Genomic DNA, 71,710 nt, shown 5'->3' on the forward strand with positions numbered 1-71,710 from the left:
TTGACACAGAGAGAGAGATATGCCAAGTAGATAGAGAGACAGGCAGAGAGAGAGAGAGGCAGAAGCAGGCTCCCTGCTGAGCAGAGAGCCCGATTCGGGGCTCCATCCCAGGACCCTGAAATCATGACCTGGGCTGAAGGCAGAGGCTTAACCCACTGAGCCCCCCAGGTGCCCCAAGTTTTTTATTTCTTTTCATTGTTGTTGAGAACAGTAACTGGCCCATAGGGGTCACAAAATGAATGTTTATTAATATGAAGATAGTTACTGAATGAAATGCAGCAGTGAAAAATTATGTTAAATATCCAACAATGGATAAATGATTGAGTATTACATAGAGTATCTAAAAGGAATATCAGGCAATCAATAAAAACTCTCCCTTTTTATGGAGGAAACCGGCCTACAAATTATATTTGGCAATATATTTTAACAGTTCCTTCCAGAATGCTCAGATAGAAGCAAGCTGCCTTGAGGAAACTGAAGTTGTCTTTCTTCTCTCAAAATTTCACAAAGCCCTTATAGAAAGATGAGTTACAGCTTTCTACAGTCACAGAAAATTGGTTCTTTATTTTCTTTTATGTAAGCTTTATACTCAATGTGGGACTTGAACTCATGACCCCCAGACCAAGAGTCTCATGCTCTATTGACTGAGCCAGACAGGTGCCTCCAGAAAATTGTTTTTATTTTTTATTTTTTATTTATTTTTAATTTTTTAAAAGATTTTATTTATTTATTTGACAGAGATCACAAGCAGGCAAAGAGGCAGGCGGAGAGAGAGGAAGGGAAGCAGGCTCCCCACTGAGCAGAGAGCCCAATAGGGTTCAATCCCAGGACCCCGAGATCATGACCAGAGCCGAAGGCAGAGGCTTTAACCCACTGAGCCCCCCAGGTGCACCCAGAAAATTGTTTTTAATGCAGCATAGTTTTTATGTAATTTTCTAGAAAGACATAGTTATGACAATACACATTGTATTCTTGCTGAGCATTTTTGTTGTTTCCAGTTTGTGGCTATTATACACAATGTTTTTGCTAACATTGCTCATGTGTTCTGATGCACGGGAGTACACATTTTTCTGGGGTATGTACCCAAGAGTAGAATTATTGGATGATAAAAATATGTATCTTCAACTTTCCTATATAATGCCAAACTATTTTCCAAATTAGAATAGTCATTTGGAATTGAAATTTTTCATTCTTGCCGGTCTAGTGGGTGGATAGTGGTATATAAAAATGTTTTAAATTTGCATTTTCCTGATTATTAATGAACTTGATCACCTTGTCTTATATTTATTTGCCATTTGGGTTTCCTGTTCTGTGCAGAATCTGTTCAAATCAATTTTCTATTTAAAGTTATCTGTATTTTTATTTGTGGGAATCTAATACCTATTTTGAATTTAAGCCCTTTGTGATTTCTTTTATTCTCCTAATGGTATATTTTGATGAAGAGGAAGTTCTTAATTTTAACATAATCAGATTTATTCTTTTTTCTTATATTATTATGATATAATGTATTATTTAAGAATTTTTTCCTGACCCTAAAGCCTGAAGATTTCATCCTATTTGTCATCTAAGACCTTTATCTCTTGCCTCTCACACTGAAGCCTATATAGTGTGGGGTAGGGATACAGGTTTGTTTTGTTTTGTTTTTTTCTATATAGATGCCTAATTGTCTCAGCACCATGATTCAGAACAATCTCCTTTTTTCACTCCTTGCAATGGAGGCTTTGTTAAATCTCAAGTATCCATATATATTCACAGATCTCTTTGTGAGTTCCCTATTGTATTCATTACTTTATTCGTCTATTTCTGTACCAGTATCACATTTTTTTTAAAGATTTTATTTATTTATTTGACAGAGAGAGAGAGATCACAAGTAAGCAGAGAAGCAGGCTCCCTGCTGAGCAGAGAGCCCAATGCGGGACTCGATCCCAGAACCCTGAGATCATGACCTGAGCCGAAGGCAGAGGCTTAACCCACTGGCCACCCAGGCACCCCCAGTATCACATTCTTAATTGCTTCAGCTAAAGTATTAAAATTAATGGAAGTTAGCAAAGTGACTGGATATAAAAGGTAATTTTACTTCTGTGTACCAGAAACAGAAAAGACAACTCTATATCCAACAAAGTACTGAAAAACTATAATACTTTCAAAAAAGCAATAAAACTTCATAAGAGATCTAAAAACCTAACGAAACCAAGATATATCGTGTTTAAAGATTGGAGAATTAATACAGTTGTCATTATCCAAAATTGATCTATAGATCTATAGATGTATTACAATCCCAATCAACCTGTCAATGAGATGGTAGTTTGCTTATTTGATCTTTAAAAAATTTTTTTTTTTTTTTTTTTTTTTTTTTTTTTACATTTGAGAGAGAGAGTTCCAGAATGTCTGTGGTGGGGAGGGTGGGAGCAGAGGAAGAGAATCTGAAACAGTCTCCCCACTAAGTGGGATGTCCAACACAGGGCTCCATCCCATGACCCAAGAGATAACACTTGAGCTGAAACCAGGAGTCAGAGGCTTAGACAACTGAGTCACGTAGGTGCCCCTTGTTTGCTTTCTGGTTTGACAAATTGACAAATTGTCAGATGGAAAAGTCAGAGATGTAGGAAGTAAATACATTTATCCTTCCCGGGGGAAACATAAAGACTTTAAGAGAGTCTGTTGACCCCTTAGCCAACTTTTTTTTTTTTTTTAAAGATTTTATTTATTTATTTGACAGACAGAGATCACAAGTAGGCAGAGAGGCAGGCAGAGAGAGAGGAAGGGAAGCAGGCTCCCTGCTGAGCAGAGAGCCCAATGCAGGACTCGATCCCAGGACCCTGAGATCATGACCTGAGCCGAAGGCAGCGGCTTAACCCACTGAGCCACCCAGGCGCCCCCCTTAGCCAACTTTTATGCTACTGATTGCATGCATTTTAATTCCATACATTTGTAAACTGCACAAGCCATTAACAGTGTGATTTTTATATCATCCATTATCATTTAGGTTATCCACATACTTAACCATTTTCTTTGATCTTCTTTCTTTCCTGCATCTCTGATTTTCCCATCTGAGGATATTTTCCTTCTGTCTAAAGTACATGCTTTAGACAATCCTTCTTTTGAGGGTGTGCTAGCATCAAACCATTTAGTATTCATTTATTTGAAAATGTTCTTTTGCTTTCTTGAAGACTATTTTTACTAGATTTAGAATTCTATGTTAGCAGATGTTTTCTTTCACCCTTCAGGATATCATTCCACGGACTTGTGTCTGCGGCTCACTTAATAACTGGACCCCCCACTCAATCACTTCCTTTCTGTCTTGTATGTCTTGACTAGGCTGGGTGCAGGCGCAAGTGGTCCTTTCTTGGTGGTGGGGCAAAGCAACCAAAAGACAAAGACATGCTCCAAGTTCTGGCAACCGAGATTAATTAGTTATCATCTACCTTACCCCTCCTATCCCTCCCCGCTCTCTCCCCCTCTCTCTAGCTCACAGTTTCCAGGTACTAGCTCTGGAAGTGCAATCAATATCCTGAAGGTATCATCCTTTCTGATTGTAGCTGAGAGGAAAATGATGTAGCCTAAAGAGCACTGGGGGGAGTTGAAATCTCAGGCATTTAACACAATCCCTAGGCACCTAATAACTATCAAACTTCTGGGGAAATCTCTAGAAGCGTGCAATCAAATTAGTAGCATCATGTCGTTTAAATCAGCTATATCAATGAAAAACTCGTATCAGTAATTCCTAAAAATAAAAAATTAAATGATGAAGAATTATACTCATGGAAGAGATAAATTTTATGATATTTAAAATATTTATCAATAAAGCTGTTAAACATTGAAGAACAATTTGCACTACAACTTAACATCACTTGGTAAGTAGTTTTATTTACACACATATTGTGGTTTATTTATATTTTTAAAGGTAATATATTAAAAAAATTTTTTTTGATTGCTTGATTTACATATTTAACATGACCATACTGGTTGCTAACCAACCCTGCCTAGGCCTGTCTCCCCAGCAGTTGTGACACCTTAGTATCGTTAGGAGACCTGATGGCAAAGCAGCAGGCTGCACCATGGACTGACTACAGCAGAAACCCTCAACCTAGGCTGCATGTTAGAGTTACATGGAGAGCTCTTAAAATATACCATTGCCAAGGCCTCACTCTAAACCAGTGAAATTAGGATCTCCTGTGGTAGGGGAAAAGTTCCTCCAAAAATTATATTTAGAATGACCAAAAGATCAAGCACTTGTCCCACTCTCTGTCTCTGTTGCCCTCTCCTCCCACCCCTGCACTCACACACAGTCTGTTATAATAGTAATAATAATAACAACAACAAGAACAATAACAAATAGCCCCCAGATAAGCCTTCCTATTATAGAGGGTGAAAATTAATTCTCCCTCTACCCTTCTGAGTTCTTGGCTTGTGACCCTTGCAATAAAAGATTAGTAAGAGAAAAACAGATTTATTAACATGTATGCCTCACATATACACGGAAGATACTTAGGAAAAAATTAGGAATTCACTGGGGTTGCTTAGAATTCAGTCTTAAATACCATTTTAATAGGGAAAGGGAAGTGGCAATGTAGGCCTCTCCAGAGAATAAATAATTTTTAGGTAAGAAGAATGGGCCCTTAGAAGAATAGATAGTAGATAGGACAGGTTTGGTTTTTTTTTTAAGATTTGACTTATTTGACACAGAGCGAGTGAGAGAGAGAGAGAGAGACAGAGAGCATGCACAAGAAGGGGTAAAGGCAGGGCGCCTGGGTGGCTCAGTGGGTTAAGGCCTCTGCCTTCGGCTCAGGTCATGATCCCAGGGTCCTGGGATCGAGCCCCACATCGGGCTCTCTGCTCTGCAGGGAGCCTGCTTCCTCCTCTCTCTCTCTCTCTGCCTGCTTCTCTGACTACTTGTGATCTCTGTCTGTCGAATAAATAAATAAAAATCTAAAAAAAAAAAAAAAGAAGGGGTAAGGGCAGGCAGGGGAGAAACAAGCTGCCGGCTGAGCAGGCCCCTGGCATCACGACCTTAGCCTAAGGCAGTGGCTTAAATGACTGAGCCACCCAGGTACCCCGAGATAGGACAGTTTGACAGAATTTGTCTGGGTGTGGTCTCCACTTCTACGGTGGGGTTTAGAACAATTTAGTTTCTTTTAGAGAATCTGTCTTTAGGCAGAAAAAGGGAGCGCAGATAAAGCTTCTCCATTCATAGGCTGTTTTTCAAGTGCCTACAGCTCAGAAATAATCAGTATACCAAAGGAGCGTATTTTGGAGTGACATGTCCTGAATACCTATATATTTTAGGATGACATTTTCTGTTGCCCTTGATTACAATGTAAACTTCGTGACTACAGACATTATTTTACACTCCTGTGAGCAAGCTACATAATAGGTAGTAAACAGTTGTTAAATGTTTGCCTTTTCTGTATCATACACACATAGTATTTGTATAATTAGGATATTAATTAATTAATTAATTAGAGAGAGTGAGCGAGAGCATGAGACAGGAGAAGATCAGAGGGAGAAGCAGACTCCCCGTGGAGCTGGGACCCGAGGCGGGACTCAATTCCACGACTCCAGGATCATGACCTGAGCCGAAGGCAGTCGCTTAACCAACTGAGCCACCCAGGCACCCCAGGATTTTAATTTCGAAAGACAAAAACCCTGTATTAAATTCTCTGGCATAAACTCACCATCCAAAAGAAAAATGTGCCCAAGAAACATAAAGGCCCTTAAAAGGTTAATATGGAGCCCTGGAGGCCAGTTCCCCAGACAGGGTCGAGGGGGAGGAGCTGGGTCTTCAGCTGTGGGTCACCTGCCCTTATCCACTGCGTCTAAGGCACTGTCCAAGAGCAGAGAGAACCATCTCCATAGCGAGGGGATCTAACAAAAACAATCCGTTCCGAAGTATCAACTACAAGCATTCGGAAAGGTCCACACACGGGATTACGCGCGGGAAATCTGGAGTCCTCAGGGGCAGCGTCGTTCCCTCCACGGAGGCCAGGTACCCATCTCAGACCTCCAGGGCTGGGGCCCCCGCCCGGGTCTCTCTAGTCTGCATCTCTATGGTACGAAGGGAGGAAAAACCGGAAGTGGGCCGCCGTGGGGGTGTGGGAGGGAGCGAGGGGCGGGGCCGCGGGGGGCGGGGCTGCCGCCGCCACCTCCGCTGCGGACCGAGGCGAGATGGCCGCCACGGAGGGGGTTGGGGAGGCTGCGCAGGGCAGCGAGTCCGGTCAGCCGGAGCCGCCACCGCCCCAGCCGCACCCTCCGCCGCCCCAGCAGCAGCAGGAAGAAGCTATGGCGGCTGAGCCCGGAGAAGCGGCGGCGTCCCCTATGGACGACGGGTTCCTGAGCCTGGACTCGCCCACCTATGTCCTGTACAGGTAACGCCCACGGCAGGGCCGCCGCGCCCGAGGCCCTTCCTCCCGAAGGCGAGTGCTCCCCTCGGCCGGCGGTTCCGGGTCGGCTCCCCTGACCTCGGCGTGTGCGGCCGAAGTTTCCGCCGCTATCTCGTCCGGCTGGCCGGGGTGGAGGGGACACGCTCGGCGGGGTCCAGGCCCGCTCGGCGCCCTCGCGCTCTTTCCGGAGTTGCTGTTTCCCGGGGCCAGCCTGTCACCGAGAGACAGAGGCGGCCGGACGCCAGACAGCGTAGAAACTGCAGCACACCGGACCGCGCTCTCCCTGAGGCTGTTCAGGTGTGATTCAGGAATTTAGGAAATCTCCCGCTCTCTTTCATGCTCCCAGGGCGCTAAGCCCGATGATCGCACTGAGTCCCGAAGGGTTTGGGGGCTGTTTTAATAGCCGGGCAGGAAATAAGAGTTGAATATAAATAAGGTCCAGATTTGCTCGCTTTAAAAACAAGGTTTAAGGGCTTCCCCTGGTTTGTTCTGTTAAAGGGGACGGAGCTAGTATAAGATCTTTAAGGGCTGGGACTTTTACATTCAGCATTTTCTTTAAATATTTTAGCGCCTACCATCAGGCAGGCACCGGATTTAAGCTATAAGACCGAAAGTATTTGTTAAACTCTGTAATCCATCGTTACATCACCTCGTGTATAATAGAATGGTATATAGTAAGCAGAGTTGGGTACTTTGTAACTTCCTTGCTTTTTCTCCCGAGTCTCACTCCTAGAAGTTCCTTATCTCCAGTTGGACTTGAAAAGACAATTGAGAAATGCTTGTATCTTATTTTTCTTTTGTCTTATTTTTTCTTATGTAGTTCTAGGTAAACCCATTAGATAGCTTATTTGCCTTCCTTGATTTTATGAATGAGTGAAAGTCACCATCCAGATTTTGTTATTGGAGTTGTTTTACACATTTAATTTGGCTGTGGTAGTCCCATAATCCTCACACCTCCTCTCTGAATTGTAAAATATTCAGCTGCTTCAGTTGGCTAGGTCTGGTTTTTCAGTGACTATATGACAGCCTTACCTTTTTCATGCTACTGCCCTAGGCTCTAGGTCTCACACCTCAGGTAATTGTTTCCCTTGTATTTCTTCTGATATAGTGGACACAACTTAAGGATTGTCTGGATGCCACAGAATCTTTGCAGTCAATAGCTGATTGGTATAGAGAACTAAAAGACGGGTGTGAAATGAAAGTAATAAAAGAGTGGTTAAAACAAATTTAGTCATATTAGGCATTTTGCACAGAAATGTCTATAGGCACCTATTGATGCCACTATGTTATTTTAGCAATGATAATGAGAAATAGTATTCATTGAATGCTTACTATATGCATTTATTTATTTATTTAAAGTTTTTTTTTTTCTTTTTTTTTTTTCCATGTATTTATTTGACAGAGATCACTAGTAGGCAGAGAGACAGGCAGAAATAGAGGAGGAAGCGGGCTCCCCGCCAAGCCGAGAGCGGGATGCGGGGCTAGATGCCAAGACCCTGGGATCATGACCTGAGCCAAAGGAAGAGGCTTTAACCCATTGAGCCACCTAGGCGCCCCTAAATGTATTTATTATATGCTATATTTATAACATATGGCATAAATATTTAAGTGTATAGTAATAGTGTGTTTTGTATATTGATTATATGCTATATACTAATATATTCGTATGTATATGTAATATATTTACTGTGTATTTGCTTAGTATTATACACATTTAAATGCTTAACATATTATCTATTTAATCCTTAAAACAGCCTTCTAAGGTTAGTTAGTATTATCATTTCCATTTTATAAATGAAGAAACTGAGGCCCATAGAGATTAAATAACTTTCTCAAGGTCACACAGGTGATAAGTGGTAGAGCCTACATTCTAACCCACACAGTTATTAGATTCCAGAGCCTGCTCTCTAAAGACCACCTGGACCACCTCTCAGTATAGTGAACTAATAATAGTGCTTACTTTGATTTTAAAATGTCAGTTCCGGGGCACCTGGGTGGCTCAGTGGGTTAAGCCTCTGCCTTCGGCTCAGGTCATGATCCCAGGGTCCTGGGATCGAGCCCTGCATCGGGCTCCCTGCTCAGCGGGGAGCCTGCTTCCTCCTCTCTCTCTCTGCCTGCCTCTCTGCCTACTGTGATCTCTCTCTGTCAAATAAATAAATAAAATCTTAAAAAAAAAAAAAAAGTCAGTTCCTAGTAAATTGTTACTCAACTTTTTTAAAATGCTAACTCCAAAAAGTCTTACTAGACCAATTAATTAAATAGATTTCTAATTTAAAACTATTCTGTACTTACTGCAAAACAAGTTTTTCCACTTACATTAAAAACTTTAAATTTGAGAACTTTTGATTTATTAACTTATTTTAATGGGCAGATTATTCAGTTTATTTTTTTTTAAAGATTTTATTTATTTATTGGACAGAGAGAGATCACAAGTAGACAAAGAGGCAGGCGGAGAGGGAGAGAGGGAAGCAGGCTCCCTGCTGAGCGAAGAGCCCGATGCGGGACTCGATCCCAGGACCCTGAGATCATGACCTGAGCTGAAGGCAGCGGCTTAACCCACTGAGCCACCCAGGCACCCTATTCAGTTTGTTTTTATGATACTTTAAAAGTTCAAGATGTAAGGCAAAATGGCAAAACTTGATCATGAAAAATCCAACCATGATTACATTAAAATATTTATAAGTTACTGATATTAATAGAAGTGTAGTTGTTGGTAATTTTAAAAACACTGGAGTTCTTTTTCTTCTTATGTATTTGAATACAATCACTGAAAAAATATATATATTTCAGGGACAGAGCAGAATGGGCTGATATAGATCCGGTACCGCAGAATGATGGCCCCAATCCAGTGGTCCAGATCATTTACAGTGAAAAATGTAAGTTTATTTTTTATTAGGAAAAGGTCTATAAGTTAAACTTAATAGCAGAGTTGAAATTGACAGTTATATGGTTAAGTAGATGACAGATTTTTGCCTAATAAAGATGTAAATGACTTAGGATAAGCTAATACTTGTTTTTTAATCATTCCTTTTCATGGTTAAAGCTTTTATTTTGTCCAAAGATGGACATATTCTAAGTGTAAGTAATGAATGCTACATTATAATATGTAATAGGTACTTGTGATTGAACTTTTCATTTATTGTTTAATCTGTACAAAAGATACAACATAAACGAGTTACTGTTTGATGTAGAATAAACTGGTTGCTGAAACTTGTGCATTTTGAAATATCTTTCAGCAATGAAGTGTTAGGCTCAGTCAGAATACAATTACTGATATTAAAATGGGTGGATTATTTTCTTTGACAAAGTATCATTCTTTCATAATGAATGTGAATGAAAATGCTTTGTAAATTGAAGGTCATTGCAAAAATTTATTGTTAATTGTTCTTCTAAGAAAGGGTACATGAGTAAAATGGAATGCTAGCTTTGTGTTTTTTGTATGTGTATATATATTCTGATTTCTGTTGCTTGTGGTGGCCCCATAATCCTCAAACCTCCTCTGTGGGGTGTGTGTGTGTGTGTTATATACACATTTCAGTTAAAGCTTTGTTATCCAAGATCATTCCTTTTTTTTTTTTTTTTTTTTTTTTTTAACAAAAAGAGTTTATTGTTTTGGTTATGAAGTAATGCCAAGAAATGTTTGCAAAGGAAGAATGATGGTATGAAGCTTTGACTTACTGAATATAAAAATGTACTACTAAAAATAACATGTGGAACTGGTGCAAAAATAAATAGATTAATAAGAAATCTAAAAATAGATTAGTATAGATAGGAACGTAATATGTGGTAAAAAGGACATCTTATACTTGTATGAAAAGATGGATTAATCAAATTGGTTTTGCAGCAGTTGTCTGTGCATTTGGATATAAGCAAAATTATATCCTTATGTCTTACATGAAAATAAATTACAGATGAATTAAAGTTCTATTTTTTTTTTTAAGATTTTATTTATTTGACAGAGAGAGAGAGAGAGAGACAGTGAGAGAGGGAATACAAACTGGGGGAGTGGGAGAAGGAGAAGCAGGCTTCCCACCCAGTAGGGAGTGTGTTGCGGGGCTCCATCCCAGAATCCTGGGATCATGACCTGAGCCAAAGGCAGATGCTTAACTAACTGAGCCACCAAGGCACCCCTGAATTAAAGCTCTAAAACACAACTGTAACCATACAAGGAACAAGAGAATAATCTTTCTTTCTTTTGATGAAGAAGGTATAATTAGACTAGATGTAAAATTCAGAATTAAGGAAAAGATCAGAAGATATAACTGCATTAAAATGCAGAACTTTTACACTATGAAGAGAGATGATATGGAGAGATAATTCACTAGAAATAGAAATGTCTTGGTGCCTAGGAGCTCAGTGGGTTGAGTGTCTGGCTTCAGCTTGGGACATGAGGTCCTGAGATCCAGCCCCACATCAGGCTTCCTGCTCAGCGGGGAGTCTGTTTCTCCCTCTGCCCCTCTCCACACTCATGCTCTCTCTCTCTTTCTATCTCTCTCTTGCAAAAATAAATAAATCAATAAATAAATCTAAAAAAAAAAAGGTAAGAAAGAAATATCTGAAGAGATATTTAACTGCACTAGTGATCAGAGAGATGAAAACCACTTTCAGATTCATTAGGTACCTATAACAAAGATGTTGGAGAAACTGATAAAATCATACGTTTCTCTTGGGGTTAATTAATTTAATAAAAGCTTTTTTTTTGCAGGGTGAAAAGATTAACATATAAAATTCTTACATATAGATTAGAAACCATAAAGGAAAAGATAGAGAAATATGATCTATCAACCAAAAATCCATAGATGAATATATCAAAATTTAAAATCTGTACAACAGAAGACATCCATGAACAAGTTAAAAGGGAAGCAGTAATATGGGAAAAGATGCACCATATGAAACGGGATTGATGTTCAGAACTTTATAAGAAATTCCTACAGGAGGTTAAGGAAACGGGCAAACAAAAAAATAGACAAAAGGGTACATGAACTAGTAGTTTACAGTAGAGAAAATTCAATTGGCTTTTAGAGGGGGAGGTTTCTATTATCATTGGGAATGAAAGATATACAAATAAAATGGGAATGTTATTTCCCAACCATGCATTAAATGGTAAAAATTAAAACTATCTTATGATATCAGGTATTAGGGTATATGAACAGATCCATACATTTCAGATAGTAATTTTTATGTTTAGCCATTTTGGGGTTTGGTTTAATCTAGTAAAATTGGAAAATACTCCTATAATAAAACCTTGAGGGGCACCTGGGTGGCTCAGTGGGTTAAAGCTGCTGCCTTCGGCTCGGGTCATGATCTCAGGGTCCTGGGATCGAGTCCCACATCGGGCTCTCTGCTCAGCAGGGAGCCTGCTTCCTCCTCTCTCTGCCTGCCTCTCTGCCTACTTGTGATCTGTATCTGTCAAATAAATAAAATCTTTTTTTTTTTTTTAAGATTTTATTTATTTATTTGACAGAGAGATCACAAGTAGACGGAGAGGCAGGCAGAGAGAGAGAGAGAGGAGGAAGCAGGCTCCCTGCTGAGCAGAGAGCCCGATGTGGGACTCGATCCCAGGACCCTGAGATCATGACCCGAGCCGAAGGCAGCGGCTTAACCCACTGAGCCACCCAGGTGCCCCAATAAATAAAATCTTTAAAAAAACAAAACAAAACAAAACAAAAAAACCTTGAAATACTGCATCCATTGATACGTTCTGGGTACACTCTGGCATATGATGTCAGAAGACATACTAGGAGGTTAAGAACACACACTTTAGAGACAGACCAACTGGTTTAAATTCTAACTTTACCATTTTACTGGCGCTATAACCTTGGACAAATTATTTAACCTCTCTATACCTTTATTTCCTCCTATGTAAAATGAGGGTAATAATAGTAACTATAGTTGACCCTTGAATAACATGAGGATTAAGGGTACTGACCTCCCTCCTTCCTGCTTAGTTGAAAATCCATGTGTAACTTTTGATTCCTCAGAAGTTTAATCTCTAATAGTCTACTGTTGCTGGAAGTCTTACTATAATAACATAAATAGTTAACACATATTTTGTATGTTAAATGTATTATACACTGTATTCTTAAACTATGTGAGAGAAAAAGAAAATGTTACTAAGAAAATCATAAGGAAGGGCACCTGACTGGTTCAGTCAGTAGAGCATATGACTCTTTTTATTATTATTATTATTATTATTTTTTAATTTATTTATTTGTCAGAGAGAGAGCGTGCAGAAGCAGGCAGAGTGGCAGGCAGAGGTGGAGAGAGAAGCAAGTTCCCTGTCGAGCAAGGAGCCCGATGTAGGACTCGATCCCAGGACCCTGGGATCATGACCTGAGTCGAAGGCAGCGGCTTAACCGACTGAGCCACCAGGGCGTCCAGAGCATATGACTCTTGAGCTAGGGGTTATGAGTTCAAGTCCCTTATGAGGGTAGAATTTAGTTAAAAAATCAGGGCACCTGGGTGCCTCAGTCGGTTAAGCATCCGCCTTCAGTTCAGGTCATGATCCCAGAGTCCTGAGATCAAGCCCCACATCAGCCTCCCTCTCTCTGTCAAATAAATAAAAATTTAAAAAAAAAAGCTCTTAAAATTTTCATAAGAAAAATATGATACTATACTGTATCAAAAAAATCTGCATAGAGGTGGACCTGTGCAGTTCAAACCCATGTAATTCAAGGGCCAGTACTTTTGAGAGAGAATAAATTATATATATAAAATAATAGAACAGTGTCTGGCTGAGAGTAATCACTATATATGTTAACTCTTAAAATTTGCAGCATTTTTTGAAAAAGCAAAATGTTGGAAGCCACGTATATATCTATGTTTTGGAAGATGGATAAAGTGTATCATTATCATACAGTTGACTACTAGGTAACCATTAAGAGGATCTAGATCTTTTATAGCATGGAGAGATCTCAGAAACAATGCTGAGTTAAAAAAGCCATATAAGTTTTAGAAACTTTGAGTATGACAGTATATCAAATGTGTAATTTTTAATTATAAGAATATTTTAATATTGAAAACTACAGAAAAAAATCTAATGAATATAAAATTCTATTTATATAACCCCAGATTAACTTATGAGCCTGTCAGCCTGACATATATAACTGTAAGGCTGAGTATTCTGTTCCTGCTTATAGAATTCTGGGGAAAAAATAGCATTCACATGTCAATTATGCTGTGTTCTTTATATGGAATAGTGGAAAAAGAGTGATGTAAATGTGTATATGTTAGCATGGAAGAACATACCATTGAGGAGGAAATTGCCAAAAAGGAAAGTATGAAAACTGTTACACCAATTTCATTAAAAATGAACAATGGGTGCCTGGCTGGCTCAGTTAACAGAGCATGCATCACTTATCTCGGAATCGTGAGTGACCCATGTTGGGCAAAAAGATTACTTAATAAAGGGGCGCCTGGGTGGCTCAGTGGGTTAAAGCCTCTGCCTTTGGCTCAGGTCATGATCCCAGGGTCCTGGGATCGAGCCCCGCATCGGGCTCTCTGCTCTGCGGGGAGCCTGCTTCCTCCTCTCTCTCTCTGCCTGCCTCTCTGCCTACTTGTGATCTCTGTCTGTCAAATAAGTAAATAAAATCTTAAAAAAAAAAAAAAATTACTTAATAAAAAATAAATAAAAAATTTTAAAAATAAACAACAAAACTATATATGTATATTTTATATATGTAATATATATGTATACATACACTTAGAAAAATATCTGGTAATAACCATTACCCTTTATAGAAATCCAGTGCATTGAGGAGTGGCGTTGGAGTGAGGGAAGAAGGTTCATGTACTTATGTATTGTTTATGATGTTTGTATGGAATATATATTCTTTTTAATTAAAAATAGTTTTTAAAGTAATACATGCTCATCTTAGAAAATTTTGAGGATGGGGGCACCTGGGTGGCTCAGTGGGTTAAGCCTCTGCCTTTGGCTCAGGTCATGATCTCAGGGTCCTGGGATCAAGCCCCGCATTGGGCTCTCTGCTCGGCAGGGAGCCTGCTTCCTCCTCTCTCTCTCTGCCTGCCTCTCTGCCTACTTGTGATCTCTGTCTGTCAAATGAGTAAATAAAATCTTTAAAAAAAAAAAGAAAGAAAAAGAAAAGAAAATTTTGAGGATGTTAAAATTAAAAGAAGACTCTTATCATCAAGAAATAGCCACTGTTGGGGCACCTGGGTGGCTCAGTGGTTAAGCCTCTGCCTTCAGCTCAGGTCATGATCTCAGGGTCCTGGGATCGAGTCCCACATCGGGCTCTCTGCTCTGCAGGGAGCCTGCTTCCTCCTCTCTCTCTCTCTCTGCTTGCCTCTCTGCCCACTTGTGATCTCTCTCTGTCAAATAAATAAAAAATCTTAAAAAAAAAAAAAAAGAGAAATAGCCCCTGTTACACTCAACAAAGTAGGGTTAGAGAGAACGTACCTCAGTATAATAAAGGCCGTATATGAAAAATCCATAGCTAATATCATCCTTGTTGGGGAAAAACCTCTTGAGAGCTTTTCTTCTACAATTAAGAACAAAGCAGGGATGTCTGCTCTCACCACCTTTACTCAACATGGTACAGAAGCCCTAGCCACAGCAATCAGACAGGAAAAAGAAATAAAAAGCATCCAAATCAGCATGGAAAAAGTAAAATTTTCATTATTTGTAAATGACATATTATATATAGAAAATCTGAAAGACCACCAAAAAAACTGCTAAAACTAATAAGTTCAGTAGAGTTGCTGGATACAAAATCAATGTACAGAAATCTGTTGTATTCTTATACACCAGTGATAAAGCAGCAGAAAGAGAAATTAAGGAATCAGTCCCATTTATAATTGCACCAAAAACAATAAGATACCTAGGAATACCTCTAACCAAAGAGGTGAAAGACCTGTACTCTGGAAACTATAAACATTGATGAAGGGTGCCTGGGTGGCTCAGTCAGATAAGTGTGCAACTCTTGATTTCAGCTCTGATTGTGATCTCAGGGTTGTGAGATTGAGCCTTGTGTTAGGCTCTGCACTGGGCGTGAAGCCTCACCCCCCACCCCCTACCCCCACTCTCTCAAAACAAAACAAAACCCCACTGATGAAAGAAGTTGAAGATGACAAAGAAATGGAAAGACATTCCATGCTCATGAATTGGAAGAACAAATATTGTTAAAATATCTTTACTACCCAGGGCAATCTAGACATTTAATGCACTGCTTGTCAAAATACCAACAGCATTTTTCACAGAGCTAAAACAACCCTAAAATTTGTATGAAACCACAGAAGACCCCATTTAGCCAAAGCAGTCTTGACAAAGAAAAACAAAGCTTGGAGGCATCACAATTCCAGACTTCAAGTTATATTACAAAGCTGTAGTAACCAAATAGTATGGTACTGGGGCACCTGGGTGGCTCAGTCAGTTAAGTGTCTGACTCTTGATTTCGGGCTCAGGTAATGAACTCAGGGTCGTGAGATGGAGCCCCTCATCAGGTTCCGGGCTGGATGTGGAGCCTGCTTAAAAATTCATTCCCTCTCTCTATACCCTCCCCACCCCTGGCGGACCATGCAGGCACATATTCTCTCCCTCTCCCTTTACCCTCCCCACCCTTGCTCTGGTATGCATGCACATACTCTAAAAAGAGGGAAAAGGAACAACAAACAACAAAAAAGAAAGGACAAAATAATATGGTACTGGTACAAAAATAGACACAAAGAGCAGTGGAATAGAATACAAAACCCTGAAATGAACCCGCAATTATATGGTCAGCTAATCTTCAACAAAGCAGGAAAGACTATGCAATGGGAAAAAGAAGTCTCTTCAACAAAGGGTGTTGGAAAAAATGGACTACCTTCTTACACCCTTCACAAAAATAAATTCAAAGTGGATTGAAGACCTAAATGTGAGACCTGGAACCATAAAAATCCGGAAGAGAACACAGGCAGTAACTTTGGCCATAGCAAGTTCTTTCTAGATACATCCCCAGAGACAAGGGAAACAAAAGCAGAAATAAACTTTTGGGTCTTCATCAAAATAAAAAGCTTCTGCACAGTGAAGGAAACAGTCAATAAAATTAAAAGGCAGCCAGCCTATGGAATGGGAGAAAATATTTGCAAATGACATACCTGATAAAGGATTAGTATCCAAGGGGCGCCTAGGTGCTCAGTGGGTTAAAGCCTCTGCCTTCGGCTCAGGTCATGATCCCAGGCTGCTGGGATCAAGCCCCACATCGGGATCTCTGCTCAGCAGGGAGCGTGCTTCCTCCTCTCTATCTCCTGTCTACTTGTGATCTCTGTCTGTCAAATAATAAAATCTTTAAAAAAAAAAAAAAAGGATTAGTATCCAAAATATATCAAGAACTTGGGGCACCTGGGTGGCTCAGTTGGTTAAGTGACTGCCTTCTGCTTGGGTCATAGTCCCAGAGTCCTGCGATAGAGCCCTGCGTCAGGCTCCCTGCCCCGCGGGAAGCCTGCTTCTCCCTCTCCTTTTCCCACTCCCCCTTCTTGTGTTCCCTCTCTTGCTGTGTCACTCTCTGTCAAATAAATAAATAGAATCTTAAAACATATATATAAAGAACCAAGAAAGCACATAATCTAATTAAAAAATGGACAGAAGACATGAATATACATTTTTCCAAAGAAGACAGATGACCAACAGACAAGATGCTCACCATCACTTATCAGGGAAATGCAAATTAAAACTGCCATGAGATAGGGCATGTGGGAGGCTCAGTCAGTTAAGTCAGGTCAGGATACCAGGGTCAGGGTATGGAGTCCTGCATTGGGCTCCCTGCTCAGTGGGGAGTCTGCTTCTTCCTCTGCCCCCCCCACTCCTGCTTGTGCACATAAAAACAAAAGTCATAAAAACTACAATGAGATAGTACTTGACGCCTGTCAGAATGGCTAAAATCAGCAACACAAGAAATACCAAGTGTTGGCAAGGATGTAGAGAAAGGGGAGCCCTCTGGCACAATTGGTGGGAATGCAGACTGGTGTAGCCACTCTGGAAAACAGCATAGAGCTTCCTCCAAAAAAAAAAAAAAAAAAAAAAAATAGTACTACCCTACGATCCAGCACTTGCACTAGTAGGTATTTATCCAGAGAATACAAAAATACTAATCAAAGGGATATGTGCACCCCGATGCTTATAGCAGCATTATCTGCAATAGGCAAGTTATGGAAGCAGTTCAAGTGCCCATCCACTGATGAGTGGAAAGAAGATGAGGTATATATAAAATGGAATATTACTGAGCCATAAAAAGTAATGAAATTTGCCATTTGCAACAACTTGGAGCTAGCAAGTGTAATGCTAAGTGAAATAAGTCAGAAAAAGACAAACACCATATGATTTCACTCATGTGGAATTTAAGAAACAAAACAAATGGGCAAAGGGAAAAAAGAGAGAGACAAACCAAGAAACTATTACCTATAGAGAACAAATTGATGGTTACCAAAGGAGAGGTGGGGGTGGTGAAATAGGTGATGGGGATTAAGAAGTGTGATTGTGATGAGCCCCAGATGATGAATGAAAGTGATGACTCACTGTATTGTACACCTGAAACTAATATTAAACTATATGTTAACAAAAACTTTTTTAGAAAAAGAATATTCTATTTTTTTTTTTAAGATTTTATTTATTTGACAGCGAGAGAGGGAGCAGAAGCAGGGGGAGGGGGAGAGGGAGAAGCAGGCTTCCCGCTGAGCAAGGAGCCAATGTGGGGCTTGAACCCAGGACCCTGGGATCATGACCTGAGCCTAGGGCAGACGCCTAACAACTGAGCCATCCAGGTGCTGCCCCAGAAAAAAGAATATTCTTGATGATGCAGTAAAAGTCACCAGTTTTAAAAAAGAGAGAGTGAGGGGCGCCTGGGTGGCTCAGTGGGTTAAGCCTCTGACTTCGGCTTAGGTCATGATCTCAGGGTCCTGGGATCAAGCCCCGCATCGGGCTCTGCTCAGCAAGGAGCCTGCTTCCCCCTTTCTGTCTGTCTATTTGTGATCTCTCTCTATATCAAATAAACAAATCTTTTTAAAAAAGAGAGTGAAATAACCACTGCTGATATTTGGTATATAGCCTTCCACTTGTCTGTGATGATGTTTCCATAAAGTTGGTTTTATGCTACCTATATGTGGATGTGCATATGGTTTATATGTGTAGATACGTATATATGTAAACATACATACATTGTATATGTGTTGTTTTTTTTTTTTAAGATTTTATTTATTTATCCGACAGAGATCACAAGTAGGCAGAGAGGCAGGCAGAGAGAGAGAGACGAAGGGAAGCAGGCTCCCCGCGGAGCAGAGAGCCCGATGCGGGGCTGGATCCCAGGACCCCAGGATCATGACCTGAGCCAAAGGCAGAGGCTTAACCCACTGAGCCACCCAGGCGCCCCCATTGTATATGTGTTCTAAGCATTTTGTTGTAACTTGAAAATTATTTGGGAGCTTGGTTCTTTTTTTTTTTTTTTTTTTTTTAAAGATTTTTTTTATTTATTTATTTGACAGAGAGAGATCACAAGTAGACAGAGAGGCAGGCAGAGAGAGAGAGAGAGAGAGGGAAGCAGGCTCCCTGCTGAGCAGAGAGCCCGATGCGGGACTCGATCCCAGGACCCTGAGATCATGACCTGAGCCGAAGGCAGCGGCTTAACCCACTGAGCCACCCAGGCGCCCGGGAGCTTGGTTCTTAATGACTGCATAATGTTTCATAGTTATTTGCCACTTACGTTCTTCCTAATTTTATTCTGATATAATTTAAATTCAGATTTTAAAAGATAATGTTTAGAAGTAAGTAACCATTTTATGTCTCGGAATTGTAAAGAGCTGTAATTGTTCATGTTTTCTGAACTGTTTCAGAAAAACAGTTAAAACTGAACTGTTTCTAAGTAAACAATATGTATACATGTAAACACATATATATATGCATTATATATATAATTAAGAAAATTTTTAATACAAAGTCATTGGAAGCTTAAAGCAGTGATTTTTTATATAGCAAAATTGGAAACAATCCACATTGCCAATAGTAACAGAATGGTTAGGTAAATTAGGATATTTTGACATGGTTTCCATATATACCTATTAAAAGTTTTTAAACTGTCAGTATTTGGAAAATTGTATACTCTAAGAAAAATAGCATGTCCACATACATTTTTAGTTGTGGAAAAAAGAAGTATTGAGGAATGTTTAGCACATGTCTTTTTTCATAGTCTGCCTTGGGCCATAATCTGTTCTCTGCCTGAATCTTGTACTGTGTTATGAGGGCATTTCAGCTGCAGTATCTACTAGTTCATTGTGATTAGTGGTATGGTCTTTGATGTCAGACTAGATTTGGGTTTAACTTATTTTATTTCATTTTAAGCAATCTCTGTACCCAACGAGGGGCTCAAACTCAAAACCCCAACATCAAGAATCACATGCTCTATTAACTAAGCCAACCAGGCACCCCTAGATTTGGGTTTAACTTCTCTCTGCAAGGAATACTGACCCAGTGTGAACTTGTTGATCTCTCTCAGCCTCAGTTTGTCTTGTGGAAAATGGGAATACAATAGGTTACTATTTGCCACAGTCTGTTTCTTCAGTTAAGAGATTGGCAAAGATGAAAAATTTTAATATTGTCAGTGAGGATGTGGAAAAATAGGTTATTCAGACATTCTTGGAGGGAATATATGTATATTGATCAGATCTTTAATTTGGCAAAACCTGTCAGCATCAACAGTGCACATCACCTTGATGCAGTAATTTTGTTTGTAGGAATTTATCCTGTAGATACGTTGTATTTGCACATGTGCATACAGTGATACTCAGGATGACATACAGTTTATATTCAGGATGGCAAAAGAATGAAACATTCATTTATAGGAGATGAGCTAGATAAAATTTGAGTACAGTGAAATGCTCTGTAGCTATTGGAGAAATATGGTAAAACTTTATATTGGAATGCAGTTGAAAATTATGTCTTGTCATCCCTGTTCCTCAGTATATTTGTAAATAAGCGTATTTTTCTTTTTAAAAGATTGAGGGAGAAGCAGACTCCCTGTGGAGGTGGGAGCCCAATGTGGGACTCGACTCTGGAGCCCCAGGATCATGACCTGAGCTGAAGGCAGTTGCTTAACCAGCAGAGCCACCCAGGCACCCAATAAGGATATATTTTTAACTACATGAATAGCAGAATAGCATGCTGCTCTGCGCCTTACTTTTTTCACTTAACAGTCTTAGCAGTTACTCCATATCTGTGCATACCAGAGCAGCCTCAATACTAAGAGCTGGGTAGTATGTCATTGTATGGGTGTACCATAATGGACTTAGCTCATTCTTTATCATTTGTTTCCAATTTTCATTTCCTTTTTTTTAAGCCAGTCAAATTTATCAAGGAGCGGGGTGTATACCAACTTCAGTGACACTGATGTTAGTAAGTTCTGATTAACCCATTACCATCAGACCAGCCTTTTAAATTTTGTTTATGTAACCAAATACTCCAGTAAATTTCTTTGGATGCTTTGGGTACCTATGGAAGTTTATTTGTAAGAAAACTTGCTGTAATTGTAATTGTTGAGTCAATGAGTATGTAAGTTTTGCACTAACTTTAATAATGTGTGAGTGAAAAAAGCACCAGAACATAGAGTGTGATGTGATCTCTTTTTTTTTTTTTTTTTTTTTTTTAATTTTTGTGCAGATTTTGTTTTTAAGTAATCTCTACATCCAATGTGAGGGTTGAACTTACAACCCCAAGATCAAGAGTTGCATGCTCGGGGCGCCTGGGTGGCTCAGTGGGTTAAGCCTCTGCTTTTGGCTCAGGTCATGATCCCAGGGTCCTGGGACCGAGCCCCACATCTGGCTCTCTGCTCAGCAGGGATCCTGCTTCACCCTCTCTCTTTGCCTGCCTCTCTGCTACTTTTGGTCTCTGTCTGTCAAATAGATAAATAAAATCTTTAAAAAAAAAAAAAAGAGTTGCATGCTCTACTGACTGAGTCAGCCAGGACCCCCTGATGTTATCTCATTTGTGTAAAAAAAATTAGAGGATATGTTTAGAACATATATTTAGAAGGATAACAGTAGAATCAGTTAACAGTGGTTGCTTCTTTGGAGAAGGACTGGGAATTTAGTTAGATGGAAATTTAGTGTAAACCTTTTGTAGGGTTTGAGTTTTCTACCGTTGTGTACATTGCTTTTTCAGTTATAAAACTGATCAAAATACAATGTGGGAAAACCAGGTAAGTGAATATATTTGAATATATTCTTAATTTTACTTTAATGCATAATTTAATGCACTCTTAATTTTACTTTAATGCATCACGTCTTTTAGAGATTTGGAGTCTGGCATGAGCCCCTGTACATATATAAGCAGGAAGCACAGTTACCCATATATTGTGGCTGTGACACTAAAGCGTTCTCAGGGTGGCATTCACACAGTCATTTGACTTTCCTTTGCTTATTGTTATAAATGATACAAATTCAATATCCTTCCTCATAAGATATAACAGCATTTTGTATTATAGTGCTAAGTTTAAACAAGAAAGATAGTCCTAATACAGGTGTATGCTCTGTTCCCAGTTAGAGATGTTTATGATTATTTCCGGGCTGTTCTGCAGCGTGATGAAAGAAGTGAACGAGCTTTTAAACTAACCAGAGATGCTATTGAGTTAAATGCAGCCAATTATACAGTTTGGTAAGTACTACTTACCATTAATATTCCCTGTTTAAATGTCTAATGTTTTAGTTCAGATGGCTCTTTTTCTTAACTAAACTTTGTCATCATAATAATAATTCACACTGCGAGTTTAAAAGTCAGAGACTAAATGAAAAATGCCAGCCTCTGTCCCCTTCCTTTTCACTACCAGGGTCCCCTCTCCAGAGGTAAGAACTCTTAACTACTTTTTCCAAGATAACCTATATATTCTAAATATGCTAACCCACATTTTACAGTATTTCAGAGTACAGTCCTTTTAACAGATTGCCTTTTTTTTTAGTTTCGTTTTCTTTGTGCCAGTAAGTAATTTGTCTCCCAGGCTCTCTGATATGTGTAAAGTGTATCATTACTGCTGAACACAATAGGTAATCCTTCAACTTCTTTTTTCCTTCTTCACCAATGTGGGCACTGCACATCTAGTCTCCAGCTCTTTCATGCGTTTGATCCCCTGTCTCCTTACCTGACCTCTTTCTCTTTCTTGATTTACTCTCTCATTTTATCGACCACATCCTTCAGTAGAAGAGAACTCATAAAAGGATGGGTGGGAAATCATTTGTGAGATTTGATATATTGAAAAGCATTGTTAGTCTCAACTTTATTAGTAGAATTCTATATTAGAAATCATTTTGCTTCAGAAATTTAAAACTGCTTTTCCATTTCCTTTAGCTGCTATTGAGAACACTCTTGTTATTTTGTTCAAATCTTTAGTAAGTCCAAAGAATTTTTTTATGTCCTTGATAATTCCTTTTCTCTTTCCCCGTTTTTTTTTTTTTTTTTTTTTCTCTTTCTGGAATGCTTTTTTTTTTTTTAAAGTCATATGTGGTACCTTTTTAACTGCTTTTTCTTATTTTCATTTCTTTGTTCTTTCATTTATGTTTGAGATATTTCTTCAGCTTTATCTTCTGATTTCTATCTGCACTGAAAAATTTCTACTTTCCAAAGCTCTTTTCTGTTTTCTGAATATATTTTTAATAGCATCCTGTCTTTTATTTCATAGGTGTGTGATGTATTTTCATTTCTCTGTGTGTTTGTTTGGTCTCTTTCTTTCATGTAAATATTTTTTTCAAATCCTTGATTCTCCTTTCAAACTTAAGATAGAGCAGGAAAAATCCTGATTAGAAGCTCTGTGTGTGGCAGGACTTGTCAACTGGCGGACTTCACTGTAGGTTAGTGAGTGGAGAGGTGGCTGTTTTGTGTGAAATCTTCACGTCAGCAATTCTAGATCTTTTCTTGTGGTTAGTTTGTTGCTCAAAAGAAGAGTCATCTGATTATTGCCTGAGGACTATGTGTTTGGCTGCCACAGTTCTTGGAGTCAGACAGGGAAAGATTGGTTGTGGTGGGGATTCTCAGCAGTTTAGTATATCAGTGTTTTTAATTTCCCAGTTTCTGGTCCTTTTCCTCACCTTGTATTCCTCTTGTGTCTGGTTTTCCTTTCTACTTCAGATTTTTCCAGAAAATAAAGCCCCTTGTGTCTTGCCACGTTTTTATATATCTTCCTGTCCTTTACTTTCACACAGAACACTTCACTTCTGACATTTCTGGTCACCACACGGCTGTGGGTTTTTCCCCTACCAAGCAGTTCTCTCTGATACTAGCTGTGTGTCCTGCAATTTAACTCAGTTCTGACACTGTATGCCTGACATTGTCTAACTACCTGACATTGAGTTAACATCAGATCCCACTGGTTAAGAGCTCAGTCCCACAAGACTGCCCCCTATTTCAGATGCTAATTGCAAATCCAGTTGTCACCTAGCTTCTGACCTATAGCTCAGAGGTTCCCAGGACCCCTTCCTCGGGTTCTGCAAATTTGCTAGAGTGGCTCACAGAACTCAAGAAAACTGTTACTTATGTTTACCAGTCTATTAAAGGATGTGATAAAAGGATACAAATGAACAGCCGGATAAAGAAATATATAGGGCAAGGTCTGGGAGGGTCCCAAGCTCAGGATCTTTTGCCCTCATTGGAGGATATGTCCTCTCCCAGAATATGGATAGGTTTACCCACCTAGAAACTGCAAACCCCTAGTATTGGGATGCTGTGGAGGGTCCATCATGTAGGCATGATCAATTATTAACTCTGTTTCTAGCCTCTCTCTTCTATCTAGACAACTGGAGGTAGAATTGATAATTCCAAGCTTCTGATCAATGTTTGGTCTTCCTGGTGACCAGGAGCCACCTAAGGAGCCCACCTAGAGTTGCCTCAATAGAATGCCTCTAGTACTTTTTTTTTTTTTTTTAAAGATTTTATTTATACATTTGAAAGAGAGAGGAAGCACGTGAGTGAGATGAGGGGCAGAGGGAGAGAGAGAAGCAGACTCCACTCTGAGCAGGGAGCCAGATGTGGGCCTCAATCCCAGGACCCTGAGATCATGACCTGAGCTGAAGGCAGATGCTTAACCCACTGAGCCACCCAGGCACCCACTTCTAGTATTCTTATCTCTTAGGAATTTCTAAGTGTCCCAGGAGCTGTGTGCCAGGAACCAGGGGCAGAAACCTATATATGTTTTTTCTGTTATCTCACAACAGGCCAGTGATGCCATCACCTCTCTGCTTAAGGTTGGCTGTTAAGGGCTCTTTCTAGATTTTATACTGTTTTTAACCCCATGCTTGATTCCCAGTATCGAGGATACCTGACACCTCATTTCTGAACCTTTCTTCCTCTGTTGATAGGTTTTTAGCACTTTGTTTTTCAAAGTCAGTTAAAACTTGTCTGTCACCTTACCATTTTCCATAATGTTGTTGACCTCTTCCAATTGCTGTGATATCCCCTTGTCCATAATTCTCTTTGTTCTTGTGGATTTATACTGTTTTTCATTCCCTTACTATCATTTTTGTGGATTTTTATTAGCATGTCAGGATAAACTTACTCATTTAATCTACCGTGTTTCACTGGAATTTTTAGTACAATATTCTATCATTTTATATCTCTAATATGCTCTTTCTTATCTTTTAAGAAATTCCTGACCATGCATAACACAAAGTAACTTAGAATGCATTTTGAAGTTTCCTAAGTTTATTTGTTGTTTTTTTAAAAGGCAGTATACTGGATAACATTACTCAGTTAAACCAAGCTGCTTCTTTATGGCCATGCTTTATGAAGCCTAATTTTCCTTAAACTTATAAAATAGAGAAATACTGTTATCTGTCATATTTAGCATTTCATTTTAAAAGATACTTTTAAAGCAGCTGTTTGTCTTTTATTATACACTGAGTTGGAAATTTTAAAGTAAAAATAGACCACAACTAATAATCATATTTTTAGAGAAAAGTTTTTTTTCTTTTTTAAAAAGATTTTATTTATTTATTTGACGGAGAGAGACACAGCAAGAGAGGGAACAAAAGCAGGGGAAGTGGGAGTGGGAGAGGGAGAAGGAGCAGGCTTCCCACTGAACAGGGAGCCTGATGCAGGGTTGGATCCCAGGACCTGGGATCATGACCTGAGCCGAAGGCAGACGCTTAATGACTGAGCCACCCAGGTGCCCTGAGAAAAGAGTTTTTTAAATGATTTAATTCTACCTATGAAGAAATTAAGAGAAACTTGTTTCATATATGAGTAGCATATCTGTGGTGGCTCTAAAAGCAAAATATTTGATAATGTTTATAATGGAATTAATTTATTATATGAATGATGTATCCAAACAAGCTGTACCATATAAGGAAATATTATAAGGAAAGAGATGTCTTTGATTCACCTGTAATAGAACACTCATAACCAGAGTGTTACCTGAAAATAATCATTAGTTGGTTGTCTTTTTCTTCTCTCTCAATGTTTGTTGCCTTTTACTATTTTTACTTCAAAATGCTTGATTCTTCTAGTCACCAGATAGTTGTATGAGTTTGGACAACCAAACACAGTTACATTTCTAAGTTATTGGTTATATAGAATGCCTACCAAAAAAAAGAAGTGTGTCTAACTATGTTGTTTACCTTTATCTAACATGATACTGTGGTTAGGCAGTTTATGTAGAGTAATGAGACAATGCTTGATGTTTGCTATAGGCATTTTCGGAGAGTTCTCTTAAAGTCACTTCAAAAGGATCTACATGAGGAGATGAACTACATCACTGCGATAATTGAGGAACAGCCCAAAAACTATCAAGTTTGGTAAGATGAAAATAGGAAGGAAATATGTCAGTATGTTAATATTACTTACCCACTGGGTGATGAGATTATAGGGAATTGTTTCTTTATAATTTTAGTACTTTACATTGGAGCTAAAATGTTACCTGTCTCATAGGGTTGTTAGGAGGATTAAATGAGAATTTGTTTTTAAGGAGGGGGGCAGAGAGCGGGAGAAAAAGAGAATCTTTTTTTTTTTTTTTTTAAGATTTTATTTATTTATTTGACAGATAGAGATCACAAATAGGCAGAGAGGCAGGCAGAGAGAGAGAGAGGAGGAAGCAGGCTCTCCGCTAAGCAGAGAGCCCCATGTGGGGCTCGATCCCAGAACCCTGAGATCATGACCTGAGCCGAAGGCAGAGGCTTTAACCCCCTGAGCCACCCAGGTGCCCCGAAAAAGAGAATCTTAAGCGTCTCCACACCCAGCAAGGAGCCCCTCGATTTCACGACCCTGAGGTCAAAACCAAGAGTTGGATGTTTAACCAACTGAGCCACTAGGTGCTCCTAAATGAGATAATTTTGTGTTTAGTGCTTAAAGTGGTGCCTATCTTCAAGTTAACACTCAAATATGTGTACTGCTATTATAATTTTAAAATTTGACATTAGCATATAATAACTGCTGAAGAATTTTTGAATAAAGAATCTGAAAAAATGTTTTCTGTGCAGTGTGTTATAAAATGACTTTCTGGTATTTGATTTATTTATTTATTATCATTTGTTTATTCAGAATTTTTTTATTGGTGCGGGGTTACAAAGATGAACCACACAGTCTAACAGGGAAAGCACATAATAAAGCCAATTACCTTACAGTGCAGTGTGAAAACCACAGTGGTGTAGAGTATTTTACAGAGTATATTTGCTCTAGAAACTAAGCCCTAAGTTAGCATAGACAAAACTATAGGGATTATTATGGGTGAGGGGAACAGAAAACAGTTAAGAAAAAAATAAGGCATTATGGAGCAGGAGGACAGAGAATGGAAAAGAAATGGAGCTTGAACAGTACCCAGCATATAGTGGGCAGCTCTTGAATGGAAGCTGCTGTGGTTGCTGTTATTTTGGAGATGGAGAAGGAGGTACTGGTGGTGGTCATGGTGTGGGTCAACTTGACATACTGAACAACCTAATTATTAAGTTTTTCCTAAATTACAGAATTTACTAGGAACCTAGAAAAATAAATTATTACTAGTGTTCACTAACTTGGAAGATTTTTGAAATAAATTTGGAAGCCTTTCCCTCTAGGATCTTCCTCTTGGTAGTATCTTGCCTTAATATTCTGTAAGATGAATTTTTAAATTTTTAAAGATCCCTCTAGGATCTTCCTCTTGGTAGTATCTTGCCTTCTTAATATTCTATAAGATGAATTTTTAAATTTTTTTTTTTTAAGATTTTTATTTATTTATTTGACAGACAGAGATCACAAGTAGGCAGAGAGGCAGGCAGAGAGAGAGGAAGGGAAGCAGGCTCCCTGCCTAGCAGAGAGCCCAATGTGGGACTCGATCCCAGGACCCTGAGATCATGACCCGAGCCGAAGGCAGCGGCTTAACCCACTGAGCCACCCAGGCGCCCCGAATTTTTAAATTTTTAAAGATCCCTCTAGGATCTTCCTCTTGTAGTATCTTGCCTTCTTAATATTCTGTAAGGTGAATTTTAAATATTCTGTAAGATGCATGTAGAATGTTCATTCATTCAGTATCAGATCTTTCCACTTTTCCCATCACTCCTACCCACTTTTAGTATATTGAATATTAATGAATTTTTTAAAAAAACAGCTTTTTTGAGATATAACTTGCATATTATACCATTTACCTATTTATTTATTTATTTTTAAAGTGAGTTCTGCACCCAGTGTGGAGCTTGAACTCATGACCCCAAGATCAAGAGTCCCATGATCTACCAACTGAGCCAGCCAGGCACCCCTACTATTTACTCATTTTTTAAAATTTAAATTCAGTTAGCCAACATATTATATATCATTATTCCATTTACCCATTTAAAGTATATGGTTCAGTGGTTTTAGTATATTTACCAATATGTAAAACCATCACTACAATGACTTTCAGAACATTTTCACTAATAGATTTTTATAAATATTTCAGTAAAAAAAATTATAAAAAAGAACCCAACAGAAGACTTTTAGATGCATTTTCCTAGTACAGAAACAACTCTTGGGGCACCTGGGTGGCTCAGTGGGTTGAGCCTCTGCCTTCGGCTCAGGTCATGATCTCAGGGACCTGGGATCGAGTCCCGCATCGGGCTCTCCGCTCAGTGGAGAACCTGCTTCCTCCTCTCTCTCTCTCTCTGCCTGCCTCTCTGCCTACTTGTGATCTCTCTCTGTGAAATAAATAAATAAAATCTTTAAAAAAAAAAAAAAAGAAAGAAAGAAACAACTCTTGACAAATTTACAATATGTCATAGCTGTTTACCAGAGGAGAAGCGAACTTAATTCTGCCCACGAATTGGTGGAATGAGCAGTTGCTTGTATGTGATGCTGTGGACGTTAAGAAAAATTGAAAGCCTACTTATAACTGGAGGAGCTTCTCTACTTGATTAAATAGTATCACATTTCCTATAGTCTGATTATGCCATCTGGGAATGTTTCCAAATTCTTTGATAGGATTTTGTGGTTGTTAGAGATTACTTCCAGATTTAGCTTTAAATAAACCTTCTTTAAACCCTAAGTATCTGATTTCATTTTACACACAAATCACTGTTTTATGTTTCTCAACTCTTACCTAGTCTTCTAGAATTTTTACCTCTTAGTGTTTCTTCTTTGTTATCTTTTCTTTCCAGTATAATCTGGAGAATTAGAGGTGAAATTCTGTTTTTTGAGTGTCCCTCCACATCGCATAATACAACACAAGCAGTTGATACTTGAGTTCTTGGATACATTAACACAAAACTCTTTTCTTCTCCCTGCTTTAGGCACCATAGGCGAGTTTTAGTGGAATGGCTAAAAGATCCTTCTCAGGAGCTTGAGTTTATTGCTGATATTCTTAATCAGGATGCAAAGAATTATCATGCCTGGCAACATCGACAGTGGGTTATTCAGGTATTGCTTTTCTTGTTAAAATGTTTTTTAGATTGTTTTAACTGAATTAAATAATTAAAATTACTGTTGGATTCTTAGTATACTCCTGAATTAAAACACACATACAGACCATTACACACAAAATGTAATGACTGAGAATTATTAAGATGTTTAATTAAAACCTGATATTCTTCATGCTGATTAGTCTTATACTCTCTCAAGATACATTGGTAAGTACCTTCATATTAAAGAAGAATTGATAGTAACTTTTGTATTTTTTAGATTGAATTTGCATCACATTTTATATTTGCTAGCAAATTGAATAGAAAAGGTAGTTTTAATTTTCTAATACACCTTTGTTATTTTAATTAACAAAGGCATGGTACCTGCTGGGGTTTTTATGTACATAAACTTTGGAATACCATTTTACAGTAATAAATAGTATTTTATTTCTGCCCACTTGTTAGAATTTTATGCTAAACCCTGAATAGAAGCGTACAGTTAAAACTCCCACTCTAGACATTTATTTATTCCAGCGAACAATTCTAGTGTTGTTTACTGTGAATTTTTTCCAGTGATTGCTACTTTGTGCACAATTCATTATACCAAGATCAATTCCGAAAAAAATTTTTTTTACTTAAAAATTTAAACTTTTCTAAATTTGATTAAAGGGATGCATTTTCTAAAGATATTTGGTATTTTTGTTTTTTATATGAAATTCTACCCTTTTGCCATTATCAAATAAGAAATATATAACTCTGTTAGCTTTTTCATAATTAATATCCCCAACTTTTGCAGCATTTGTAAGTTTTGACCTTTTTATTTCTTTTTTAAATTGTCTTTATTGGTTTTCTCCTCCCCCTAATATTTTTTTATTAAAACAGTTTTATAATGTAAAAATTTGTATCTAAATACAGCTGTGTATATTTGTCCACGTGTTTTATTTATTTTTTAATTTACTTAAGATTTTATTTGTTTGTCAGAGGAAGAGACAGAGAGAACACAAGTAGGGGGAGTGGCGGATAGAGGGAGAGATGGGTTCTCTGCTTAGCAGAGAGCCCGATCTGGGACTTGATCCCAGGACCCTGGCATCATGACCTGAGCCAAAGGCAGATGCTTAACCTGCTGAGCCATCCAGGCATCCCTCTCCACATGTATTTTAATGTGATTTTATCATATATGTGCATTTTAATACTTCCTTTTACTTAATATTATGTATTTGTATCAAATCCATTATTAATATACTATAATCATCTTTGAGTTTAGTTTCTTCCCTCTAAATTTTCATCTTAATGCATAAGCATTTAGTTACCTATACCTTTTTTGCCTATTAATACCTTAGAGAATACTTCTTGGATCTGTTTAAATAGTATAAACATGCCTCTTAGTGTATAAATTATTCTCAAGAAGATAGTAACAGGGCACTTTGCTCTCTCTTCCTAATTTTTTTCTTTCTTTGTGACCATTCCCTTGTCTTTGATGACTTTTCTTTTCCCCCTCCATTTCCTTGACCTGCAACTATCATTTTCCTCCAAATATGTGATGAGTCCCACATCTTCTACCCCTTTACTGAAATTTTATTTATTTATTTATTTTAAGATTTTGTTTATTTGACAGCGAGAGAGCACAAGCAGGGGGAGCAGGAGAGGGAAAAGCAGGCTCCCCGCTGAGCAGGGAACCTGATGCGGAGCTCGATCCCAGGACTCTGGGATCAGGACCTGATCCAAAGGCAGACACCTAACCAACTGAGCCAGCCAGGCATCTCTGTTTTTATTTTTTATTAATAATGGGACATTGCTTAGGGGTGCCTGGCTAGTTCAGTCCGTAGAGCATATGACTCTTGATCTTGGTGTTGTTCTTAAAAAAAAAAAAAAAAAGAGAGAGAGAGACATTTCTAATTGGATATTTTTTATTTTCTCTTAGGAATTTAAACTTTGGGATAATGAGCTGCAGTATGTAGACCAACTTCTTAAAGAGGATGTGAGAAATAACTCTGTCTGGAACCAAAGATACTTCGTAATTTCTAACACCACTGGCTATAATGATCGTGCTATATTGGAGAGAGAAGTCCAGTTAGTAATCTCCTTTACTTGTTCATTTGTTAAAAGAGTATTTGTGTGCCTTTCATGTATGGCTCAGGCATTGGGGATCCAGCAAAGATCAAGACTGCCCCTGATCCTGCCCCCGTTGAACTAATAGGACAGAATACTTAGATGAAATCTAGAAGGACGAATTTATAGCTGTATAGATACCTCTACATTGTAGTGTCATAAGTTTCTTGAAATATTGTTGCTACCACAGATTGAGAAGAAATCCTCTGATTTCATAGTGTCTAAGAAGCTTTATTTTAAAACTATCTCATTAAATTCTGGTGCCCTTATCTAAATAGTCCCCAGAAGCCATGTTACTCTACTGAGCAGGGTTTGGAGCAGGATGTCTTTGTTGTAAGAGGCTCTCCTGTACCTTGTAGGATGTTGAGCAGTATTCCTAGACTTTACACCCTATATATCAGTAGTAACCCCCTCCCCCCAAGTTGTGACAAACAAAAATGTCCCCAGACATTGCCAAATGTCACCTGTGGGGTAAAACCATCCCTAGTTGAAAACTACTGCTTTAGTGTACAAAAAGCTGTTCTAAGCACTAGAATTTTTTGAATTGGAATGAATATTAATATCCATAAATATTAATAGCTACCTCTTTTCTGACTATTTTGTCTCGGTGTCTATTTTATTTTATTTTATTTTTTTTAAAGATTTTATTTATTTATTTGACAGACAGAGATCACAAGCAGGCAGAGAGGCAGGCAGAGAGAGAGAGAGAGAGAGAGAGAGAGAGAGAGGAGGAAGCAGGCTCCCCGCTGAGCAGAGAGCCCGATGCGGGGCTCGATCCCAGGACCCCGGGACCACGACCCGAGCCGAAGGCAGAGGCTTCAACCCACTGAGCCACCCAGGCGCCCCTCGGTGTCTATTTTAAATTTGAACATATTTTTTGTTTTTATAGCTTGATGAGAACGTACTCATAATTTTAATTTAAAAGTTGTTTTAGGGGCACCTGGCTGGCTCAGTCAGTAGAGCATGTGACTCTTGATCTTGGGGCCATGAGTTTTAAGCCCTACATGGGGCCTAGAGCTTACTTTAAAAAAATTAAAAATAAAAAACAAAGTTATTTTAACAGCTGCTGGGAAGAGCTGATGTTTATGACATCTGTCTTCATCTTCCTTTTTCTTACTTCTGTTTGGGCCAGGGCAGCTAGCTTTTCTTTTCTCTTTTCTGTATCAGGATCTGGTGATTTAAATTAAAAAGAAAAGAGGTGTGTCAATGCTCCAGGCTTCTTTCTGAAGCAGCCACATAGCCCCTGAAGCACATCTCATTCTTTCTTTTTATTGCTCGACTCTTCAAAGCTGCACTAATATGGTAGTCACTAGCCTCATATGGCTACTTAAGTTCAGTTTAATGAAAATCACATACTTCCATTCCTCAGTTGTACGAATCACTTCTCAGGGGTTCAGTACCCACATGTGGCTAATGACTACTAATTGGGCAGCACCGATAAAGAACATCATCATCATAGCAAGTTCGGTTGAATAGTATTGATCTGAGGGGTAGCAGTGAAACTTACTGAAATAATTTTATTACTCTTAAACCTCAATACTGGGGCTTGAGTAGAGAAAATTCAGACTCATCATCCAGCCCTTCATATATTACTTTTTTTTTAGAGTTGGTATTCTTTTGTGAAAATTAGGACAAAAGTACTCTGAAGGACAATAAAATGTCATCCTTTAGAGAGAGTTCAGTAGCTTTTTTGTGTAAAGGTAGAATGCTTCAGGTTATTTTTCCTTGCATTAACCCAGTTAATAATTATGGACTTCAGATACTACATATTCCTTATTTACTATATGCTTCATAGGTTAAGTGTAATAAGATACTTAAAAGTTGAGCATGAAGAGTGAAAAATGGAAACTTCTCCTAGTCTTCAAAGGCACATTGATGGTTTTCTGTTAACAAATAGATACAGAAATAATTAGTCAAGAATCTTGAGAGTTTTCCAAGGACACCTGGCGGGCTCAGTTGGTGGAGCATGCGACTCTTGATCTCAGGGTTGTGAGTTTGAACCCTGTGTTGGGTGTAGAGATTACTTAAAAAAAAATCTTTTAAAAAATCATTTAAAAAGAAAATCTGAGAGTTTTTCATATTTAAGCCTTATACCATTAAGAGAGGTAAAAGAAATATTTAAAATGCGAAGAGTAGCTTTAGTTATCTAGAATTTAGTTTGTTAACTAAATGTTTTTACTCTAAAGAATATAGATTTATCTGATTACTTTTTTCCCTTTTATTATAAAAGTAATGCAGTCTGGTTGTAGGAGGAAACTTCTGAATTATGTTAAGTAAAACATCAAAATCTCTTATTCTCTCTCTTCCTATTACCCCCCCTCCCCCGCTTTTTAAAAGATTTTTAATTTATTTATTAGGGGGAGAGAGAGTACACATGAGCAGGGGCTGAGGAAGAGGGAGAGGGAGAAGCAGGCTCACCGCTGAGCAAGGAGCCCTGTGTGGGACTTGATCCCAGGACTCTGTGGTCATGATCCAAGCCAAAGGCAGCCACTTAACCGACTGAGCCATCTGGATGTCCCCCTATACCCCATTCTTAAGAGTGAGCTACAATTAGTGTGGATCATTCCAAACCTTATTAAGTATATCTGCAAACATGTATGCACAGCAACGTAGGCAATGATATTATACACATTGTTTTTTTTTCACTTAATATATCATGGCCATATTTTCATGACTACTACTAGTACTGTTAATAATAGTTACCATTTGGGGGCGCCTGGGTGGCTCAGTTAAACTACTGCCTTCAGCTCAGGTCATGATCTTGGGGTCTTGCGATTGACTCCCGCGTCGGACTTCCTGCTCAGGGGAAGCCTGCTTCTCCCTCTTTGACTCCCCCTGCTTGTGCGTTCACTTGCTCTCTCTGTTAAGTAAATAAAATCTTTAAAAAATAATAGTTAACACTTACCTATTTTTTAAAGATTTTATCTTGTTTAGTGGGAGAGAGAAACTTTCCTGCTGACTCTGCATTGAGCATGGAGCCCAACACAGGGTTCAGTCCCACAACACTGAAATCATGACCCAGGCCGAAATTAGGAGTCAGGAGCTCAACCGATTGAGCCACCCAGGGCCCCCAACAATTAGCATTTATTAAGCATTTACTACATGTAGGAATTCTTACTTAATTTTCATAACAACACTGTGAGATACTTGATGAAGAACTTGAGGTTCAGAGTAGTTCTGTGATGTGGCTAAGAGCACACAGATAATAACTGATGGGGCTACGATTAGCAGCTGGGCTGTCTGGGACAGCCAACCAGTTTAGTCGGTAGAGCATGCAACTCTGGATCTTGGAGTTGTGAATCGAGGAGTTGTGAGTTCAAGCCCTATGTTGGATATAGAGATTACTTTAAAAATATAATAATAATAAGCTAGGAACTCTGACCTCAAAGTGCATATTTTAACCATTAAAATAGATCATCTTTAGTACATATGTATATGAATAAAATTCTTCAGATATTGCCAAAAGGAAATTAAGAATCTTCTGCAGTGACTAGTGAAGACATGCAGGTACATGGTTTGAAAAATAACTGAAAATATTAGGCCATGCAAAAGTAGTTGGAAAAAACCTTTCAGTGGTGCTGGATGAGTTTATCATTACAGTATATTCCCCCCTTCCCTGCAGTTTTACCTTCCACGGTTTCAGTTACTCATGATCAGCTATAGTCCATAAGCATATGATCCTCCTGAGGACATATGTGTGGGGGGACATTAGGTAGTATAGCCTAACACTACATCACAATCCCTGTCATTCACCTACTTCATCTTATCGTGTAGGCATTGTATTATCTTAAATCATCACAAGAAGGGTGAGTACAGTCTAATAAGGTATTTTGAGAGAGACTACATTCATATAATTTTTATTACAATGAGTATATCATGATCTCTTTATTGTTGTTAATCTCTTCGTGTGCCTGTAAATTAAGCTTTATTGGAGGTATGGATGTATAGGAGAAAACATGGTATATACAAGATTTGATACTCTGTAGTTTCAGACATATACTGGGTGTTTGGGAACCTATCCTGTAGAGAAAGGAGGACTACTGTACTCTGTGGGGAAAAAAAATGCTATTGTAACAGTAATAAGACAATAAATAAAACAGCAATAAAACCAAGATTACTAAATTTTAGTCAGTGAGTGACTTACTCATTTGAGCAAGTATGTGAAGCTAAATTCTGTCACTCCCTTGGAATTTGTTGTATTTGGATCTAAAATGTATTTAATTGGTTAAAAGGAAAAGAAAGGGAGTGTCCATTTTGACTGGTAATAACATCATAGTTAACTAGTAGTCTTGTTTTAGAATATAAGAAATATACATTTGTGTTGATTTCTCATTTTTATTCTTTGTCTATAAAGTTTCTGTGCTATTTTTTTATGATGGCTCCTAAGATATGTAGTTCAGATCATTTTTCTTTTTTCTTTTTTTTTTTTTTAAAGATGTTATTTATTTATTTGACAGAGAGAGATCACAAGTAGACGGAGAGGCAGGCAGAGAGAGAGGGAAGCAGGCTTCCTGCCGAGCAGAGAGCCCGATGTGGGACTCGATCCCATGACCCCGAGATCACGACCTGAGCCGAAGGCAGCGGCTTAACCCACTGAGCCACCCAGGCGCCCCAGTTCAGATCATTTTTGAATGATTTCAATTTGTTGGGCATAAGTAGATCTTGGACTTTTTCTCAAGATTGCTTTACCAATAAAAGGAATACCTGTTTTAGCTGACATTTTCTTCAAAGGGAAAGCCTTAGTTAAAGGAAATCCCTCACATAGTTTATTTTCCTATTGTGAATTTAGCCTTCATATTAGTTAGGTGTCCTTGACTAGAATTGGTTACAAATTTACAAGAGGGAGGATCTATGTAACTATGTATTGAAAATAGACTTGAAGGATTCTAATTTAGCTATGACTTAGACCTAGTCATAGCCCACTAAGATAAATGAAAGCGCATATCCAAGCCTGTCACAATCTTATTAAAACTGTTTCTAATTATTGCACTGCTCTTAAAATTATACACATATTTCTTCGTGGTCTTTTTCTTATAGGTACACTCTGGAAATGATTAAACTAGTACCACATAATGAAAGTGCATGGAACTATTTGAAAGGGTAAGAGGTTGTTTTAGATTGTTTTATATAAAAACCACCTGCTAATATGATGTATCATTGAATATATTCCGTTAATTGGATTCCGAAGGATACTAAAGAATTTTCCATTTTTCTGGATCTAAAAGAAGTTGTACCAGTGTTAGATGGTGGCACACAAGAACAGTTTCTTTTAACCCCCAAGCACATACCAGCACAGTTTTTGGAATAGTCCATGACTAAACAACAATGCAACTATAATATATTTATGAATCCTATAGTCTTATGTCAAAGAATGGGATGTACACACTTAGTTTCTATTTAGCTCAGGAACATAGCAAAGACAAAGCAAACTTCTACAAGCAGATTGCATGGATGCATAGCCAACCTTTCTGTTTTCATTTCTGTCTCATTCTTTAAATTGACCAGGTTTCACTTGCCTGGCCACTGATAAAACCAAGCTTCTTTTTGAGCTTAGAGAGCTCCCTGGAGGCCCGAAGAACATAAAGTATGGAGCCCAGTCACATTTGGAGATGTATCCAGGGTTCAGGCCTATAATATCTGGAGAACTAAAAGAATAAGGAACCATCTCTAGAAGAAACCGAAACATCTCTCTTGTTTTCTTCCTTCACTTTTTAATTTTAAGAAGATGGTTTATTTTCTGATTTAATTGTGTGTGTTGTAGTTTCAGTTATAAATGATCACTTTTAAATTTCATTATTCTTTTTAATTATACTCGGGTCATAATCATCCATAATAAAACTCACACATAATTTAAAAATTTCATTTAGTTTCAACTTCATTCATTCAAAATAAGTCTCCTCTCTTGGTCACGTTACAGAGGTCATTTTCTTACGATCTTTCTATTATTTTTGTTCTTCTCAAAATTGAGAATAATGTTTTTTAGGATTTTACAGGATCGTGGTCTTTCCAAATATCCGAATCTGTTAAATCAGTTACTTGATTTACAACCAAGTCACAGTTCCCCTTACCTAATTGCCTTTCTCGTGGATATCTATGAAGACATGCTAGAAAACCAATGTGACAACAAGGAGGACATTCTTAATAAAGCATTAGAGGTAAGTCAAGACACCCAGACACTATTCTTGGTGTCTCGGAATTTGGTCCGTGCAATGCCACTATATTCATGCCCTTTTCAGCGTGTTCACTCAAGAATTCAGGGCAGGACGATTTCCACTGTTGAGAGCAAAACCCACATCACTAGTGAACACAATGTGTGATTATAATGATGGATCTCATTTGAACATGATCTGAGTTTAACTGTGTTGGCTGAAAAGGATTTGCCCATTATTTTTAAAGAGTTTTTGTTTTTCATTTTCAGTTATGTGAAATTCTAGCTAAAGAAAAGGACACTATAAGAAAGGAATATTGGAGATATATTGGAAGATCCCTTCAAAGTAAACACAGTACAGAGAGTGACCCACCAACAAATGTACAGCAATAACACCATCTGGAAGAACTCGATGGAATGCTTTTATTTTTTTAAGAGACTCTAATGCAGGAGTTTAAAACTAAAGCAATCATTCCCTTTGCCTGTGGTGTAAAACGTGCATTGCACAGGTAATTGCTTTTTAACAAGAACTAAGTGTGATGCTCCTTGGGTGCTGCTGCTATTCAGACTAGTAATTTGATTCTAAAGCAAAGTAATTTGGGGGGAGGGAGAAGAAACAGAAAGTCCCATGAAGGAACTTTTGTAGACTTACCAACATTTACTCTAATCCCTTAGCATCAGCTCCTCCCTAAAGGAACTATGCATCAGGATTTGCAGCATTAATGAACGCAGGTAACTTGTATGTAATGGATATAAGATAACTTAAATTTGGGTTCAGGAAGCAGGGAATGCAATGTTACATTAGAGCTGCTATGTTACACTCACAGTATCTTGCTATCACTGTAACCAACTAATGCCAAAAGAATGATTTTGTAATAAAATTATAGATGTATCCTAAAACTTGACATAGTAGTTTGGTTTTTTTAAAATAGCATTTAATTATGTACATGGGATGTTGTCTCAGCTTGGAAAAGCCACTGAGAAAGAAAATATTGCCATAAAACTATAGAAAACAGAAACATGATCACGTGAAAGGAAATGTTACTAGAATGTGAATTGGTCAGTTCTTGTCTTCAACAAAATCTGCTCAAGATAGTTTAGACCTGCAGGGTTTATTAAGGCATATAGATAGCTCAAAGAATAATCGCCTGATCTTCCAGAAGTATATCCCCAAACCATGCTGTAGAACCGGGCCATCAAATTCTGGGATCAGAAAACTTTTGAATGAGGCTGTTCCCCTAGGACTCTAGGACTCAAGGACTCTAGGTCTCTAGGACTGTCAACCTCTGCCACATTCCTTGTGAGCACATCTGCTTCCCTTCCCACGGAAGGGAAATTAAAGCCTGCTCCAAATTAAAGCCTCGCTCACTTTAGTACATTGGATTGGAAGGAACCTAAATGTCATCTAAAACTTAACTGCAGAGGAATCTAGAAAATGTAGTTGATAGCTTTCTGGCCTCCACAGTTCAGGAAGATAAGCTAGAATGGAGTTGAAGTATTGAACAAGCTAGTTCTCTGTACCTGCACATAATCTCACTTCATCAACAAAGAATTTTTGTTCAGTGTTCAAAGCATCAAACTCCACCTAAAGAAATTTATATAGAGTAGAATAGGCTTCTAAAGAATTTAGGAAATAATACTTTTAACATTTTACATGTTTTTGCTGGTTTTAGACTCAAAAATCTGATTTTCTATTTAAAATTGTCATATGAAGTATCATATGATACTTTTTTTTTAAATAAAAAGCATAATTTACATTGAGAAATGTAACTGAAGCAGACCAAACAGTTACTCACTCGGCATTTTAAGCCTCAAGTGGCAATTTGTTTATCAAAAGATTGCTTAGTAGGTATGGAATCAGGTGAGGAGGCTCTAGGACTTCAATATATAATGACTTTAGGCTCTGCTAATCCTAGTGAGGACATCTAATGGGCAACGGGACGCATACACCTGGCAGCACACTCCTTTCACTGGACATGAAAGACATCCGCTTCCCTTGTCTCACGATGCGTGTTAATTAACATGCGGTCCGTGGAGGGTCTGCTAGTTCCAAACTACTCGGCTGATAACACTGTCACTGTGCTGCTGTTAGCACTGTTGGTGCAAAACAATGGTGGGTGCAACTGCTGGTGCCTTACCCCAGAAACAAGGCAGTGGTATTTAGTAGCTGCTGTGTTCTTCGCTGCCGTATATTCATGGAAGAATGTCTTTGATGAGTCAATAACTATATAATTTATTCACAATACTCTGTCTTTTCAATACTTTGTGTGTTTGAATGGGTTTGTGCATATAGCGTATCTTTTTAGTTGTTTTGGAGAAAAGCATTTATGCAGTTGTGAAGAGGGCCAAACAGGTCACTTTCCATGGAACACCACTTTTACTTGAACAACTGCTAACCTGGTTATTCATACTTCAATGGCTGGCATATGTTTCCTCAAAAACAAACGAGAGTTTGTCACTTCAGTTTGTCATAGGAAACAATTGAAAGTTTGTTGCCAATGATAGAATTTGAGCTGTCAAATGAAAAATTTTAATCTACATGGTAAGCCTGGCAGCTTCCTAATACCTACCACAGACCTTTCTAATGAAATCAACATGGTATTAAAGTGAATAATTTTTTTTTAAATTTTGGTACTGTTTAAATGTGCCAACAGTTGGGAGAGCTGCATAACTGAAAGAAAATATTTTCCAAATGACCAGTCTGTGATGTTCTCATGCATTTATAATCCATTCAGATAATAAGACCTACCAGTACAAAAAGTGCATAGATAAGTTTGCAGATTCTACATCCCAACTAACCTTTGAGAAACTACACTGTCATGTTTGGGTATAGTATCAGAGTATCATAAGTATCACAACTTATGAAAAGGCTATGAAAACATTCCCTTTCCAACTATATATTTGTGTGTCTGAGCCTGGATTTTCTTCATATACTTCAACACACCGTATTGCAACAGATAGAAGTAAATGTGAAGATCTAGATGTCTTCTATTAAGTTAGACTAAAGAGACTTGCAAAAATGTGAACTGCCATTTTTCTGTTTAATTTGGAAAATGTAGGTTTTATAAAACATGTTATTCTTCTCAACATGTAATAGGTTTATTGTTTTATTAATAAAATAAAATTTTAAAATTTCAAATATGGTAAATGTCAATAGATATTACTCTCATTAATAAAAGCTGGATTTAGAAAAGAGTAAGACACCACCACATCTGTCCTCAGGGACCTCAATTTTGAGAGAGGCCAACAGCATGCTGTGTACCTTGGTGCTTTGAAAATGTTTATTGACTAGTGAAGAAATATTATTTGGGAACAAAGAAGCGGAAGGCACTATCTGCCTGATGTCAGGAAAGGATCACAAAGGGGTACAAATTTGGCTAGTTACATCCTTTAAAAAGATCTTACACTCAATTTTATGATTGGTTATATCCTAAACACTAACTTATAAATTAACAAGAAAGTCTAGAACATTTATTTCCCCCTGGAAGTTATAAAAATCAATGTTTTTCAACCTGGGTTGTAACCCATTAATAGGCAATTACATCAAGTCAGTGGGTCTGAACCAGCTTTTCATTTAAAAAGAAAAAAGTATAATAGAAAATGTTTAATTTCACTGAGTTCTCTCATTATTTCTTTCTTCCTACTTGATTTGGTTTATTCTAATATTTTTCCCAGCACTATGAACTGAAGGCAGCCGCTCAACTGACTGAGCCACCTAGGGGCCCCCATGTTAGGATTTTTTAATTGTAAAAGGAACATATGCATGTTTAAAAAAAGACAAACACTGGGGCAGGTGGCTCAGTCATTAAGCGTCTGCCTTCTGCTCAGGTCATGATCCCAGGGTGCTGGGACAAGTCCTGCATCAGGCTCCTGGCTCAGTGAGGAGTCTCCTTCTCCCTCCCCCATTCCCCCTGCTTGTGTTCCCTCTCTCTCACTGTGACTCTCTGTCAAATAAATAAAATCTTTAAAAAGTTAAAAAATAAAAAAAATTAAAAAGACAAACACTAAAGAAAGACCTACAAGTCTCTCCCTGCATTCATTCACAATCCCCTCCCTTCTCAGAGGTAAACACTTGGCAGTAGTTTTTTTTTTGTTTGTTTGTTTTTAATTTAATTTTATTTATTTATTTGACAGAGAGAGATCACAAGTAGGCAGAGAGGCAGGCAGAGAGAGTGGGGGAAGCAGGCTTCCTGCTGAGCAGAGAGCCTGATGCATGGCGTGATCCCAGGACCCTGGGATCATGACCTGAGCCAAAGGCAGAGACTAACCTACTGAGCCACCCAGGCGCCCCCTGGCAGTAGATTTTAATCTTGCAGAATATCATACACTTCAGCAAGGGACATACAAGAATGTATGATATGCATTCTTTTCTTACGAGAATGTATGATATGCAGTGTTTTTGTATACCATTTCCAATTAACATGTCAACTCTGTCTTTTCACTCATACCAATTGCTATACATTTTCCTCAAGCAACTGCTTTTACTGTTGTCAGAAATTTTGATATTTACATTTTCATTCAGCTTAATTGTTTTCTGATTTCCCTTCTTGAGACAGCATCTTTGACCCATGGATTATTCAGAAGTATATTGTTTAATTGCCAAGAACTAGGAGATTTTCCTATTATCCTCTGTTGTTGTGATTTGTTTGGTTTTATTTTGTTTTTAGTGGTTACTCTAGAAACCTTATCACCATATAGGTTTCCTTACCCTCTACCATTTATGCTGTAGTTGTCTTATATGTTACATCCTTTTACATCAAAAACCCCATCAGACAATTTTATACTTTTTGCACTCAAATGTCAAACATATTTTAGGAGCTCAAAAAAAAAAAAATTAGTGGCTCAGTCAATTAAGCATCTGACTCGGTTTCAGCTCAGATCATGATCTTATGGGCAGTGAGATCAAGCCCTGCATCAGTCCCCATGGGGCTCTGCATTCAGTGGGGAGTCTGCTTGAATATTCTCTCCTCTGGCCCTCCCCTCACTGTGATCAAGTGTGCGCTTTCAGAGACAGCAAGCAGGGGGAGGGGCAGAGGCAGAGGGAGAGAGAGAATCTCCAGCAGACTATCCCCTACCCCATTCCCCAGCTGGGAGCCCCACATGGGGCTCAATCCCACCACCCCAAGACCATGACCTGAGCCAAAATCAAGAGCGAGACACCCAACCATCTGAGCCACCCAGGTGCCCCTCAAATAATAAATCTTAAAAAAAGGAACTCAAGAAGAGCAGTCTTCTTTTACATTTACCATTTCTTTTCCTCTTCTTTCATTCCTGATGTTCCAAGTTTCATTCTGGTATCATTTCCCTTTTGAGTGAAGAAATTTCTTGAAGCAATTCTTTTAGAGTAAGTCTTCTGTTTCCCAATTTCCTTATTTTTTCTTAGTCTGAGAATCTTTATCTCATCTTCATTCCTGAAGGACATTTTCACTGGATATAGAATTCTGTGTGTATAATCCTTTTCTTTTTTTAAGATTTTATTTATTTATTTGACACAGAGAGAGAGATCACAAGTAGGCAGAGAGGCAGGCAGCGAGAGAGGGGCGGGGCGGGGGGGGAAGCAGGCTCCCCACTGAGCAGAGAGCCCGATGTGGGGCTCGATCCCAGGACCCTGGGATCATGACCTGAGCTGAAGGCAGAGGCTTTAACCCACTGAGCCACCCAGGCTCCCCCGGATGTATAATTCTTACAGCACTTAAAAAATGTGCTACTTCCTCTGGCCTGTGTGACTTCAGATGAGAAATCTGTCATTAGGATGGTTGTTCGCGTACAGGTTTCTCTCTTTCTGGCCGCTTTCAGAGTTTTAAATTTGTCTTTAGTTTTCAGCAATTTGATTTTGATGTGTTTGGGTATGTGTGTCTTGAATTTATCTTTCTCGCTCAGCTTCTTGAATCTTGACTTTTTCACCAAACTTGGTAAATTTTCAGCCATGATTTCTTCAAGTATTTTTTTTAGCATTTTCTATTTTCCTGTGGGGCTCAGATGACAAGAATGTTAGACCTTTTATTTTTGGCCCCCCAGGCGCCTGAGGTTTTGCTCATATTTTTCCTTCTTTTTCTCTCTGTTGGTCACATTAAATGATTTCTCTTATCTCTCTTCAAGTTTAATGACTCTCTGTCCTGTCCATTCTGCCCTTGGATCTATAAAGTCTGTTTAGTTATATACTTTTCAGTTCTAAAATGTTTAATTCTTCTTGAGTTCTATTTCTTTACCAAGAGCTTCTATTTTAACTTTGTTTCTAGAGTGTTCATGATTGTTTGAGCATTTGTATAACTGTTTTAATGTCTTTGTCAGGTTGATGAAGTTCTAGAACCTAGGTGAGGTTCGGTGGGCTGAGGTCCGGAGCCGATGACCAAGAAAGAATTCTTGAGACATCTTTGGTGCAAAATGGTGGTTTATTAAAGCACGGGGACAGGACCCGTGGGCAGGAAGAGCTGCTGCCCCGGGTTGTGAGGGATGGCAGATTATGTACCTTGCAGTTGGGGGAAGGTGAGGGGAAGGGAGGTTTCAACGGAACTTTCATATGCTAAAGAGGACCTACAAGGTGCCGGGATATCGGAGGCCTTGCCTTGCCACTTGATCAATGTTGTCTTTTGGCAAGCCATTCACATTTCTGCTATTAAGCATCTTTGTTAGTGAGATTTAGGTTTAGAAGAGATTTAACTATATTTACATTTCCTTCTACCTCAGCCTCCTTCAGTTTTGTTTATGGTGGGGAGGGAGACATTAGGGCTTGAGGAACTGAGTTATTTGCCTCTGGAAATTGTGCTATTGATAAGGTAACTTCTTTGTTTGTAGATCTCTAGGACATTTGTCTTGCAGGATTGTGATCTCTGCAAGTTAACTATTTGTTTCTCGTTTATGGCAGTCAGGGGTGCCTGAGGAATGTCACACACATTACCAAGGGGAGCGGGTGGAGAGGGGGTGCAAGGTGCCAGCTTTTGCTTTGTCTTCAGCCAGCCTCCTGCTCCCTCACCAAGATAATCCCAACATCTGAATCATGTCTTCATTGGTGACTGTCAGTGGTCTTTTCCCATGCAAGTTGAGATTTTTGGATCCTTCATATGCCTTGTAATTTTCAATTTCTGGGCATATTGAATGTCATGATCCTCTGATTCTTGTTTAAGTCCTAAGGAGAATGTCAATATTTTTATTTTAACAAACACTTGTTATAGTTAGGTATGGGTCATATGTTCCAACACTTCTTCTGTGGCTGTGTTCCAAAGTCAGTTCAGTTTTCAAATATTTTGCAGTGCTATTTGGCTCTGTCTCATGAGTGCATCACACAGTGGCTATTGTGGAACCTGGGCAGAAATCTATCTGTTAGCATAGTTCTCAAAGTCTTTATATGCCAATTAGAATTGGATCTATGGTGTGCAGGTCATGGGTGAGCTCTAGAGTTCATAAACAATTTTATGGGATTGCTTTCCTGAATTTCTCCTTTTGCACTGTTTTCCCTTACTTTCCACTTCCCTGGGACTTCTCATTTTGGTCCTCTGACCAGAAAAGTTCCGCTTCTGATGAGTAACTGCCCACTCTCACAATTGTGCCACAGCAGCAGAAAAACAAACAAAAAGCAACGCAGTTTCTCTCTTCCCTCTTGGGGTTGCAGCTTCACTGAATCGAGAGGAAGATTACTCTGCTCCAGAGTTTTGGCTCCTACAGTTTTCTGCTGCCTGCCATTTTTGATTCTGCCATTGCTCCTGACACAGGATTGACTGACTGGAGGCTAGGGTGCAAGGGAATTAAGTAAAAAGAGAAGAAAAAACCCCAGAATTTTCTCCACTGTCTCTGAGATTTTGAAGTTTCTTTTTCTGCTTTATGAGCCAGACCAGACGGGTTCTCCAGGGTCTCTCTCTGCCCATCAGTGCTCACCTCCAGAATTGGGACTGTACTGAGCCAGGTTTGAGGATACCAGAGGAAAGACAGTAACATTGTCTTTGGAAGTACCAATCAGTGGTACTTCCAATTCTGGCATTCTTCTTTGATCCAGCTGGAGATATTTGCTTTTCAGAGACCCCAAATAGCTGTGCCATGAGTTCTGTTCAGGTTTTATAGTGGTGTTTGGTAGGAGAGAAATTTTCATGTGTTTTCTCCATTGTACCAGGAATCAGCCTTGAAATCTCTTCTTACTGGCTTTCATAGCTTCTTTGTGCTTTACACTTTCTCTAATCCTGAAATCTAAGTTTCCATGAGCTCAGATTTGTCTCTCTTCTTTCCTCAGTATGTTCTCTGTCTTGGAGAGATCATCCCTTTCTAAAGCATCACAGGATCCTCTGAGGCAGGTAATTCCTATAAATGGGGAGAATCTTTATTACTCCCCCCCACAAAGATGATAGGTCCTACTGGATATTAGGTTGGACTACCATTCCTTTGCAAATTCAAAATATTTACTCCTTATGCTACCTTTTCTGTTAATGATGCTTTCCTCCACCTGAAACCCACCTAAAGCCCTTTTACGGTCAGTGCTGCTAGAGCAGGATGCATATATTCCAGTATCACTCTGCTATGCAAAATCATGAATAAAAACCAGGGGCCTTGGGGCGCTTCGCGGCTTCAGCATCACCCGGAGGCCTGGTTAAAGCGCAAATTGCTGGACCCCACCTGCCTCCAGGTGTGGGATGGAGCCGAGGATTTGCCCTTCTAACAGTTTCCCTAGAGATGTGAAGCATCCGCTTCTGCTCTGAAGGCTCCCTTCGGAGATCCCCGCTTTGCAGTGACTGGGAGCTTTATGAAAGATTTAGATGTCCTATCTCCCCTCCACCTAGCGAGCAGCAGGCTGGGACTCCGGCTAAAACAATACTAGGTGTAAGGACCTATTTTGTATTTTTATTTTAGCCAGAGGCTTCCATTGAGGTTAAACAATAACTTTGTTGTTTAACCCTTAAACAGTCCCTGCTCCCCTTCCCCCAGGGGACTTAAAAACAAGTCCTGGAAACCAGCCTCAGGTAACAAAGCTCAAATACAATTGTGGGTCCGGCCAGGTGGAGACATCTATCAGTGGGGGCGCAGACTGTCTCCTAGCTACCAAGGTGGTGGGCTGGTTTCCATGGCTACTGTGGGGTGAATTGTAATTCAATTAGCCACCTGCAAGAGGCCAGGCCCAACCACATAGCCTTTGCTCTATAAAAGTTAGTCTGGAAAGCAGGGAGGGGTTATCCTGTGTAAGGGGCGACCCCCACTGGTCTGTTTGACGGTGGGTCTGATTCTTGATGCTCGGCGCAAAATAAACCTTTGCTTGACCTTCGCTTTGTATCCGTCTCGCTCCTTTAATCACGGACCCATTATTGGGGGACCCATTTTTGGGGGGGACCTAACACTAGGTCAACATCTCATTGTCCTCACGGGCTCAGAGAGAAGCCAGAATAGGAGAGCGGTGGGCGCACCTGGGCTAGAATCCGGCCTGGTCGGCCCTCAGCTGCGTGGCCGGAGGCGGACGCCAGGGGGCGGCCTCGCGCTCGCCCCGCCAGGGCTGGTTTCCGGCCCCGCCTGCGCAGGAGGCCGCGGATCCCACTGGTGGCCGTAGGTAGGCGCGGCGGGCTTGGAGGTGTGGCGGAGAGGCCGTGGTGGATCGCGGGGAAGGGGCGGGCGGGGGCGCGGAGTCCAGGTCGACCCGCGAGAGCGAGGGGCTGGGGGAACGGGGGCGGGGGGGAGGCGGCCGCGGAGGGCGGCTGGGCTTCCTGCGGGGTCTGTCCCTGTTGGGCGGCCCCCTCAGCCCCTCCGCGTTGCGCCTCGCGGCCCAGCTGCACCTCCGCGCGGCGGACGGCCGGGCCGGGGCTTCGGCTCCGTCCCTCCGGCGTCCGCTGTGCCCCGCCCCGTAGTGCAGCCGCCGCGCGCCGCGTTCCGGCGCGGGCCTCCGTGGTGGGGGTCGTCCTGGGCCTCGGTTCGTGAAGGCTCAGCGGGGCCGAGCGGTCTTGTCTCCGTCCGTTTTGCCGTGCCCGTAGCACCTTAAGGCTAAGTAAGCGTCCGAGATGTTTGAAACAATTTGAAACAAAACGCTGTAAAGCGCCGTGTGTCCTGGTGGCAAGATGGGATTCCGTTCTAAATTGTACTGGGTGGCACCCGTTCGTTCCTTCTCTGCTTGAATCGGATACTCCGTAAATCGGTAAAAACTGCTTTTGTGCTCTTCCTTTTCTTTCTTGTAAACGAGCTGTGAGTGTAGAGCAGTGGTTTCCAGTTTTTTCCACTGCTAGCTTGTAGCTACCAACGTGGGAAGTTCTGTGTCTCAACAGTGCCTGCATTTTTCCTGACCCAACTGGCCCCACAATCTCCATTCCTTGTGAACCAGCAACGATCATTGCCATTTTGCTTATTTTTCTACCGCAGAGTTCCTTCAGCCACACGGGCTGCTCCAGAAATACGCCTTTAAGGGAGAGAGCCCATCAGGTGTTGGGGTGCGCCAGAGAGTCCTTTAAGAAATGGGCAGTCTCAGGTGTACCCCCCCACCCCCACGCAGTGAACGTGCTATGTTCAGTTCCGTCCCACACCTGAGGGCTGCAGGATTTATTTAGTTATTTATAAGAAGATTTTACGACAGAGGGAGACACAGCGAGAGAGGAAACAAGCAGGAAAGTGGGAGAGGGAGAAGCAGGCTTCCCACTGAGCAGGGAGCCCGATGTGGGACTTGATCCCAGGACTCTGGCATCGTGACCTGAGCGGAAGGCAGCCGCTTAACCGACTGAGCCACCCAGGCGCCCCCCGGGTTGCAGGATTTAGAGGAATAAGGTGAGTTTAAGGCCAGAAAACTTGGCTCCTCCAACTACAGTTTAGTGACCTTGGCTACATCACTTCACCTCAGTTCTCTTATCTGTTAAATGAGAATAATAATTATACATGTCTCACAGAATTGGTGTGAGGTTGACACTGTTAAATTTTTGGGTGAGTTTTTTTCTGAGGATGCAGAAGTGGATCTGAGGGCTTAGGGATAATTGAAAGATTATTGAGGCATATAACTTCAGGGTCCACAAGAAATGCATTAAATGGGTAATTCTGTGGGGTGCATGGGTTCCTTAGTTGGTTAAGCACCTGCCTTTGGCTCAAGTCTTGATTCCGGGGTCCTGGGATCGAGCCCCGTGTTGGGCTCCCTGCTCAGCAGGGAGCCTGTCCTGTCTCCCCCTGCTTGTGGTCTCTCTCTGTCAAATAAAATCTTAAAAAAAAAAAAAAATTGGGTGACTGGGTAGTGATCTAATGTAGATTAGAAAAAATGAATTTCTAGAGTTCTGCAGAATTTCCTACCTGATGCTGGCAGCCTTTGTGTGGAAATGAAGGAAGTAGTATCCCTCCAAAAGAAAAAAAAGCAAAAACGATAGGCTTCAGGCCCTATACAACTGACTCTCCTACCTGTGGCAAGATAGGATCGAGGAAGGTCACAGCAAGGGGGTTGGAGAAGTAAAAAGATGGTGAACTCAGACGGGAGGAGGTGCTGGAAGCAAGCATCAGAGGACAGGCACATGAACAGAGAACAGATTCGGTGGGAGTGTGAAGGTGGCAGAGAGGAGTCCTGAGTGATCTGGCGGGCAGTGCATTTTTACTGAGTGCCTGTTGTACACCAGCTGCTGAGGACCCAGGGGTGGGCCAAGCAGGCAGGCAGTACCCTGGTTGCTCACAGTTGAGGAAGAAGGGATGCACATGCCAGAGCCTGGGCGTCTCACGGGGGTGACTTCAAGAACAGAGGGAAGCTCAGGGCCTAGAGTGCGGGGTGCAAGGAGGCGTCTGGAGAGGTGGACAGAGGCTGGAGCTCAGGGGGCCTTATAGGAGTTTGGGCATTGCCCTGAGGACAGAGAAGGACAAGGTTAGTTGATTTTAAGCAAGGAGTGATCGGATTTGTGCTTTAGAAAGACCACCCTGTGTACGCCAGCGAGACACTTCCCACATGTGCAGAAGGAGGTGTGTACAAAGCTCGCTTTGCTGGTGGTATCGTTAAACAAGTGAAATTGGCAAACTCGAGTTGGATGTACCTGCATGGATAAACCTCGTAAACCTAATGTTGGGCTGCCTTTTTTTTTTTTAAAGATTTTATTTATTTATTTGACAGAGATCACAAGTAGGCAGAGAGGCAGGCAGAGAGAGAGGGAGAAGCAGGCTCCCTACTGAGCAGAGAGCCCGATGTGGGGCTTGATCCCAGGACCCTGAGATCATGACCTGAGCCGAAGGCAGAGGCTTTAACCCACTGAGCCACCCAGGTGCCCTTTTATAAGATTTTATTTATTTACTTGACAGAGAGAGATCACAAGTAGGCAGAGAGGCAGGCAGAGAGAGGGGGGGAAGCAGGCTCCCTACTGAGCAGAGAGCCCGATGTGGGGTTCGATCCCAGGACCCTGAGATCACGACCTGAGCCGAAGGCAGAGGCTTTAACCCACTGAGCCACCCAGGCGCCCCTAAAGTTGGGCTTTTAAAAAAGCAAGTTACAAAGAATGGATACAGTACAGCTACTTGTATACAGTGTGTAAACATCGATACATTATGCGTTGTTATTTATAGGCACAAACTGGTGGTGAAAATAAAAAGTGTGTGTGGAAATTCTATACACCAGTGGTTCTTGGGCTTTAGTGTGCATCCGAATCCACTGGAAGACTTGTTAAAACAGAGATTTCTGGGTTCAGGAGATTTGGAGAGAGGATTTCACCTAAGAGTTTCTGGTTTGGGAGATTTGGAGAGAGGATTCCAGAACTCAGATTTCTCACAAGTTCTTAGATGCTGCTGCTGCTGCAGGTCCTGGGACATCAGCTTGTGGATGGTGGTTCCTTCTTGGGAGGGAGCAGAATAGGACCTGGAGGGGTCCATAGGGGCTTCAACTATATATATAATATTTTATTTCTTTATTCTTTATTTCTTTATTTTATTTTTTTTAAAAAGATCTTTGTGATGCACCATTACTTGACAAAGCTGGAGGGGTGTTCATGATCTTACTTTTTAGTTTTTTTCTGTGCTTGAAACATTTCAGGAAGGAATGAAGTGTCTATTTGCTGTATGGAGAATGGACTGGAAAAGAGAAGGAAGTGGGAGTTCGTGCAGGAACCTGTTGCAGAAGCCCGGGTAAGAGATGCTGGAGACTTAGACCAGGGGTGGCAGGGGAAGGGGAAAAGTGAGCAGAGTTGGGAGAGGTTTGGGTGAAAGAATTGACTGTGCTTGGTGATTGGTCGGGTTTGGAGGTTGGGGGAGGGTGGAACCAAGTCGCCTGTTTTGTGACTTGAGCAAGTGGGCATTGTATGCTTGTGACAGTGAGGGAACCCTGGAGGAGGGGCAGAGGACAGAGTTAAGTTCTGGACATCCCAGGCCTTGACAAACCAGCTGAGTGAAGTGTAGGAGAAATACCCAGGCCACTGTAGAGACTTGGAGACCAGTGCCATCTCCATGCGCGTGAGCAAGATTATACAGAGGGAAGACGCAGGATGGAAGGCTGGTCTGCAACAGACCCACAAGAATAGCACCATCCAGTGCAGGACTCAGCCAGCCTCTGCCTGCCACCTGCATTTGTATGACCTGTGAGCTAAGAATGCTTTGTACCTTTTGAAACGCTGGGGGGGATATCAGAAGAGAAATAATCTTATGTGACACATGAAAACTTTCTGAAATTCAAATTTCGTTGTCCGTATGTAAAGTTTTATTCAAACACAGCCATGCTCATTGTTTCTGTAATGTTGGGGGAGGCTTTCACACCCAGGTGACAGACCTGAATGACAGTGACAGAGTTTGTGGCCTGTCATGGCTTTACACTGCCTCTTGGTGCCCCACAAGTCACGTGATGCAGTTGTCACTGGATTTCACCTTTTGCCCCTAAACCTAATATTTACCATCTGGCCCTTTACAGAAAAAAGTGCTGTTTCTTGACCTGAGGTCTGAGTTGAGACACACTTGGTCATTTCGAATGTTGTAGAAGAGAGATGGCGGTTGTTTTATTCATTTCTGTAAGAGCACCTTCTAAGAATCAGGTACCAATAGAGGAAGCCCGTGAGACCGTGAGGGCTGAATGGGAAAACTCATCGTAGTTTTACTCAAAGTCCCTGAAGACAGGAGGGAATGGGCCAGAGAGAAAGACACGGGCCCGGAGTCTTTGTGGGAAAGGTGAGCGAACAGCCATCACAACCCCAACAGGCACAGCTGGGAAGACTGAGGGGCAGGTGAGCAGGTGGCACTAGGTCAAGAAAAGGCGGAGACTCGAGTGAGGCTGGAACAGTGCGGTAGAGCCAGGGTTTGGTGGACACCTCGTAATCACAATGGGGATTTGCACAGCAGCATTTTAAAAAATTAATTAGGATGAACTATATGGGGGTTTGGAACCATCCATTACTTCTAAAATGTCTTGCTCAGAGAAAGCAGTGTCGCTCTGCTGACCCTTGGTGGGGGTCACTGGGGCTGGGTCACTGGAAGAACAGAGCAGTTGAGTGTTGAGGATCTGAACGCTGAAAACAGCAGATTTGTAGGGAGGGGGCAGACTTGTGTTTGGGAAGCATTTTTGTTATCTGTTCACGTTGAGATATAATTCACATACCATTAAGTTTGCTCTTTAAAGTGTACCGTTCATTGATTTTTAGTATATTCACAAGGTTGTGCAATCATCTCCACTAATTCCAGAACATTTTCATCCAAAAAGAAATCCTGTGCCCATTAGCAGCCAATCCCCATTTCCCCTTTCACTCAGCCCCTAGCAGTCACTAACCTGCTTTCTGTCTGTATGGATGTGCCTGTATGTACATTTCATATAATACAGTCCTACAATACAGGACCTCTTGTATCTGCCTTATCTCACTTAGCATCAAGTTTTCGAGTTTCATCCATGTTACAGCATGTATTAGTGCTTTATTTCTTTTTGTGGGTGATTAATATTCCATGTCTAGTTATAGCAAATTTTATTTGACCATGTATGGTCAATAAGTCAATTTTATTTGACTTCAGGTTATTTCTACTATTTGGCTGTTAGGAGTAGTGCTGCTGTGAACATTCATGTACTAGTGACTAGGGTTCATGCGAATGTATGTTGTCAGTTCCCTTGGGCATATACCGAGTGATGGATTTGTATGGGTAACTCCATATTCAACCTTTCGAGGAACTTCCAGACTCTTTTTTCCACAGAGGCTGCATCATTTTATATTGCCACCAGCAATGTATAAGGGTTCTATTTTCTCACATCTTCGTCTACACTCGTTCTTGCCTGACTCTTTGACGACAGCCGTCCTGTTGGGGATGAGGCGGGATCTCATTGTGTTTTGATTTGCATTTTCCTGATGACTGATAAAGTCAACGTGCCTGTTGGCTATCGGCCTGTCTTTTCTAGATAAATGTCTGTTCAAGTCCTTTGCCCATTTCCAAATTGAGTTATTTGTCATTTTACTGTCGAGAAGAAGTAGTATTTTGAATTGTCCGTTGGGACATTCTAGTAGAGATGTCAAGTTAGCGGGACTGGGGCTGTCAGCAGGTGGGGACAGGGAGCCCGAGTCTGGATAAGAGCACCCAGGGCATGAGTGCAGAAGTCTGTCCAAGCCTCTGACTCTCCATCAGTCTATAGACAAAGGCAAGAAGAGCTACCAGAGTGCACCTTCCTGGGAACCAGGTCACAAAGGCATTTCAAGGAGAAGGGAGTGATCAGTCATGCCAGATGCCACTGAGTGGTCAAGCCCGTGACTGAACTGATTGCTGTGTTCAGCAATAGTGAGGTCCTGGCAATTTGGTCACTGTGGGTGGAGTAGCCTTGGGTTCTAGAGGAAGAGGGGGAGTGTTGGAGATAGTAAGCATAGATAGTCCTTAAAGCTTTAAAGTCTTTATAGCTGCAGTGTGAACTTAGGAGAAATGCTGTTTTCTGTGAACTTTGCACCTGGCTTGATGGGTGTGTTGTCCCAGCGCTGTGAATGGTGGGTGGCCTGACTATCTCCAGGAGAAGGTATGAAAGAGCTGTCTTCAGATTTTCTTCATGGCTGTCGCGTCTCAGGCCTCTGGTCTCGGTGCGAATCCTCGGAGAGGTGTTCTAGGACTGCTTCATCCAGGGATTTCCTCTCTGCTAGTCTCTATCCTTAAAAGCTCATCACAGTATACAAGGAGAAGATTTTTTGTTTCTTATTTATTGTCTCTCCTCCACTGGTTTCTCCCTAAGGTCCAAGAGGACAGGAACCATATCTGTGTATTTACTCACAGATCCCCAGGGCCTAGAGTGGGATTGAGCATGGGGAAACGGCTTCATGAACGTGGAGTGAATAAGTGGTCGGCGTTTGGTGATGGAGGTTAAGGGAGCGCGGGGGGGGGGGGGGTGCGCGGGGCGGACTCTGAACTCAGACCAGCTGCCAGGGTGCCACGATGGCCACCAGGCTGTCGGAGGACTTCCTGCGGCTGCTCTCCATCCTGGGGCTGGAGGGGGACGCCCAGACCCTAAGAGGGCCCCAGGAGAAGACCATCTGAACTGTTGCCGTTTGTCTCTGTGCAGAGTTGCAGTTTTCCTTCAGCAAACCTCCTTTTTGGTACTTCGTGGCAGAGTGTTTTCAAACCCATGCCTGGGACCAATCAGGACACTGAGTGACCCAGGTGTCTGGGTGGAGGCCTGAGCTGGGAGAACGAAGGCGCTCCTGGAAGGTAACCCTTCATGTCACAGTCGTTTCAGACACAGGAAGCACAGGGTCAGTTCTGTCACTAGTGTCCGCAACACATCCCAGTACTGACACTAAGAGAGCGCACCGTTATGCCCATCATCCTAGTTAAAATATCGACACTCTTCCACTCTGGTTCACACGTAGCTTCTGCCTCAGGCACCTGAGCGTCAAGCACCTGACCTCCAGGGTCCTTCCGGCCCTCTCCCCTCCTAGCCCCTCCGCCACCGCACAACTCAGCAGGAATGCCCACCTCCACCGTGAGCCTCCCGCCGGCGCCAGCGCTAGAACTGAGCCGCTGAGTGTCCAGCCTTCTCGGTGGTTCCTGGTGCAAGGGTCACCCACACGTCACCCTCTCTCCGTTCTCACGACTGTTACTCCAGCTCACGTGCTTCTCAGCTCGGACCCCACACGACTGCCAGAGCCCTTGACCCAGTCTCCCCACCACCATCTCTTCCACCCTGACACATCTGTCACGCCTGTTGAAGAGGAGACTTGCTTCTTAAAAAGTTAGGGAGCTTTCTAGTACCTTCCACGGATTATCCCAATTCCTTAGCTGGTTCAGGAGGCTGTCAGCATTCTTGCCCTCACCCCCACCGTATCTGATCTTGGCTGCTCTCCTCTGTCCATCTGTCCTGGCCCCACTGGACTAACAAGTGTGGCTTGCTTTCATTTTGCTCACTCCTGTGGGAGGGACACAAAGTCAGACACACACAAACACCTTCCTCCTGGTAGAATCCAGACGAGCTGATAATAAGACACTGATTGTGCAAACAGCTGACACTGAGCATTTAGAATGAACCTAGTACGGGATACCTTCTTTAATCCTCCCAAGGACCCGAAGGCATGCAGGATCCTTGGGCATAAGAGGACTGAGAGGCTGTGCCTTCTTTTAACCCCTTGTCACTCAGACACCTTCATGATTACTTCTTGTTTGGTGTCACATCGCAGGTACCTGCAGAGGATAGCAGCATGGACGGGAAGGCCCAGGACAGCAGCAGAGGCCTTCCCCGCAGAGCGGTGCCCCCAGCCATGGGGCTGCTGCTCTCCATGGCTCTCATGAATGCTCTCCTCTACCTCTGCCTTGACTGGTTTTTCATCGCCCCTCCCCACTCCACTCCGGGCTCCACCCACTGTCCCCACGGACATTTCAGAATGGGACAGATGAAAAACTGTTCACCATGGCTGTCCTGCGAGGAGCTGAGGACAGAAGTGAGGCAGCTGAAGCGTGTCGGGGAAGGAGCCGTGAAGAGAGTGAGTGCTGGCTTACATCTGAGTGTTAATGGGGTGACCTTTCAGGATGGCAAATTGGCATTATGTGTGAAGGGTCCTCAAAATATTTCTGCCTTTGAGCCCAGTGGTCTCACATCTGGGACTTATCCTAATCCAATGGAAGGAAAAAAGCTAAATGCATCAAGGAGTATTTTGCTTTGTTATTTATAGCAATAGAAAACCAGTAATAAAAACTATTGGATATAGTTAATTATGGGCTAGCCACTTGATAGAATATTCTGCAGCCATTAAGTGTGTTTAGGAACCCTGTGTGGCAGCAGGAAAAAAAATCTTATGAGGATAAGTGAAAAAAGCAAAATGCAAAACTGCATAATACATGATTTTCAACTGCAAAATTAATGTGCTTATGTAGAAAAATACAGAAACGATAGAAATTAGGCTATGGTAAAAAGATTTTGGGCAGTTTTTTTTAATTCTTGTTTTTCAAGCCCTGGCATGGGATTATATTGACTTTTTAAAAGTTTTTTTATTAAAAAAAATTTTTTTTATGTTAAAAAGAGAAACCAAAGGGGTGAATTCAGATGCCTCAAAAGCTGTTGTCTGTAGGCAACCAGTGTGTGCTGGCTGCCTGGTCCCTTATTGGTTCTGTGGGAGCTAAGGCCCGCTGATGCCTCTAGAGGTCAGAGAAGGATTGTTGCACAGAGCTCCTTTGTGAAGATGTATTGAGTGGCAGGAGGGAGAGAGGGAACAGAAAATGCATCCACATGGACACCTGGCTTTTGTTTGGGGAGACCAGTGCACCATGAATGTGGAAAGGAGACTTTTTTTTAAGATTTTATTTACTTACCTGAGAGAATAGTGATAGCAAGAGAGATCACAAGTGGGGAGGAGAGGGAGAAGCAGGCTCCCCACTGAGCCGAGAGCCCAATGAGGGGCTGGGCTCGATCCCAGGCCCTGGGATCATGGGTAGACCCTTAAACAACTGAGCCACCCTGGCGCCCCAGAAAGGAGACATCTTGAAGGAAGAAGTCAGGGAAAAGGGAATGGAATTTATGCAAAGTAAAACCATAGAACAAGGTAACTTTTTAAAAAAGATTTATTAAAAAAAAAAATTTATTCATTTATTGTCGGTGCTCGAGCTGTGGCAATGAATAAAACAGAGCCTGTTGATGCTTTCTAGTTGGGGGATGAGACAATGAATAAGAAATAGATGCTCAATAAAATATGTTAATGACATGTGCTGGGAAGACAGCAGGGTGAGGAAGGAGCCACGGCTCACTACCCTGGGTGGTCAGAATGATCTGAGAGTGAGCCCTGTGGCTATCTGGGGAAAATATGTTCTAGTAAGAAAGATGGTACCAGCAGAGTCCGAAGATGGAACATGCCTGGTTGTTCAGGGACCTGGAATGAGCCAGTGTCACCAGAGGGCAGGATGAGAAGGGAGGTAGCACATAAAGTCAGAGGAAAGCCAAGTGGTGGCCAGAGCATGTGAGGCTTGGTGGGACCAGGAGAGCCATTGGAGCAATTTGAGTAGAGGTAGAATGTGTTGTATGTGTGGAAAGGAGGCTGAAGTGTTGGTGAGGATGGAAGACTGGCTGGGCCTTGCAGGGGAGAGATGGTCACAGCTGGACAAGGGTGTTAGCAGTGAACCTAGTAAGAAATCAGTGGATTCTGGTCATGTCTTAAAGGCAGAGCCAGTAGGATTTCCTTTTTTTTTTTTTTTTTTTTTTTTTAAAGATTTTATTTATTTGACAGAGAGATCACAAGGCCGAGCAGCAGGCAGGGGGGTGGGAAGCAGGCTCGCCACCCAGCAGAGAGCCCAGGGCGAGGCTCGATCCCAGGACCCTGGGATCATGACCTGAGCCAAAGGCAGAGGCTTAACCCACTGAGGCACCCAGGCACCCCCAGTAGAGTTTCCTAATAGATCACTTCTGGGGTGTAAGTGAGGGAGAGGGTGACCACAAGGTTCTAGGTCCAGGCAACAAGAAGAGTAGTGCTGTCATTACCTGAGCAGGGAAGAATGGAAGAACAGATTTTGTGTGCATGAGGTGAACATGTTAAGGCTGTGAGTGAATGTGAAGGTTGGATATACAAGTCTAGCATTTGGGTCTGGGGCAATGGGTGGGAATATATATCTGGGATGATGCTGAAAGCATTAGGATGTGAAGAACACACCAGGGGGGGATGTGGGTAGAGAAGAGGACTTAGGCCCCGTTGATTTCTGTCTTCTTCATGACCTGGAGGGGCTGTCCGCCCACTTGTTTCCAGGTTACTGCTCAGGTCATTTTTGGACTTCTTTTTCAGAATTGCTCTTTACCTTGAAGGATATACTTTTGGGTAGGTAGCTTTTTTTTTTTTTTTCCTTAAACTATTTATTTATTTACTTGAGAGAGGAATAGCAGGGGGAGGAGCAGAGAGAGGGAGAGAGAGAGCGTCTTTTAAGCAGACTCGGTAATGAGTGTGGAGCCCAACACAGGGCTCAATCCCATGACCCTGAGATCATGATCTGAGTTAAAACCAAGAGTCCAATGCTTAACCTACTGCCCTATCCAGGCACCCCTTCAGTAGGTAGCTGTGATGGTGGCGAATTGTTGTTGTTTGAGGACAGATTGGATTTGGGGGATGCCCTACAAAGCATGCCCATGCGAATATGAGGTTTAAAAATGTGGATAATAACTCTGAGTAATGTAGTTTTGTTTATTAAAGTGAAATAGGACTGTAAGGCCATTACATTGATTTTCTTTTGTCTTTGGTTGAAATTTGCCCTCAGGGCAAGAGTATTTTGTGCACTGGATATTTGCACCATCATTGATGAATCTCGTCCGTCCCCCCACCTTGAGCCCTGGGGCCCAGGACACATGGGGGTCCCAGCACAGGGCAGCCTCTTATTCCTTTGCATAGTCACTTATTGGAACAACTTGCTGCATGTAACGTGTTTCCCATCACTGGGACCAGCTCCTCCACGCGGGCAACACTCCGCACCCTAAGCTGAAGGCATAAGCTTCCTCAGTAGGAATTTCTGTAACCAGAGTTCTTGGCATCCTGCTCTCTGACCACCTCCTCTCCCAGCGCCCTTGCTTCAGTAATTCCTCAGTTTATCGGGACCTGTGTGTTGATCCCATGGTGGTTGCACTGGGTCTCACACTGACCCAGCAGCAGGGACTCTGTGGCTATTAGCTTCAAAGTCAGTCTTGTGCAAACACATCGTGCCTGGCTGGGGAGCCCCGAACCTGGTTGACCCCAGCTGTGCATCTGCATTCGAGCAGTTGCCCTGGAGGTAGAGAGGTCCCACAGCCCTGTGGTTTCATGCGCAACCACAAACCTCAGCCCGGCTCTCACCACCACCCAGCGGTCCTGTCATGTTCCTTCTGCGAGTTTTCCTTCCCCCTTGCCTTAGTTCATGGTCTTGTTGCATAAGTTGTTATGGAAACAGGAGCTTCCCAAACAAAATTTCTTCATCTTCAGTCACCTGACCTGTAAGCCCTCCAGCTCAGGTGTCATGACTTCTCATGATGTCTCTTCCGGAAGCTGTCCACTCTCTCCTGCACCCTCAGTCTTCCCTACTCCGAGGGTCATTCTGACTGGCACGCAAACACACACCCTTTCTCACAGAAATCCCTTTCCCCAATTCCCTCTTCCTCGGAAGCTCTGTGCACGTTCTCTTTCCTCTGTAATGAAATTGCCAGAGCTCTGTCCCTACTTCTCTCCTCCCATTCACTTGTCTTCTGCCGGGATGGCTTCCAAACCACCCTCCTGCAGAGAAACTGCCCTTATCCAGAGACCTGCAAACCCTGGGTTGGTCATTTCTCTATCTTCCTCTCACTTGATCTTTTCTGCAGCCTTTGATACAATTGGCTCCTCTGTCCTTGCGACTCTGGCTCTCTGTGCCGCCACCTCTTTACAGTTTTCCTACTCCCTCATGGGCCATTCCTAATTATCCCTCTTGCTGCCTTCTGTCCCCTATCTTGCCCCTAAGTCAGCAGTTCTCCACCAGAAGTGATTTTGCTCCTAGGGGGAGCATGTGGCCAATGCTCTCTTTCCCCGGACTCTATTTGTAGTTTGTGTTTGCGATTGCCTGGAGCAATCCCAGTTTGACTGAAAGGTAGATTGACCCATTCTTTTTCTTTTTTTTTTTTCTTTAATTGTAAAAGCAGTACATTCAATTCAAATTTACGGAAGGAGGTGAAGTACAAAGTAAACTGTTCCCTTCTACCTCTTGTCCTCCCCATCTCTGATCTTATTCTCTGAGGATAACAGTGGGAGATTTATCCCTTTTAGATTTTTTTTTTCCAGTGAATTTTATTTCATGTGTATCTTTTTTATTTTTTTTTTTACATTTAAAAAATTAACATATAATGTATTATTTGCCCCAGGGGTACAGGTGTGTGAATTCTCAGACTTACACATTTCACGGCACTCACCATAGCACATACCCTCCCCAATGTCCATGTCGTGTATCTTTTTATTAAGTTTTATTTATTTATTTATTTATTTTTTTAAAAAAAATTTTTATTTTAGATTTTTTTTTTTTTTTTTAATTTGTCAGAGAGAGAGAGAGAGAGAGCGAGAGCGAGCACAGGCAGACAGAGTGGCAGGCAGAGGCAGAGGGAGAAGCAGGCTCCCCACCGAGCAAGGAGCCTGATGTGGGACTCGATCCCAGGACGCTGGGATCATGACCTGAGCCGAAGGCAGAGGCTTTAACCCACTGAGCCACCCAGACACCCCCATTTGGAAGGATCTTATATGATCTATGTTTAATGCTCCGGGCTGTCTGGAAAACAGATGTTACCTGAATTGTATATATATATATTTATTTATTTTTATTTAGAGAGAGGGCACATTGGAGTGTGCCCACAAGTGAGGTGGGGGCAGGGCAGAGGGAGAGAGAATCTTAAGCAGGCTCCACACTGACCCACAAGGGGCTCAGTCCCACAACTCTGAGATCATGACCTGAGCCAAAGTCAAGAGTCAGACCCTCAAGCGACTGAGCCACCCAGGTGCCCCTGAATTGTATATTTAGAGTACGAAATAATAGTGTTCACTTCTCAGTTCCTTTTGCAATGTCTGCCTCCTCGTCCCTTTTAACCTTGGGTCATTCATGTATGCTCACTCCTTCCCTGGATGTCTTCAGCCTCTTGCCTTTATCTATAGCTAAGACCTCTGCCCTGAACTCCCCAGACTCTTCTATACAGCTGCCTACCCCACATCTCCACTTGGATGTCAGAAAGGCTTTCACACTGACCGTGTCCCAGACCATCCCCTCAGCCTCCTTTTCATTTATTCCCTGTTGCGGTTAATGACAGCTCTGTGGGCCCAGGTGCTCAGGCCCCTGACCTGGGAAGAAGCATCCTGACTTCTCTCTTTTTTTCACATCCATGTTGAATCCATTAGCAAGTTCTATTGTCTCTGCACTCAGAGGAAATCCAGGATTTGACCATTCCTCAGACTTCTACCCATCTCCCGTCCTCCCTCCGCCCAGCCAAGCTTCGTAGCTGGATTATTTCGGTAGCTTCCCAGGTGGGCTCTCTGCTTCCACGCTAGCCCCCTGCCATCTCTTCAGTCTGTTTACAGCACAACAGCCAGAATACTGCTATTAAATTCTAAGTCAAAGAGCATCTCTCCTCTGTCCAAAATCCTCCAGTGGCTCTCTGTGTCTCTTAAGTAAAAGCCAGAGTCCTTTTACCAGCTTACAGGCTTTACAAGGTCTGCACCCTCTTCCAGCCTTATTCCTGCTCCATTCCTCTTTGCTCATTCCACTCCAGCCACCGTGGCCTTATTGACCTGGCAGTCTATGGGCATTCTGTCACCCCAGGGCCTTTGCCCTTGCTATTCTTGCTGCCTGGGATGTAGTTCCCCGCAGGTAGCGTGTGGCTCATTCCTCTACCTCTTTCAGGTTCTTGCTCAAATGTTACCCCAGTGAGAGCCTTCTCTAACCCTATTTAAAATTTAAACCCTTCCCTGCTTAATTTTTCTTCAAAGCACATTTATGTATACTTTATATATATCCTGTTTATTTTCTTTATTGTCTGCCTCTTGTACTACAATGTAAATTTCATAGGGGCAGGGATTTACTTCATTTTTTGGGTTTTTTGTTGTTGTTGTTTTAAGGTTTTACTTATTTGAGAGAGAGAGTGCATGAGCAGAAAGAAGAGGGAGAGGGAGACACAGACTCCCTGCTGAGCAGAGAGCCTGATTGGGACTCGATCCCAGGATGTTGGGATCATGACCTGAGCCAAAGGCAGATGTTTAACTGACTGAGACACCCAGGTGCCTCCCTGTTTTGTTTTTTCAAAATTTTACATTAAAGTAATCTTTACACCCAACATGGGACTTGAACCTACAACCCCAGGATCAACAGCTGCACACTCCACCAACTGAGCCAGTCAGGTGCCCCAATTTCATTTTTTTTTTTTTTTTTTTTTTAAAGATTTTTTATTTAATTATTTGTCAGAGAGAGAGAGGGAGAGAGAGCAAGCACAGGCAGACAGAATGGCAGGCAGAGGCAGAGGGAGAAGCAGGCTCCCTGATGAGCAAGGAGCCCGAAGCAGAGAGCCCGATGTGGGGCTCGATCCCAGGACCCTGGGATCATGACCTGAGCTGAAGGCAGAGGCTTTAACCCACTGAGCCACCCAGGCTCCCCCGGATGTATAATTCTTACAGCACTTAAAAAATGTGCTACTTCCTCTGGCCTGTGTGACTTCAGATGAGAAATCTGTCATTAGGATGGTTGTTCGCGTACAGGTTTCTCTCTTTCTGGCCGCTTTCAGAGTTTTAAATTTGTCTTTAGTTTTCAGCAATTTGATTTTGATGTGTTTGGGTATGTGTGTCTTGAATTTATCTTTCTCGCTCAGCTTCTTGAATCTTGACTTTTTCACCAAACTTGGTAAATTTTCAGCCATGATTTCTTCAAGTATTTTTTTTAGCATTTTCTATTTTCCTGTGGGGCTCAGATGACAAGAATGTTAGACCTTTTATTTTTGGCCCCCCAGGCGCCTGAGGTTTTGCTCATATTTTTCCTTCTTTTTCTCTCTGTTGGTCACATTAAATGATTTCTCTTATCTCTCTTCAAGTTTAATGACTCTCTGTCCTGTCCATTCTGCCCTTGGATCTATAAAGTCTGTTTAGTTATATACTTTTCAGTTCTAAAATGTTTAATTCTTCTTGAGTTCTATTTCTTTACCAAGAGCTTCTATTTTAACTTTGTTTCTAGAGTGTTCATGATTGTTTGAGCATTTGTATAACTGTTTTAATGTCTTTGTCAGGTTGATGAAGTTCTAGAACCTAGGTGAGGTTCGGTGGGCTGAGGTCCGGAGCCGATGACCAAGAAAGAATTCTTGAGACATCTTTGGTGCAAAATGGTGGTTTATTAAAGCACGGGGACAGGACCCGTGGGCAGGAAGAGCTGCTGCCCCGGGTTGTGAGGGATGGCAGATTATGTACCTTGCAGTTGGGGGAAGGTGAGGGGAAGGGAGGTTTCAACGGAACTTTCATATGCTAAAGAGGACCTACAAGGTGCCGGGATATCGGAGGCCTTGCCTTGCCACTTGATCAATGTTGTCTTTTGGCAAGCCATTCACATTTCTGCTATTAAGCATCTTTGTTAGTGAGATTTAGGTTTAGAAGAGATTTAACTATATTTACATTTCCTTCTACCTCAGCCTCCTTCAGTTTTGTTTATGGTGGGGAGGGAGACATTAGGGCTTGAGGAACTGAGTTATTTGCCTCTGGAAATTGTGCTATTGATAAGGTAACTTCTTTGTTTGTAGATCTCTAGGACATTTGTCTTGCAGGATTGTGATCTCTGCAAGTTAACTATTTGTTTCTCGTTTATGGCAGTCAGGGGTGCCTGAGGAATGTCACACACATTACCAAGGGGAGCGGGTGGAGAGGGGGTGCAAGGTGCCAGCTTTTGCTTTGTCTTCAGCCAGCCTCCTGCTCCCTCACCAAGATAATCCCAACATCTGAATCATGTCTTCATTGGTGACTGTCAGTGGTCTTTTCCCATGCAAGTTGAGATTTTTGGATCCTTCATATGCCTTGTAATTTTCAATTTCTGGGCATATTGAATGTCATGATCCTCTGATTCTTGTTTAAGTCCTAAGGAGAATGTCAATATTTTTATTTTAACAAACACTTGTTATAGTTAGGTATGGGTCATATGTTCCAACACTTCTTCTGTGGCTGTGTTCCAAAGTCAGTTCAGTTTTCAAATATTTTGCAGTGCTATTTGGCTCTGTCTCATGAGTGCATCACACAGTGGCTATTGTGGAACCTGGGCAGAAATCTATCTGTTAGCATAGTTCTCAAAGTCTTTATATGCCAATTAGAATTGGATCTATGGTGTGCAGGTCATGGGTGAGCTCTAGAGTTCATAAACAATTTTATGGGATTGCTTTCCTGAATTTCTCCTTTTGCACTGTTTTCCCTTACTTTCCACTTCCCTGGGACTTCTCATTTTGGTCCTCTGACCAGAAAAGTTCCGCTTCTGATGAGTAACTGCCCACTCTCACAATTGTGCCACAGCAGCAGAAAAACAAACAAAAAGCAACGCAGTTTCTCTCTTCCCTCTTGGGGTTGCAGCTTCACTGAATCGAGAGGAAGATTACTCTGCTCCAGAGTTTTGGCTCCTACAGTTTTCTGCTGCCTGCCATTTTTGATTCTGCCATTGCTCCTGACACAGGATTGACTGACTGGAGGCTAGGGTGCAAGGGAATTAAGTAAAAAGAGAAGAAAAAACCCCAGAATTTTCTCCACTGTCTCTGAGATTTTGAAGTTTCTTTTTCTGCTTTATGAGCCAGACCAGACGGGTTCTCCAGGGTCTCTCTCTGCCCATCAGTGCTCACCTCCAGAATTGGGACTGTACTGAGCCAGGTTTGAGGATACCAGAGGAAAGACAGTAACATTGTCTTTGGAAGTACCAATCAGTGGTACTTCCAATTCTGGCATTCTTCTTTGATCCAGCTGGAGATATTTGCTTTTCAGAGACCCCAAATAGCTGTGCCATGAGTTCTGTTCAGGTTTTATAGTGGTGTTTGGTAGGAGAGAAATTTTCATGTGTTTTCTCCATTGTACCAGGAATCAGCCTTGAAATCTCTTCTTACTGGCTTTCATAGCTTCTTTGTGCTTTACACTTTCTCTAATCCTGAAATCTAAGTTTCCATGAGCTCAGATTTGTCTCTCTTCTTTCCTCAGTATGTTCTCTGTCTTGGAGAGATCATCCCTTTCTAAAGCATCACAGGATCCTCTGAGGCAGGTAATTCCTATAAATGGGGAGAATCTTTATTACTCCCCCCCACAAAGATGATAGGTCCTACTGGATATTAGGTTGGACTACCATTCCTTTGCAAATTCAAAATATTTACTCCTTATGCTACCTTTTCTGTTAATGATGCTTTCCTCCACCTGAAACCCACCTAAAGCCCTTTTACGGTCAGTGCTGCTAGAGCAGGATGCATATATTCCAGTATCACTCTGCTATGCAAAATCATGAATAAAAACCAGGGGCCTTGGGGCGCTTCGCGGCTTCAGCATCACCCGGAGGCCTGGTTAAAGCGCAAATTGCTGGACCCCACCTGCCTCCAGGTGTGGGATGGAGCCGAGGATTTGCCCTTCTAACAGTTTCCCTAGAGATGTGAAGCATCCGCTTCTGCTCTGAAGGCTCCCTTCGGAGATCCCCGCTTTGCAGTGACTGGGAGCTTTATGAAAGATTTAGATGTCCTATCTCCCCTCCACCTAGCGAGCAGCAGGCTGGGACTCCGGCTAAAACAATACTAGGTGTAAGGACCTATTTTGTATTTTTATTTTAGCCAGAGGCTTCCATTGAGGTTAAACAATAACTTTGTTGTTTAACCCTTAAACAGTCCCTGCTCCCCTTCCCCCAGGGGACTTAAAAACAAGTCCTGGAAACCAGCCTCAGGTAACAAAGCTCAAATACAATTGTGGGTCCGGCCAGGTGGAGACATCTATCAGTGGGGGCGCAGACTGTCTCCTAGCTACCAAGGTGGTGGGCTGGTTTCCATGGCTACTGTGGGGTGAATTGTAATTCAATTAGCCACCTGCAAGAGGCCAGGCCCAACCACATAGCCTTTGCTCTATAAAAGTTAGTCTGGAAAGCAGGGAGGGGTTATCCTGTGTAAGGGGCGACCCCCACTGGTCTGTTTGACGGTGGGTCTGATTCTTGATGCTCGGCGCAAAATAAACCTTTGCTTGACCTTCGCTTTGTATCCGTCTCGCTCCTTTAATCACGGACCCATTATTGGGGGACCCATTTTTGGGGGGGACCTAACACTAGGTCAACATCTCATTGTCCTCACGGGCTCAGAGAGAAGCCAGAATAGGAGAGCGGTGGGCGCACCTGGGCTAGAATCCGGCCTGGTCGGCCCTCAGCTGCGTGGCCGGAGGCGGACGCCAGGGGGCGGCCTCGCGCTCGCCCCGCCAGGGCTGGTTTCCGGCCCCGCCTGCGCAGGAGGCCGCGGATCCCACTGGTGGCCGTAGGTAGGCGCGGCGGGCTTGGAGGTGTGGCGGAGAGGCCGTGGTGGATCGCGGGGAAGGGGCGGGCGGGGGCGCGGAGTCCAGGTCGACCCGCGAGAGCGAGGGGCTGGGGGAACGGGGGCGGGGGGGAGGCGGCCGCGGAGGGCGGCTGGGCTTCCTGCGGGGTCTGTCCCTGTTGGGCGGCCCCCTCAGCCCCTCCGCGTTGCGCCTCGCGGCCCAGCTGCACCTCCGCGCGGCGGACGGCCGGGCCGGGGCTTCGGCTCCGTCCCTCCGGCGTCCGCTGTGCCCCGCCCCGTAGTGCAGCCGCCGCGCGCCGCGTTCCGGCGCGGGCCTCCGTGGTGGGGGTCGTCCTGGGCCTCGGTTCGTGAAGGCTCAGCGGGGCCGAGCGGTCTTGTCTCCGTCCGTTTTGCCGTGCCCGTAGCACCTTAAGGCTAAGTAAGCGTCCGAGATGTTTGAAACAATTTGAAACAAAACGCTGTAAAGCGCCGTGTGTCCTGGTGGCAAGATGGGATTCCGTTCTAAATTGTACTGGGTGGCACCCGTTCGTTCCTTCTCTGCTTGAATCGGATACTCCGTAAATCGGTAAAAACTGCTTTTGTGCTCTTCCTTTTCTTTCTTGTAAACGAGCTGTGAGTGTAGAGCAGTGGTTTCCAGTTTTTTCCACTGCTAGCTTGTAGCTACCAACGTGGGAAGTTCTGTGTCTCAACAGTGCCTGCATTTTTCCTGACCCAACTGGCCCCACAATCTCCATTCCTTGTGAACCAGCAACGATCATTGCCATTTTGCTTATTTTTCTACCGCAGAGTTCCTTCAGCCACACGGGCTGCTCCAGAAATACGCCTTTAAGGGAGAGAGCCCATCAGGTGTTGGGGTGCGCCAGAGAGTCCTTTAAGAAATGGGCAGTCTCAGGTGTACCCCCCCACCCCCACGCAGTGAACGTGCTATGTTCAGTTCCGTCCCACACCTGAGGGCTGCAGGATTTATTTAGTTATTTATAAGAAGATTTTACGACAGAGGGAGACACAGCGAGAGAGGAAACAAGCAGGAAAGTGGGAGAGGGAGAAGCAGGCTTCCCACTGAGCAGGGAGCCCGATGTGGGACTTGATCCCAGGACTCTGGCATCGTGACCTGAGCGGAAGGCAGCCGCTTAACCGACTGAGCCACCCAGGCGCCCCCCGGGTTGCAGGATTTAGAGGAATAAGGTGAGTTTAAGGCCAGAAAACTTGGCTCCTCCAACTACAGTTTAGTGACCTTGGCTACATCACTTCACCTCAGTTCTCTTATCTGTTAAATGAGAATAATAATTATACATGTCTCACAGAATTGGTGTGAGGTTGACACTGTTAAATTTTTGGGTGAGTTTTTTTCTGAGGATGCAGAAGTGGATCTGAGGGCTTAGGGATAATTGAAAGATTATTGAGGCATATAACTTCAGGGTCCACAAGAAATGCATTAAATGGGTAATTCTGTGGGGTGCATGGGTTCCTTAGTTGGTTAAGCACCTGCCTTTGGCTCAAGTCTTGATTCCGGGGTCCTGGGATCGAGCCCCGTGTTGGGCTCCCTGCTCAGCAGGGAGCCTGTCCTGTCTCCCCCTGCTTGTGGTCTCTCTCTGTCAAATAAAATCTTAAAAAAAAAAAAAAATTGGGTGACTGGGTAGTGATCTAATGTAGATTAGAAAAAATGAATTTCTAGAGTTCTGCAGAATTTCCTACCTGATGCTGGCAGCCTTTGTGTGGAAATGAAGGAAGTAGTATCCCTCCAAAAGAAAAAAAAGCAAAAACGATAGGCTTCAGGCCCTATACAACTGACTCTCCTACCTGTGGCAAGATAGGATCGAGGAAGGTCACAGCAAGGGGGTTGGAGAAGTAAAAAGATGGTGAACTCAGACGGGAGGAGGTGCTGGAAGCAAGCATCAGAGGACAGGCACATGAACAGAGAACAGATTCGGTGGGAGTGTGAAGGTGGCAGAGAGGAGTCCTGAGTGATCTGGCGGGCAGTGCATTTTTACTGAGTGCCTGTTGTACACCAGCTGCTGAGGACCCAGGGGTGGGCCAAGCAGGCAGGCAGTACCCTGGTTGCTCACAGTTGAGGAAGAAGGGATGCACATGCCAGAGCCTGGGCGTCTCACGGGGGTGACTTCAAGAACAGAGGGAAGCTCAGGGCCTAGAGTGCGGGGTGCAAGGAGGCGTCTGGAGAGGTGGACAGAGGCTGGAGCTCAGGGGGCCTTATAGGAGTTTGGGCATTGCCCTGAGGACAGAGAAGGACAAGGTTAGTTGATTTTAAGCAAGGAGTGATCGGATTTGTGCTTTAGAAAGACCACCCTGTGTACGCCAGCGAGACACTTCCCACATGTGCAGAAGGAGGTGTGTACAAAGCTCGCTTTGCTGGTGGTATCGTTAAACAAGTGAAATTGGCAAACTCGAGTTGGATGTACCTGCATGGATAAACCTCGTAAACCTAATGTTGGGCTGCCTTTTTTTTTTTTAAAGATTTTATTTATTTATTTGACAGAGATCACAAGTAGGCAGAGAGGCAGGCAGAGAGAGAGGGAGAAGCAGGCTCCCTACTGAGCAGAGAGCCCGATGTGGGGCTTGATCCCAGGACCCTGAGATCATGACCTGAGCCGAAGGCAGAGGCTTTAACCCACTGAGCCACCCAGGTGCCCTTTTATAAGATTTTATTTATTTACTTGACAGAGAGAGATCACAAGTAGGCAGAGAGGCAGGCAGAGAGAGGGGGGGAAGCAGGCTCCCTACTGAGCAGAGAGCCCGATGTGGGGTTCGATCCCAGGACCCTGAGATCACGACCTGAGCCGAAGGCAGAGGCTTTAACCCACTGAGCCACCCAGGCGCCCCTAAAGTTGGGCTTTTAAAAAAGCAAGTTACAAAGAATGGATACAGTACAGCTACTTGTATACAGTGTGTAAACATCGATACATTATGCGTTGTTATTTATAGGCACAAACTGGTGGTGAAAATAAAAAGTGTGTGTGGAAATTCTATACACCAGTGGTTCTTGGGCTTTAGTGTGCATCCGAATCCACTGGAAGACTTGTTAAAACAGAGATTTCTGGGTTCAGGAGATTTGGAGAGAGGATTTCACCTAAGAGTTTCTGGTTTGGGAGATTTGGAGAGAGGATTCCAGAACTCAGATTTCTCACAAGTTCTTAGATGCTGCTGCTGCTGCAGGTCCTGGGACATCAGCTTGTGGATGGTGGTTCCTTCTTGGGAGGGAGCAGAATAGGACCTGGAGGGGTCCATAGGGGCTTCAACTATATATATAATATTTTATTTCTTTATTCTTTATTTCTTTATTTTATTTTTTTTAAAAAGATCTTTGTGATGCACCATTACTTGACAAAGCTGGAGGGGTGTTCATGATCTTACTTTTTAGTTTTTTTCTGTGCTTGAAACATTTCAGGAAGGAATGAAGTGTCTATTTGCTGTATGGAGAATGGACTGGAAAAGAGAAGGAAGTGGGAGTTCGTGCAGGAACCTGTTGCAGAAGCCCGGGTAAGAGATGCTGGAGACTTAGACCAGGGGTGGCAGGGGAAGGGGAAAAGTGAGCAGAGTTGGGAGAGGTTTGGGTGAAAGAATTGACTGTGCTTGGTGATTGGTCGGGTTTGGAGGTTGGGGGAGGGTGGAACCAAGTCGCCTGTTTTGTGACTTGAGCAAGTGGGCATTGTATGCTTGTGACAGTGAGGGAACCCTGGAGGAGGGGCAGAGGACAGAGTTAAGTTCTGGACATCCCAGGCCTTGACAAACCAGCTGAGTGAAGTGTAGGAGAAATACCCAGGCCACTGTAGAGACTTGGAGACCAGTGCCATCTCCATGCGCGTGAGCAAGATTATACAGAGGGAAGACGCAGGATGGAAGGCTGGTCTGCAACAGACCCACAAGAATAGCACCATCCAGTGCAGGACTCAGCCAGCCTCTGCCTGCCACCTGCATTTGTATGACCTGTGAGCTAAGAATGCTTTGTACCTTTTGAAACGCTGGGGGGGATATCAGAAGAGAAATAATCTTATGTGACACATGAAAACTTTCTGAAATTCAAATTTCGTTGTCCGTATGTAAAGTTTTATTCAAACACAGCCATGCTCATTGTTTCTGTAATGTTGGGGGAGGCTTTCACACCCAGGTGACAGACCTGAATGACAGTGACAGAGTTTGTGGCCTGTCATGGCTTTACACTGCCTCTTGGTGCCCCACAAGTCACGTGATGCAGTTGTCACTGGATTTCACCTTTTGCCCCTAAACCTAATATTTACCATCTGGCCCTTTACAGAAAAAAGTGCTGTTTCTTGACCTGAGGTCTGAGTTGAGACACACTTGGTCATTTCGAATGTTGTAGAAGAGAGATGGCGGTTGTTTTATTCATTTCTGTAAGAGCACCTTCTAAGAATCAGGTACCAATAGAGGAAGCCCGTGAGACCGTGAGGGCTGAATGGGAAAACTCATCGTAGTTTTACTCAAAGTCCCTGAAGACAGGAGGGAATGGGCCAGAGAGAAAGACACGGGCCCGGAGTCTTTGTGGGAAAGGTGAGCGAACAGCCATCACAACCCCAACAGGCACAGCTGGGAAGACTGAGGGGCAGGTGAGCAGGTGGCACTAGGTCAAGAAAAGGCGGAGACTCGAGTGAGGCTGGAACAGTGCGGTAGAGCCAGGGTTTGGTGGACACCTCGTAATCACAATGGGGATTTGCACAGCAGCATTTTAAAAAATTAATTAGGATGAACTATATGGGGGTTTGGAACCATCCATTACTTCTAAAATGTCTTGCTCAGAGAAAGCAGTGTCGCTCTGCTGACCCTTGGTGGGGGTCACTGGGGCTGGGTCACTGGAAGAACAGAGCAGTTGAGTGTTGAGGATCTGAACGCTGAAAACAGCAGATTTGTAGGGAGGGGGCAGACTTGTGTTTGGGAAGCATTTTTGTTATCTGTTCACGTTGAGATATAATTCACATACCATTAAGTTTGCTCTTTAAAGTGTACCGTTCATTGATTTTTAGTATATTCACAAGGTTGTGCAATCATCTCCACTAATTCCAGAACATTTTCATCCAAAAAGAAATCCTGTGCCCATTAGCAGCCAATCCCCATTTCCCCTTTCACTCAGCCCCTAGCAGTCACTAACCTGCTTTCTGTCTGTATGGATGTGCCTGTATGTACATTTCATATAATACAGTCCTACAATACAGGACCTCTTGTATCTGCCTTATCTCACTTAGCATCAAGTTTTCGAGTTTCATCCATGTTACAGCATGTATTAGTGCTTTATTTCTTTTTGTGGGTGATTAATATTCCATGTCTAGTTATAGCAAATTTTATTTGACCATGTATGGTCAATAAGTCAATTTTATTTGACTTCAGGTTATTTCTACTATTTGGCTGTTAGGAGTAGTGCTGCTGTGAACATTCATGTACTAGTGACTAGGGTTCATGCGAATGTATGTTGTCAGTTCCCTTGGGCATATACCGAGTGATGGATTTGTATGGGTAACTCCATATTCAACCTTTCGAGGAACTTCCAGACTCTTTTTTCCACAGAGGCTGCATCATTTTATATTGCCACCAGCAATGTATAAGGGTTCTATTTTCTCACATCTTCGTCTACACTCGTTCTTGCCTGACTCTTTGACGACAGCCGTCCTGTTGGGGATGAGGCGGGATCTCATTGTGTTTTGATTTGCATTTTCCTGATGACTGATAAAGTCAACGTGCCTGTTGGCTATCGGCCTGTCTTTTCTAGATAAATGTCTGTTCAAGTCCTTTGCCCATTTCCAAATTGAGTTATTTGTCATTTTACTGTCGAGAAGAAGTAGTATTTTGAATTGTCCGTTGGGACATTCTAGTAGAGATGTCAAGTTAGCGGGACTGGGGCTGTCAGCAGGTGGGGACAGGGAGCCCGAGTCTGGATAAGAGCACCCAGGGCATGAGTGCAGAAGTCTGTCCAAGCCTCTGACTCTCCATCAGTCT

At 42.1% G+C, this 71,710-nt stretch overlaps 2 protein-coding genes and 1 long non-coding RNA gene across 4 annotated transcripts in view; all 3 read left to right on the plus strand.

The window, feature by feature from the left end:
* The first annotated feature begins 6,157 nt into the window (after positions 1 to 6,157).
* Positions 6,158 to 38,342, plus strand: LOC111144545 (farnesyltransferase, CAAX box, alpha). The gene is made up of 9 exons (XM_022498873.1): positions 6,158 to 6,365; positions 9,171 to 9,256; positions 21,897 to 22,011; positions 26,031 to 26,135; positions 29,073 to 29,199; positions 31,102 to 31,250; positions 36,327 to 36,389; positions 37,273 to 37,444; positions 37,708 to 38,342. Exons 1-9 carry the CDS (start codon positions 6,166 to 6,168, stop codon positions 37,828 to 37,830), a joined length of 1,140 nt encoding a protein of 379 aa, XP_022354581.1. The 5' UTR covers positions 6,158 to 6,165; the 3' UTR covers positions 37,831 to 38,342.
* A 9,766-nt stretch (positions 38,343 to 48,108) lies between these two features.
* On the plus strand, positions 48,109 to 55,258 carry LOC111144546. Its single transcript, XR_002640409.1, has 4 exons — positions 48,109 to 48,159; positions 50,378 to 50,469; positions 53,849 to 53,994; positions 54,960 to 55,258. It is a non-coding gene; the product is annotated as an uncharacterized LOC111144546 (long non-coding RNA).
* A 10,821-nt stretch (positions 55,259 to 66,079) lies between these two features.
* Positions 66,080 to 71,710, plus strand: part of LOC111144525 (protein-O-mannose kinase) — a 20,795-nt gene continuing 15,164 nt past the window's right edge. The window contains exons 1-2 of one of the 2 annotated variants that reach the window (XM_022498846.1): positions 66,080 to 66,314; positions 69,153 to 69,244. The gene's annotated coding sequence lies outside the window, so the exon portion shown is untranslated. Of the gene's footprint in view, positions 66,315 to 66,883; positions 66,935 to 69,152; positions 69,245 to 71,710 lie in introns of those variants that run through there. The other variant, XM_022498845.1, reaches the window with a different exon arrangement.

This window comes from Enhydra lutris, unplaced genomic scaffold (assembly GCF_002288905.1).
Source record: "Enhydra lutris kenyoni isolate GAN:26980312 unplaced genomic scaffold, ASM228890v2 scaffoldscaffold11, whole genome shotgun sequence".
Classification (NCBI taxonomy): Eukaryota; Metazoa; Chordata; class Mammalia; order Carnivora; family Mustelidae; genus Enhydra; species Enhydra lutris.

Excerpts from the sequence above, each read along its gene's own strand:
- LOC111144545 (XM_022498873.1), top strand. The coding sequence starts at position 6,166 with ATGGCCGCCACGGAGGGGGTTGGGGAGGCTGCGCAGGGCAGCGAGTCC. Across the intron at positions 9,257-21,896 it reads GATCATTTACAGTGAAAAAT|TTAGAGATGTTTATGATTAT; the intron begins GTAAGTTTATTT and ends CTCTGTTCCCAG. Across the intron at positions 36,390-37,272 it reads GCATGGAACTATTTGAAAGG|GATTTTACAGGATCGTGGTC; the intron begins GTAAGAGGTTGT and ends AATGTTTTTTAG.